The sequence below is a fragment of the Loxodonta africana genome, chromosome 6 (assembly GCF_030014295.1).
Source record: "Loxodonta africana isolate mLoxAfr1 chromosome 6, mLoxAfr1.hap2, whole genome shotgun sequence".
Classification (NCBI taxonomy): domain Eukaryota; kingdom Metazoa; phylum Chordata; class Mammalia; order Proboscidea; family Elephantidae; genus Loxodonta; species Loxodonta africana.
In genome coordinates this window covers 14,620,743-14,692,831 of record NC_087347.1, presented here as the reverse complement: position 1 = coordinate 14,692,831, position 72,089 = coordinate 14,620,743, and the positions used below count along the sequence as shown (strand labels likewise).

Sequence of the window (72,089 nt, the reverse complement as noted above, 5' to 3'; positions counted from 1 at the left end):
CTTGGCAGTATGGAGGATTGTGCCCGTTAGAGCCTGTGAGAGCTGACCTAGTTCTGGGTGGGTAGGGTCAAAATGAGAGCTGCAGTGTGGTTAGTGTCAGAACAGAATTGAGTTGATCCTTAGGAAGGAGCAGACTTATATTTGACAAAGTGTAACCAGTAAAACCCCTCCTAATAAGAATGTTGCTTTTAGGTGCTGTCAAGTTAATTTTGACTCACAGCAACCCCATGTGACAGAGCTGAACTAACCCATAGGGTTTTCTTGGCTGTAATCTGTAGGGAAGCAGATTGCCAGATCTTAGTCCCGAAAAGCCACTGGGTGGGTTCGAACTGTCAACCCTTGGGTTAGCAGCCAAGTGCTTAGCCATTGTACCATCAAACAAACAAACAAACAAACTCATTGCCTTTGAGTGGTCCTATAGGACAGGGTAGAACTGCCCCATAGGATTTCCAAGGCTGTAATCTTTATGAGGAAACCCTGGTGTCATAGTGGTTAAGAGCTATGGCTATTAACCAAAAGGTCAGTGGTTTGAATACACCACGTGTTCCTTGGAAACTCTATGAGGCAGTTCTACTCTATCATATGGGGTCGCTATGAGTAGGAATCGAATCAAATTGACTCGACAGCAGTGAATTTTTTTTTTAAATCTTTATGAAAGCAGACAGCCATATTGTTCTCCCCTCGTGCAGTTGGCAAGTCCGAATTGCCAACATTTTGGTTAGCAGCCAAGTGCTTAAGCGCTGCGCCACCAGGACTCCTATTGTGCCACCAGGGCTTCTTTAAGAAGATTGGTGGCTCTCTTTTTTTTTTCCCCCTCTAAATCAGACCACTTTGGAGGTGATGGGCCTAAGAGAATCTTTCTCTTTCTTTTGGTAAAGTGCTATTAAATGGCTTGTGGACCAGAATCCTTGCTCCACTGTCAGGGCAGCTGTTGCTTTCACATGTGATGAGAAAAAAAAAAAAACAGCGACATATGGGTGAGTAGGGCTTCCCTTTTCCCCTGCCTTAGAGTGGGACTTTTGTGTTTGCTCAAAGGAGGCGTCCTGCTTCTTGTGAGAGAAGCTAAGCCAGACTGTACAATAAAGGAATAGAGAGGGGAAGAAGCAACCTGGTGGGCTGCCGCTGAGGGAGTGTTTGGGGGCTTGATGTGTGAGAGCTTTCAGAGAAGCCACAAGATGTAAGTAGACTGGCACGAAGAAAGAGGCTTTGAGGAAGCATTGATGTGGATTGCAAATTGGCTCCCCTTCAAAGTTCTTGTAAAGTGAAGGATAAAATTCCTTTCCAAAGTTTTCTGGGGTTTTAGTTTTTGGTGACCTGTGCTTCTTTAATGAGACACCATTAAATAATTTACATCAAATTAAGTGTAACACACCAAGTATCACGGATTTCCAGAGTCATTAGGATCCGACGGCCAGAAGTGTGTTGGTGGAATACATGTGACCTCTCTCCTTCCAGAACCACCAAGACCTTCCAAGAGACTCAGGTCCCAGTCAGTTCATGGTTGACCCCCCGACCCCCGCCGCCTCGTTCCTGAAATGTCCTTAATCTGTGTTGTTGGTTAATGAGGGGCACAGATTGTGGATAGCAGGCAGGAAGCAGCAAAGCTGACATTCTGTTTTTAAATACAGGCATCTCATTTGTATTCTTACCTAAAAGGAGAACCATCCCATTCCTCAGGGAGATGGGCAGCCGGGTCATCTGTAGATAGGGTCAGAATTGTACTCAAAGAAACCTTTGCGTGTACTCACACATTTGTACATGTACTTGGCTGAGTCATAGGCAGAGCAGAGGTGTTTGAGGCGTGGATGATGTTAGGAGCATGTCTGTGGCCTATTTTACCATAAAAGAACCTCAGTACAACGTTTGATTTCAAGAACAATTGTATTCTAACGGATCTACCAGTGAGTGTTAAAGTTAGCTACAAAATGTACCCTCACCTAGCTGAAGAAATTCACACACGAACAAGATTATTTAATTCTCCATTCAAATGTTACTCAAGGCAATTATTTACAGATTTAGAGATTTTTTGTTGTTGTTGTTTATATTTTTCTAGGCAAACAAGTTCAGCTTCTTCCTAAGGGTTTTGTAATTCCAATGCCATCACGGACTCAGTCAACAAGTGTTCACTGAGAGCTGCTCTGAGCCAGTGAAACTTTCATCTTAAAAGAAATGAAATTACCAATAGAGGAAATGCTTCCCCCAAACGGTTTCTTTATTTAACTTGGTTGAATTCATAGAACACAAAAGGTGTTTTACAGTAAGACGATAGATAAAAGTAAAAAGGAGAATTTTAGCCCTCATTACATAATAGTACATTATTATTCTATTTGTAGAATTGATTTTCAGCAGTACAGAAGTGCTCAGTATAAGAACATAGTAGAAATGACATGTAATGTATGAGCACAAGGAAAAGAAGTGCGAGCCCTGAAGCTGTGAAAGAATTTCAGAAGAACAAAAACATTAGTAACTATGGTTCTATTTTCTGTGGCTTAATGTGAACTATTGTTCCAGCAGCTGGTCTCTCATCTTTATATCATTTGTTCATATCAATATCAGGGTCTTTTGAAACTATAGATTTGTGATATGACAGAGACCAAAGCCGATTGCTGTCGAGTGGATTCCACTCATAGCGAACCTACAGGGCAGAGTAGAACTGCTTCAGAGGGTTTCCGAGGCTGTAAATCTTCACAGGAGCAGATGGCCACATCTTTCTTCTGCGGAGTGGCTGGTTAGCAGTTGAGTGCTTTATCCACTGCAAGAGGAGGGTATCAAATCTGCAGCTCTTGAGTGCGCACAAGTGACTTCCAGGTCATGGAAAGAGAAATGGGGAGGAATGGAGGAAAGTTCACCAACAGAAGCCAGCCAAGTCCCCCTAGCAGCAGCATTGCTTCTCCCAGCCGCACTTCTGCTGGCAACAGCCCTTCCCGCAGCCACGGCCACACGAGCCACGGCTACAGGGGCGGCGGCAGCAGCAGACCACGGGGACACTGCAGCAGCCCCCACAGCAGCCGGAGCAGCAGCCCACCCGGTAGCACCTGCAGGTGGTGCAGCTGCCACAGCCCCCGCCACAGCCGCCACCGCGGCCGCCACCGCAGCCGCCACCGCAGCGGCCACCGCAGCCACCGCAACTTCCACAACCACAGCAACCCATGGTGTCAGGAGAGAGGACTCAGGTGAAGTGAGGAGAGAGGGGTCAGGAGGTGAGAGTGAGGTCTGATGTTTGCCTCTGATGTTTGCCGGGGCCCTTAAATACTCGTCTGGGGCGCTTGACCCTTCCTTGTTGTTTTGACCAGTCTCTGTGACCAGCTCTAACTCCGTGTTTGTTACTTTCTTACGGATGCACACAACTTGATTAAGTGCTTATTTTAATTTTAGGTAAACTCATCTGTTTTGAAAATGGAATCAGAACTGACTGGTATATTTAATACCAAAAACCATTGCCGTTGAGTTGATTCTGACTCATAGTGACCCTGTAGGACAGAGTAGAACTGCCCTGTAAGGTTTCCAAGGAGTGACTGGTGTATTCGAACTGTTGACCTCTTGTTTAGCAGCCCAGCTCTTAACCAGTGTAACACCAGGGCTCCAAATTCCCTATTAAAATGGGTTTTATAGTCAAATACACTCAGGAAATGCTGTATATTATGTCCCCTTTGGAAAATTTACATTAAGATATTAGAGATAAAATGTCCTGAAGAAACAAAAACCTTAAAAAATCGATATTCAGCAGTAAAGAATATTCATATGAGTCAAATAGAAAATGTAAAGAATTCATTCAAAATAGCAACAAAAATCATGATACAATAACAATGAATAAATCCAATGACATTCAAGACTTTTATGAAGAAATCATTGTATTGAAGGACAGAAAAAGAAAAAATAGAGAAATATGCTAAGTTCATGCATTGGATGTCTTAGTCAATTCTTCCAAAGGTAATTCACAAATTCAATGAAATTTTATTCAAAATCCTAAGAGATTTTCAGAATTTTTGTCTTTTTTTATTGCTTTTTTTTAACTTGATAAGCCAACCCCAAAATGCATATGAAAAAATGAAAGGCCGTGGGGCTGTGTCATGGATTGTATGTGTCCCCCTAAAATATGTGTCAGCTTGATTAGGCCATGATTCCCAGCATTGTGTGCTTATCCCCCATTTTGTGATTATAATTTTCCTATGTGTTATAAATCCTAATCTCTGCTCATGGTTAATGAATGAAGCAAGATTAGATTATGTTAAAGAGGATTAGGGTGGGATTGTAACACCCTTGCTAAGGTCAGGTCCCTGATCCAATGTAAAGGGAGTTTCCCTGGGGTGTGGCTTGTACCACCTTTTATCTTACAAGAGATGAAAGGGAAGTGAGTGACCAGAGAGTGGTGGGAACCTCATACCTCCAAGAAAGCAGCACTGGAAGCAGAGCACATCCTTTGGACCTGGAGTTCCTGTGCAGAGAAGCTCCTAGGCCAAGGGAAGATTGATGACAAGGACCTTCCTTCAGAGCCGACAAAGTCTACCCCAGGAGCTGACACCCTGAATTTGGACTTCTAGCCTACTAGACTGTGAGAGAATAAATTTCTCTTTGTTAAAATCATCCACTTGTGGGATTTCTGTTACAGCAGCACTAGATGACTAAGACAGGCTGCTATGAGTTAGAACTGACTTGACAGCAACTAACCGCAACAGCAATCTAGAAAAGACCTTCGCTTTAATGGGGAAGTGTGTGTCAGAAGGGTTGCAGCTTATGGGTTATTGGCAGGTAGGGAAAGGAGGGTTATCTGACAGTGTAAAAAGTTGTAATTGCAGATGTGGATGGGTGTAGCTCATAGTACATGGGTGAGTATAGGTAGGTGGTAGTTGTTTGAAGTGTGTGTGTGCACATGTGCACACCTTCATTTGTGTATTTTACACTACTCAGTTTAGCTGAGTGCAGGATTCTGCGTTCTCCTGGTGTTTCTCATGGACAAAATCACACATAAGCAAATGCAAAATTTGCATTATGTTCAAATTGTTTCTTAACATATCAATCATGTTCAAACAAATTTGCATTTTCAAAACAAGTGCTATGGCAGAGCTGACTGTAGAAATTGTGCTAGATGCTGGGGATTTAATTAATGAACCCCCTGGATGTTTTTCACTTAGACTTCTCTAATTGGGCTTTTCCTATTCTGTTATTATGGTTTGCTTCCATGTCTTTTTTGTTGCTGTTGTTGCTGTTGAGAGTATACACAGCAAAACATATACCAATTCAACAGTTTCTACATGTACCATTTAGTGACATTGATTACATTGTTCAAATTGTGTAACCATTCTCATCCTCCTTTTCTGAGTTGTTCCTCCCCCATTAACATAAATTCACTGCCCCCTAAGGTGTCTTTCAAGTTGCTGTTGTCAATTTGATTCCATATAGAAAGAGCACAACGCTCAAGGCAGACATTTTTTACTAGGTAAGTGTCTTAGTTATCTACTACTGCTTTAAAAGAAAAGCCACAAGTGGATGGCTTTAACAAAAAGAAATTTATTCTCTCACAGTCTAGATGACTAGAAGTCCAAATTCAGGGTGCCAACCCCAGGGGAAGGCTTCCTCTTTCTGTTGGCTCTGGGGGAAGGTCCTTGTCATCAATCTTCCCCTGGTCTAGAAGCTCATCTCCACAGGAACCCCAGATCCAAAGAGCACACTCTGCTCCCGGCTCTGTTTTCTTGGTGGTATGAAGTCTCCTGTCTCTCTGTTTCTCTTTTTTATATCTCAAAAAAGATTGACTTGAGTTGTAAATTAACCTTGTGGATTGAGTCTCTATAAGTGCCGCTAGTCCCATCTCATTAACATCGTGGAGGTAGGATTTACAACACAGGAAAGTCACATCAGATAACAAAATGGTGGACAATCACACAATACTGAGAATCATGGCCTAGCCAAGTTGACAGATATTTTGGGGGGACACAATTCAATCCATGACAGTAAGGGAAACTATTGTTTGGTATTAAGAAGACTACAGGGGATATTTTGGTTTAAGGTTTAAAGATTATCTCAGGGCAATAGTTTCAGGGGTTCATCTAAGCTTCATGGCTCCAGGAAGTCTGGAGTCCATGAGAATCTGAAATCCTGTTCTGCGTTTCCCCACTTTCCATCAGGATGCTTCTATGGAATCTTTGATCAAAATGTTCAGTAATCGTAGCTGGGGACCATGCAGTTCTTCTGGTCTCATGGCAAAGGAGACAATTGTTCGTGAAGGCTATTAGCCATCCATTCTATACCCTCCTCCTATTCCTGACTCTCCTTCCTCTGTTTTCCAGGTGAATTGAGACCAGTTGTGCTTGTATGGCTGCTTGCAAACTTTTAAGACCCCAGGAGGTCTTATTGTAATTGCTGTCAATAAGTTGTATTCCTGTGAAAAGTTGAACTAGCAAAACTTGTGTGATAGATATATTTGTAACAATGACAAAAAAAAAAAAGAAGAGTAGCTGCTGAGCTTATTTACTGTATTTTTTTGCAAATAGCGTGCCCACATAAATAATGCGCCCACACATATAATGCATATAGCATGGTAGCATGGTTAAAAAAAATAACGTGTGAAGGGGTTTCACAGTTGGCAAAAAAAAAAAAAAAGTATATGTGCGTATTACTTGCATAAAAATACGCTGCATACAACCAAAAACCTCATGTGTGCTTGATGGACTTTATATGCTTTCTTACAGCCGGTTCCATTTCTATTCTTCTTACACTCTGTCTTAAATGATCTAGTGCTGCTTTAATAGAAATATCACAAGTGATGGCTTTAACAAAGAGAAAATTATTTTGTCATAGTCAAGTTGGCTCAAGTCCAAATTCAGAGCATCAGCTCCAGGGAAGGCTTTCTCTATCTGTTGGCTCTGGAGGAAGGTCCTTGTCATCAGTCTTCCCCTGGTCGAGGAGCTTCTCTGCGCAGGAATCTCAGGTCCAAAGGATGCGCTCTGCTCCTGGTGTTACTTTCTTGGTGGTACGAGGTCCCCATGTCTCTCTGCTTGATTCTCCCTTTTATATCTTAAAAGAGATTGGCTTAAGACACTTGTCTAGTCTTGTAGATCTCATCAATATAGCTGCCACTAATCCACCTCATTACATCATAGTGATAGGATTTACAACACATAGTGAAATCACATCAGATGATGAAATGGTAGACAGCCATAAATACCAGGAATCATGACTTAGCCATGTTGACAGATATTTTTGGGGGGGCGCCATTCAATCCATGACACCCTTCTGAGGGTATATAGTGTCTGGGATGTAGTAGACAGTTCGTAAACATCTGCTGAATTGATACAAAGAAAGATGGGCTGTGGTGCCTGCCCTCAAGGTGCTCTGACTCATTCTCAAAATTCTGGAAGAAAATTACAACGCAAACAGTAGTTTTTTCTGTAAGGTGTGATTGTGAGCAATATTTATTTTCTTTATATTTCTGTGTATTTTTCAAATTTTCTACAGTGATCATACATAGCTTTCATGATGAGAAAAAGCAAAATTATATTAAATATACCAAACATTAGCAGTAATTATCTTTAAATAGTGGGTAATATTTTGTTAACATTTTTCTATACTTTAAAAGATGTCCAATATATTTATTACATATAGTTTTATGCATACTCTGCTCATTGCCCTTCTCCACATTCAAGCTTCTTGACTCAACCCCTATTTTCTAAAATCATTATTCTCATGCCTGTATTCTGGAAGCAGCTTTCTTTCTTTCACTTGGACAATGTTTACTGCAAGAAGGTCTAATGAAGGGAAGAAAGACAAAAGGCAGTAGCTAGAGGGGGCTGACTCAGTAGAGGTGGTTTTTGGTTTGAAGGTAGGAGAAATGCCATCTTAAAGGCCTCAGTGCTGATGAGGAGGGGTCAGGAAGCTGGGGCAGTTCATTGCTGGGTCTGCAATGTCTAGTGTAGGCTGGCACTCAGTAGGTGCTCAATGAATACCTGTGGAATGGGGAGGAGAGGGAAAGATGCACAAGAAAGGAGCTTGTGAAAGGCCAGAGAGGTGGTTTTGAGAAGCAGGTAGAGGGACTGGCCTTTGACGGAAGGAGGTGGGGCACCTCCTGGGTTTAACCTGAGGCAAAGAGAAGAGGAGATGTTGTAGATACAGGCAGGTTTGTAGACTTTGTAGTAGGAAGTGCCTTCTTAGAGTGAAAGGATTGGAGGAGGCATCCAATGTCTGAAATGAGGGGAGAAGGTTAGAAGTAGCCATTGCAGAAAGGAGAGTCAGCTGATGAGAGTCAAAGGGAGGAAGTGGAGGAGGGCAGGCGCATGGGCCCAGCTCTGTTGCTGAGCATCATTCGTAGTGCCATTAACAGGTCTTAGCTCCCTCTTCTCTCTGCTTTGCTCTTCTACCCCACTGCTATTTCCTCCTTATCTTGTTCTCCCTCCCTTTATTATAATGTAATGGAGATATAACCGAAACAGAAGGGAAGAAAAAAGAAAGATTGATTTCAATTGGGGTGATTGGAAATAGATGTCATTTGAGCTACATCTTTAAGGATGAGTAGAATTTTGATGGTGGATGAGTGCTTTTTAAGCTAAGTGCACAGCTTCAGGAAGACAGGAGTACACAAGTTGAAGCGATGATTGCATGGTTGTTGTGTTTCCTTTACGAAAGTGAAAAGGCCTGTGTCAAAGGAGCAGTCTGGTACTGGTGGTTCATTCACCACCTTCGTCCTGAGTGGCCTTTTGCTCTGTTGATCCCATTCATTTCTTGCTGTGCCATGTGTTCTTTGCTGAATCTCACCTGCTTCATTGCTTTTGTCTCTGCCTCATTTCTAATGCCTCCAGATTCCAACCTCTAATGCCACTCTTCCCCCTTTCCAATGTTGACCCTTACCCTTCTGTTATAGACTGAATTGTGTCTCCCCAAAATGTATGTCAGCTTGGCTAGGCCACGATTCCTAGCATTGTGATTGTCCACCATTTTGTCACCAGATATGATTTTCCTATGTGTTGTAAATCCTTCCTTGATGATGTTAATGAGGCAGGAATAGAAGCAGTTATGTTAATGAGGCAGGACTCAATGTACAAGATTAGGTTGTATCCTGAGTCAATCTCTTTTGAGATATAAAACAGAGAAGCGAGCAGAGAGACGGGGGGACCTCCTACCACCAAGAAAACAGAGGCAGGAGTGAGGCGTGTCCTTTGGATGTGGGGTCCCTGCACTGAAACATTCCTAGACCAGGGGAAGATTAATGACAAGGACCTTCCTCCAGAGCCGAAAGAGAGAAAAAGCCTTCTCCTGGAGCTGGCACCCTGAATTTGGACTTCTAGCCTCCCAGGCTGTGAGAGAATAAATTTCTGTTTGTTAAAGCCATCCACCTGTGATGTTTCTGTTACAGCAGCACCAGACAACTAAGACACGGGACTTTATTTTCAAGACAAAAACAATCCGCTGAAGATTGTTGAGGAGGAACAAAATATGCACAATTAGAAAACAGCACCATCAGGTGACTTTTTTGATACAGAAGCACTAAAATTGCATAAAATGACATTAAGCTATCATCATACTGGATATTACAGATTTATCCTTGAAGAAGCTAAAGTCAATAGTTGTGATATTTTTGAAAAATAGTTGTTTGTTTCTTTAGGGATCAAAACTTTACTAGTTCTCTACCCTAGCAGTTTTCAGCATGTGATCCAACAGCCACTGGGGTTTCAAGGCTATTAAGATACTCCATTTTCAAACCACATATCTGTCTGAGGCCAGATTTTGTTCACATACTTTAACCAAAACAACACAGAACAACAGATTGAACACGAAAAATAGACATGAGAATTTGGCTGTATCTGATTAAGCCTGACATTAAAGGCATTTTCAAAATTGTAAAATAATGCTACCACTAAATATTTTTGCTTTGGGAAATAGAGTTTTTTTCCAAAAAATTGTTATTTATGAGAGCATGTATTGGGCTTATGTTGTTATTTTTAAATGTCTCTGTTAATTTCTAATGCAGTAAATATAAGCCACATAAAGAAGTCCTGATGGCATAGTGTTTAAACTGCTTGGCTGCTAACCAAAAGGCGGGTAGTTTGAACACATCAGCCACTCCATGGGAGAAAGATGTGACAGTCTGCTTTCATAAAGATTTACAGCCTTGGAAATTCTATGGGGCAGTTCTACTCTGAACTATAGGATTGTCCTGAGCTGCAATTGACTCAATGGCAACAGGTATAAGCCATATAACAAGAGCTCCGTAGGGTCCTCAATACTTTTGAAAAGCATAAAAGTATCCCCAAACTAAAAAGTTTGGGAACTGCTGGTCTACCCTTTCTCTTTTCTGTGGTACACGTGCTAATGTGCTTTTCTAGACACTCCATCAAATTCTGAACTGGGGGACAGGACTGGCCAGGCTCTCACCTGAGCAGTAAATGAAAGTAGAGTTTTCTAGAGTGAAAGTAAGTTTAGTAGTCAAATAGGTTTGGGGGTGAGGCATACTCCATTTCCATCTTACAGAGTCATGGAACACATGACAAATTAATTAAAGCCTCTGAGAAGACCCAGAGTCAAGGAGATCATTTGGCTTTATTTTGCAGTTATTATTTTCCAGACATATCCACACTTTTTTTTGTGTTGTGTGTTTTAACATCCTGTGGAACTAATGTTCTACCGAAAGAATTTTGGGAAGCCTGAGATTAATCATACCCCTTCTGCAAGTGATTACATTGCAACAGTCCTGAGCTAACACTGCAGAAGGCAGTTGTTGGATGAGGAAGTCTCTTTTGGACAGTGGAGCTTTTTATGGCCTCTGAGACCAGACCTTGAGATTGCCTCATCACCTGCTCTATGATTAAGACTGGACTTATAAACACGTCTCATTCAGGAAGAGTTACAAGGCAGAAATTCAAAGGTGGTAAGATCCCGAGGATGAACCTGAAGATTGTGGGCTTCCCCAGTGTGGTGAAGTGAATTACTTAATATGGTCCTTTGAGCCATAGTCTAAGGGGCCATGGTGGCTCGGTGGTTAAGCTCTTGGCTTCTAATCGAAAGGTCATCAGCTCAAACCCATCAGCCACTCCAAGGGAGAAAGATTCAGTAATCTGCTTCCATAAAGATTTACAATCTTGGAAACCCTATGGGGCAGTTTTACTCTATCCGATAGGGTTACTAGGAGTCAGAATTAGACTCAATGGCAATGGGTTAGCTACAGTCTTTGTGACTTCCACACGTTGATTGGATGAGACGTTGCAAATAAGGGATTTGTGGCCCACCAAGTGGATTGGACAGCCTTCTAATAATGCAGATGAGGTTCATGGAACCCTTCTGGGGTGGGACCAAGCAAATAAGGCATATGGAAGCCTAACAAGGGATTTGGTCAGTTTTGCCATTCTGCTAGAATTCCGGAGGCAAGAGAGGGGAACTTACTACCATCAAGAAAGAAGATCCAGGAGCAGATTGCGTCCTTTGGACCTGGTGTCCACCATTCTGAGAACCTTCTAGATCCAGGAGAGAGAGAGAAAGCCGCAACACTGGAGATGGCATGAGACAGTGAGAAGTAGCAGCAAACATGGCAAAGAAATAGCAGTAGCAGAACAGGAGACCAGCATGAGGTAGCTGCAGTGGGCTTCTCGCCGATGGAGCAAGGTGGCTACAGTAGACATGCCGACCCATGAAGCAAGAGAGTTGAACACCTTTGAGCCGGAGGTTTGCTGGTGAAATGGTCTGCCTCTGGGCACTTACTGGCAGAGCAAAAGAGCTTTGCAATACTTGCCCGAGCAGGGCAGAGGCTCGGCCAAGGGGCCGAGGGGCTGAGGGCTGAGGGCTGAGAGCCAGATAGAGGCCTGCCTGGGGAAGTGGCTGAGAAGAAGCTGTCTTGATTGAAGAATTTTATCCTGAGTCATTCCTGATTATGAATTGTAACCTATTACTTCCCTATAATATATACCCAATATAAACCCAATAATCAGGAGTATGGTGTTTGAGTTCTGTGTGGCCGTTGCAACAAATTATCAAACCCAATAGAGAAGTAGAGAGTATCGTGGGAGGAACAGCTGGCATCAGAATTGGTAAAAAGTTTGGAGGGCGGAGGTATGTTTGACCTTTCCTTAAAGGAGTCAGCTTTGGGCTGATATTGATGATCTTGATTCTTTCTCTCCCCGAGTGAAGCTAGATGAGGTCTGACGCTGCACCACCATTTTTACACCTGGTGAGGGTGATTTTCATAATCCATTAAGTGAGTTCATTGTCTGAAGTTAGAGCATCTATCCCAACCAGAAGAAACAGTTATCTCCGCTAACCTAGACGTATGCAGGCTCTTTGATCTTTGACATCCAGACCTATGATGTTTATTTGGTCTCTTTTATTTAAGGTTCTATGTTTTCTTCTTCTACCGAAGTGACACCTGGGAATTTTCTCTGGAGATGTGTCAAGGGAAATATATGATTCATCGGGGAAAATGCTGTTGTTAGTTGCTGTTGAGTCAGCTCTGAGTCCTGGTGACCTTATGCATAACAGAATGAATCTTTCCCTGGTCCTGTGCCATCTTCATGATCATTGGACTGTTTGAGCCCATTGTTGAGGCCATTGTGTCAATCCATCTTGTTGAAGACTTCCCTCGTTTTCATTGGCTTTCACTTTAGCAAACGTGATGTCCTTTTTCAGTGAGCAAGGAAAATGTCAATGGGTAACTGTATATATCCCTATCATCTATTTCATGACTGGGTATATTTGAAAATAGGGGCAGAGCCTTTGAGAAGTATTTCCATTGGATGAAGAAGAGATATATTTAACTAACCTTAAAATAAGTGGCTTAATGAGACTAAAGGTAGGAAAGTAAACAGGAAGAGTCAGGTTTTCCTATAAAAACTGAAATAAACAATCATAAGGAAGTGGTCATGTGTCTTAGCTCTCCATACCCAGAGTTGGTATATAAGCGCCTTGCAGCCAAAGGAGGCATCAGACCTCCCTCTCACCTCCTGACTCCTCTCTTCTCACTTCACCTGAGTCCTCTCTCCTGACACCATGGGTTGCTGTGGTTGTGGAAGTTGCGGTGGCTGCGGTGGCGGCTGCGGTGGCGGCCGCGGTGGTGGCTGCGGCGGGGGCCGTGGTGGTGGCCGCGGTGGTGGCTGTGGCGGAGGCTGTGGCAGCTGCACCACCTGCAGGTACTACCGGGTGGGTTGCTGCTCCGGCTGCTGCCCCTGCTGCTGCGGCTGCTGTGGGGGCTGCTGCAGTGTCCCCGTGGTGTGCTGCTGCCGCCGCCGCCCCTGTAGCCGTGGCTCGTGTGACTGTGGCTGCGGGAAGGGCTGTTGCCAGCAGAAGTGTGGCTGCGAGAAGCAATGCTGCTGCTAGGAGGGCAGCCTGTGGTGCTGCTGGAGACTTGGCGCTCTCTCTCTTGATGCTAAGACTTTGCTTCATCCCATCCCATCTGCTCTGTTTCCCCACCTACCTGTCACCATGTGTCCCTTTGTGCTTTGTGTGTCTCGTGCTTTGTTCTTCCGAGATCTCACTTTGCCCATACCCTGCACAAATTTGCTCTAGCCCACACAGCACATATGAAACCAAAGAGAAGATGATAGATAACTGAACACAGCCAGAGTCCACCGGGAACCCTAATAGCTTATGGTTTTTTATAAATATTCAGGCCAGGAGTTTGGCCACTTTGGTGTTTACTGCCTTGCATAATGTTTTCTACTGCTTCTCTCTCTATTTGCTGCTTTAAATCTCCTAATAAAATGCCTTGATGCACAATAAAAATCTCTTCATTAGTCTTATCTACTGCTTCATTACTCTTATCTACTTATCTACTGCTACTCTGTCCACAGCACTTTGGTGCAGTGGCTCTCACCCCCTGCAGCCTCCTGAAGGCTCCAGGGACTGGCCTCTGCCTCTGGGCCCTTCTCTAGAAGGCTCTGGGCCCCATTTGCTGCTACCCTGAAATGGCATCTCACTCGAGGGCTCTGGGCTCTCAGACTCTTGTAGGGATTTCCCAGAGGCTGATGAGGGTGCTGGGCATTGGTGGTGTGGTGGTAGTGCCTTTGCTTTTGAAACTTATCTAAGAAATGAAAAATGGGCAAGAAAAGCCAAAAAGAAGGAGGAATTGTGTAGACCTCTACCCTGCAGCACCCAGTGGTTCCTGAAGAGACTGGAAAGCAGCCCCAAGGCAGGTGAGCTTGAGTCGGAGGGGAGCGCTCAAGGCTGGCCTGGTCTTGCTCCTGCTAAGGTCCATGGACTTGCCTCCCACATCTAGGCACCTGCTTTCTGCTTCTGCAGAGTTTGTGCAGTAAACGCACCAGGCAGGGCCCTGGGATAGGAGACCTGCTGGTCTTAACTGCTGACGTGGTGGGTTGGCTCCTTTCAGTAGGCTGGAATGGGGGCCCCATTTTGAGGTCAGGTCCAAGCTGTAGTTTCCACCCCAACTTCTCTAGCAATGCTGTAGAGGGTTCTTCTCCTTCCATTTCCACCTGCTCATGTGTCTATCCAGAAATGAGTTGCTCTGGGCCCCTCTCCACACAGCTACTTTTATCTCTCACAACAGCCCTGCGAGGTGGGTGGTATTAGAACCATTTCACAGATAAGGAGATCAAGGCTGGGGCAGTTAAGAAACTCACTCAAAGAAATGCAATGAAGTCCTGATTTAAGCCCAGGTTTCTCTGACTCTAAACCCATGATCCTCTTTCTACATTGCACTACTGATCCTTGACATTTAGACAGTGTTACTTTCATTTGTATTTCCTGTCTTCCCTGTTTCACCCTCTCAAGTTCATATTTACATGTGCTGTTGTCTGGCTGCTCTTTACTCCACCAGATCGTCCTAGGGTCCTGCTTCCTTGGTGGGAGCTGCGCCCCAGGCCCCTCAGAGACAGTTCTGGGCTAGACAGGGCATGCCTCCTGCTTATCAGAGGGATGGCTCCTCTATCTACTCACACTGGGAAGGTGGAAATGTCTACCAGTGCTTATTATTGGAAGGAAGGCGAGTCTGCTCTTGAGGTTGTTACATTCCTTCTGGGCTCAGTGATAAATTGAGCAGGAGACACTCACAGGCTTTGGCTATTTTTCAGGTCTCATTACTTATGCCTCTTGGATCCACCTGAGACCATTTGGCAATGGCATGGTTTCTGTTGAAATCCCATCTCCCCCAGTAAGCTTCCCTCCAACCCTACCCCAGGGAAGTAATACTTTCTGAGCTCCCATAATACTTTTTTCTTTAATATCAGATACCATATTCTTATTTCACTCTTATTACTTATGAACAGGAAATTTGACATCTCCTGTTCATAAAATTATGCCTGTGTCTGTAACTATGTCTGTCTGTCTGTCTAGCTATCTATCTACACATCCAACCACCCAAAACCAAAGTAAACCCATTGCTGTTGAGTTGATTCCGACTCATGGCAACTCCATGTACATCAGAGTACAGCTGTGCTCCATAGGGTTTTCAAGGCTGTGACCTTATGGAAGCAGATCACCAGCACTGTCCTCTGAGACACCACTGGGTAGATTCAAACCACCAACCTTTATGCTAGTAGTGGAGCACAAATCATTTGTGTCACTCAGGGACATTAAAAAAAAAAAAAAAAAAAAGTAGTGGAGCGCAAATCATTTGTGTCACTCAGGGATCTTACAAACATAAAAACCAAACCCAAACCATTGCCGTTGAGTTGATTCCAACTCATAGTGACACTACAGGACAGAGTAGAACTACCCCATAGAGTTTTTAAGAAGTGACTAGTGAATTCGAACTGCCAACCTTTTGGTTAGCAGCCAACCTCTTAACTACTGCACCACCAGGGCTCCTTACATGTACAAAACTATATATACACACATGCACACACACTTAATTTTTTCTGTTTGTTCCACAATGTATCTGTCTATTTAGGTTACAGAAAGAATGATAATGAGTGAATGAATGAATGAAACTCAACCCACTGTGCAAGACACTGGGGATGGAAGATGATACATGATGGCTCCTGGCCTTGTGGTGCTCATAGTCTGATGGCAGAGACAAGTAGATGATGAATACTGCACAATGTGATGAGGAGTAATGACGGAGAGCAGCCCAGGCCATGATGGAAAGTCAGGAAGGACACCCAGCCAGGTTGTGGGTGGGGAGACAGCTTCACAGAAGGCTTTGTGGAGGAGGTAACTTGAACCAAGTCATGAAGGATGAGGGCACGTGCTTGGCTGAGGGCGCCAGAGGACATTGGGAAGGGTATTTCAGGCAGAGGCAACCATGTGTGCAAAGCCCAAGGGGTAAGAGGCAGCTGGCCAGCTCAGGTAGGTGAGCAAAGTCCAGATCAGGAAAGACCTTGTTCACCTGCTCAGGTGTTTTGGGTGGTATATTCCACACCATCAAAAATCCTTTGAAGGATTTTCATGGGAAATAACATGCTTTGTATAAAATATCAGTTTGGCAACAAAGGGAGAATGGATTGGAGGGAGGTGAGTCCTGATTGGAGGGAGGTGAGTCCTGATCTAGAAAAGAAACAGACAAGAAGCTACTGTGTGGTCTGGGCACTGAAGAGGGGGCCTAAGCTACTGTAGCAACACAGAGATTGCAGACATACTATAGAATGTTGTTAGCTGCTGTTGAGTTGGCTCTGACTCATGGTGACCCCACACACAAGCAAACAAAACACTGTAGGGTCCTGTGCCATCCTGATGATCCAAAAAAGCACTGTTTGCTACTATTAACCTGATCCTGTTTTCCAAACCTCTGGCTGTGTTGCCCAGAGAACACCTGTTACATGACCAGATTATCACACTTTCTTGCCCTCACTTCCCCAGCTTTTGGCCCACTCAAGGCCCATATTCTTGCCGAAAGTATTTTCTCCATTTCTAATCTTACCCTTCCAAGTCCTGGTTCTGCTGTCAATTGGGACCTTCCTGAAACATGAATTACAGAAAAAGGACATGCAGTCTACTTCAGAAAAAAAAAAAAAAAAGGCCACTGAAAACCTTAATAGCAGCAGAACATTATTTGATATAGTACCAGAAGATGAGCCCCTCAGGTTGGAAGGCACTCAAAATATGACTAGAGAAGAGCTGCCTCCTTAAAGTAGAACCAATCTTAATGATGTGAATGGAGTCACACTTTCAGGACCTTCATTTGCTGAGGTGGCATGACTCAAGATGAGAAGAAACAGCTGCCAACCATTATCCACAGCTGCAAACATCCTTTAACAATTGGGATGTAGAATGTATGAAATATGAATCTAGAAAAATTGGAAGTCATCAAAAACGAAATGGAATGCATAAACAACAATATCCTAAACATTAGTAAGCTGAAAGGGACTGGTATTGGCCATTTCAAATCAATCATATGGTCTACTCTGCTGAGAATGACAAATTGAAGAGGAATGGCATCGTGTTCATCATCAAAAAGAACATTTCAAGATCTATCCTGAAGTACAATGCTGTCAGTGATAATATTCATAGGCCTACAAGGAAGACCAGTTAATATGACTATTATTCAAATTTACGAACCAATCACTAATACCAAAGATGAAGAAATTGAAGATTTTTACCCTCTCAGCAATCTAAAATTGATAACACATGCAATCAAGATGCGTTGATAATTATTCGTAATTGGAATGCAGAAGATGGAAACGAAGAAGGATTCGCCTTGGTGATAGACACGACACTGGAGACCTCATGACAGACTTTTCAAGACCAATGACTTATTTATTGCAAATACCTTTTTCCAACAACATAAACAGTGACTATGCACGTGGACCTCACTGGATGGAAAACACAGGAATCAAATCTACCATATCTGTGGAGAGAGATGATGGAAAACTCAATATCATCATTCAGAACAAGGCCAGGGACCGACTGTGGAACAGACCATCAGTTGCTCCTAAGCAAGTTCAAGTGGAACCTGAAGAAAATTAAAACAAGTCTGCAAGAACCAATATATGACCCTGAGTATATCCCCCCTGAATTTGGAGAGCATCTCAGGAATAGATTTGATGCACTGAATGCTAATGACTGAAGACCAGACAAGTTGTGGGATGACACCAAGGACATCATACATGAAGAAAGCAAAAGGTCACTAAAAAGACAGAAACCAAAATGGATGTCAGAAGAGACTCTGAAGCTTGTTCTTGAACATAGAATTGATAAAGCAAATGGAAGAAATGATAAAGTAAAGGAGCTGAACAGAAAATTTTAAAGGGTAGCTGGGGAAGATAAAATATTGAAATGTGCAAAGACATGAGGTTAGAAAAGCGAAAGGGAAGAACGCACTCAGCATTTCTCAAGCTGAAAGACCTGAAGAAAAAATTCAAGCCTTTAAGTTGTAATTTTGAAAGATTCAATGGACAAAATATTGAATGATGCAAGAAGCCTCAAAAGCAGATGGAAGGAATACAGAGTCATTGAACCAAAAAGAATTGATCAATGTTCAACCATTTCAGGAGATAACATGTGATCAAGAACCAATAGTATTGAAGGAAGAAGTCCAAGCTACACTAAAGACACTGGTAAAAAACAAGGCTCCAGGGGTTGACGGAATACCAGTTGAGATGTTTCAACAAGGGGATGTAGCACTGGACGCACTCGCTCATCTATGCCAAGAAATTTGGAAGACAGCTACCTGACCAATTGACGGAATGAGATCAATATTTGTGTCCATTCCAAAAAAGGTGATCCAACTGAATGTGGAAATTATCAAACAATATCATTAATATCACATGCAAGTAAAAATTTTGCTGAAGATCATTCAAAAGCCTTTGCAGGAGCACAACGACAAAGAGCTGCCTGAAATTCAAGCCCAATTCAGAAGAAGATGTGGAATGAGGGATATCATTGCTAATGTCAGATGAATCTTTATTGAAAGCAGAGAATACCAGAAAGATGTTTACCTGTGTTTTATTGACTATGCAAAGGCATTCAGCTGTGTGGATCATAACAAATTATGGATAACATTGCAGAGAATAGGAATTCCAGACCACTTAATTATGCTCATGCATAACTTGTACATAGACCAACAGGCAGTTGTTCAAATGGAGCAAGGGGATACTGCATAGTTTAAAGTCAGGAAAGGTGTGTGTCAGGGTTCTCTTTCTCCCATACTTATTCAATCTGTATGCTGAGCAAATGGTCTAAGAAATTGGACTATATGAAGAAGAATGTGGCATTAGGATTGGTGGAAGATTCATTAATAACCTAAGTTATGCAGATGACACAACCTTGCTTGCTGAAAGTAAAGAGGACTTGAAGCACTGATGAAGATCAAAGACCACAGCCTTCGGTAGGGATTGCACCTCAACATAAAGAAAACAAAAATCCTCACAACTGGACCAATAAGCAACATCATTTTAAATGGAGAAAAGATTGAAGTTGTTAAGGGTTTCATTTTACTTGGATCCACAATCAACAGCCATGGAAGCAGCAATCAGGAAATCAAACGAGCATTACATTGGGCAAATCTCCGCAAAAGACATCTTTATACTGTTTAAAAACAAAGATATCAGTTTGAGTACTAAGGTGCACCTCACCGAAGCCCTGGTGTTTTTAATTGCCTCATTTGCATGTGAAAGTTTAACAATGAATAAGGAAGATGCAAGAATAATTGATGCCTTTGACTTGTGTTGGGAGAGAATAGCGAATATATCATAGGCTTCCAGAAGAATGAACAAATCTGTCCTGGAAGAAGTACAGCCAGAATGCTCATTAGAAGCAAGGGTAGCAAGACTTCGCCTCATTTACTTTGGACATGTTATCAGGAGGGACCAGTCTCTGGAGAAGGACATTATGCTTGGTAAAGTGAGGGTCATCAAAACAGAGGAAGACCCTTGACGAGATGGATTGACACAGTGGCTGCAACAATGGGCTCAGACACAGCAACAATTGTGAGGAATGGCACAGGACTGGGCAGTGTTTTGTTCTGTTGCACATAGGGTTGCTGTGAGTAATAACCAACTGGACGGCACCCAACAGCAACAACAACAACGACATAGGCTGTGACCTTTTGGAAGCAGATTGCTAGGCCTGTCTTCTGAGGTGTCTCGGGGTGGGGATTTGAACCACCAACCTTTTGGCTAGTACTCAAGCACTTAACCATTCATGCCACTCAGGGATTTCTAAAGCACGCTGCATCATCCTCTCCCTCCTCCAAATTTATATGATAAAAAAGTATTAATGCATACTAAAACAGAAGTGTAAGCCCCCTTTTAAAATAAGAAGACAAATCTCAGGGATTAGAAAGTTTGGGAAAAAATGTCTGTCAGCCCAAGGCAGGGAGAAAATTCTTGTTCACTGCGTGTTTTCCAGCATAGCTATTCAAGCAACTGAGCTTTCTGTCTTTACTCTGGAATAGGAAAAAGAAACAACCAAACATTCACAGGAAATTATTACATACCAAAATTTAGGAAAAAGAAGAAAAACTATCAGTCAGCCTGAAATGAACTGGCTGCTTACACAGGGTTGTCCTACAAATGCACTGAGCATGCCAGGTAGGTGTAGGGCGGATGGAAAGGGCTGTACACCCAGCCCTGGTGCTATCCCACTTTTTTATCTTTCTGTTTTGAAAAATAGTACACACTCACATTCTCAAAGAAGTCATGTGAAGACTTTGCTTAAACCGAACAAAAACGAAAACAAACCTGTTGCAACCAAGTTGATTCTGACTCATAGTGACCCTACAGGACAGAGTAGAACTGCCCCATATGGTTTCCAAGGAGCACCTGGTGGATTTGAACAGCCAGCCTTTTGGTTAGCAGCCATAGCTCTTAACCGCTATGCCACCAGGGTTTCTGACTTTGCCTAAGGTTTCTAAAAATTAACCTGAAGAAAACCCGGTATTAAAGACCTAGCTGTTAGTTGCCTTCTTGCTGATTTTTCAGAAGTAGATTGTCAGGCCTGTCTTCTGAAGCATCTCTGAGTGGACTTGAACTTCCAACATTTAGTTAGCCACCAAGCGCGTTAACTGTTCGCACCACCAAGGGATTCCACTCGGTAATAATCACCCCTGATAACACAGTATCCCCTGTCCTTTAAATCAAAGTCCTAAGCCAGGTTTCAGGATGAAGAAACACCCGAGGAACTCTTTCTCAGGAAGATGAGATCGTACGACCCAAGATCATTCTCTTCCCTTAGAGTTTTGGGATGTTCTCCTAAGTCCAAAGGGATGTTTGGTACGTAAGTAAATGGTTCTAAATGATTGTCGGAATGAAAAACCTTTGCCCTGGGCTAATATTACTGAGATATAAGCTGAAGGAAATTCTGGTTGTACATAGACCTCTACAGTTACCACAGAGAAAGAGGAGACAATAGTTGTTTCCAGTTCTATTTCAAATATGGCTTTAAAAAGACAAGCTAAGCTTGCCCAGTGGTTCTGCAGATCTGTCTCTTGCTTCAACAGTGTTTGGACGGAACAGACCTGGGGACTCCCCACCTCCAGCCTTGGCCTACCCTCCAACTTTCTCTCCAGGTGCAACCTCTGGGACCATCTTCTTAGCTATCCTGTTTCTGGGACCAGCTAACACTGTTCTTTGTGGTTAGCTCCCAATTGTTGACCAACCATGAGCTCCCAGATTCATCAGAATTGCATCGCTGAATCAGAGGCCAGCGTCAACTACCTGGTCAACCTGCATCTGAGGGCCTCCTACACCTACCTCTCTCTGAGCTTCTATTTCAACTGTGACCGTGTGGCCTTGGAAGGTATTAGAGATTGAATTTTGTCCTCCCAAAATACGTGTCAACTTGGTTAGGCCATGATTCCCAGTATTGTGTTGTTGTCCTCCATTTTGTGATCTGATGTAATTATCCTATGTGTTGTAAATTCTAACCTCTAAGAAGTTAATGAGGCAGGATTAGAGGCAGTTATGTTAATGAAGCAGGACTCAATCTACAGGATTAGATTGTACCTTGAGTCATTCTCTTTTGACGTATAAAAGAGAGAAGGGAGCAGAGAGAAGAAGGACCTCATTACCACCACACAAGAAGAGCCAGGAGTAGAGTGTGTCCTTTGCACTTGGGGTCCCTGCACTGAGAAACTACTAGCCCAGGGGAAGACTGATGACGAGGACCTTCCTTCAGAGCCGACAGAGAGAGAAAGCCTTCCCTTGGAGCTGGCACCCTGAATTTGGGCTTCTAGCCTCTTAAATTGTGAAAGAATAAATCTCTATTAAAGCCATCCACTTGTGGTATTTCTATTACAGCAGCACTAGACAGAAGGCGTGGGACACTTCTTCTGTGAGCTGCTGCGCTGCGTCTCTTGAAGCTGCAAAATGAGTGTGGCAGCTGCAATCTCTTCCAAAATGTGCAGAAGCTGTCCCAAGATGAGTGGGGTAGAGCCCTGGACACCATGAAAGCCACACTGTCCTGGAGAAGAACCTACACCAGGACGCTTATCAATCAGCATGTGTGGATTTTACCCCCCATCTCTGTGACTTTCTGGAGAACCACTTCCTAGATGAGGACGTGAAACTTCTCAAGAAGATGGGCAACCACCTGACCAACCTCCACAGGCAGGAGGGCACCCAGGCCCAGCTGGGTGAACATCTCTTTGAGAGGCTCACCCTCAAGCATGAGGACTAGGAGCCTCTGGAGACCAGCGACCTGTGAGGCCCCTCTGCTTTCCCCTACCATCATCACGCTTCTGTCTGAACTTCTTCCAGACACGAGGCAGCATTGGAGCCAACCTGGAGCCCCTCTTCTAACCAGTAGATCAAACAGAAACAATAAAGCACCTTTTTGCAAAAAAAGGGACAAGCTAAAATCAGCAAGTTTGTCAACTGAGAAGGACCCATTAAGGAAGGGCACGAAAGGCCACATGAGAGTCTACTGTGTGTGTCAGCATAAACAACAACAGGGAAGAGGTCATGTGTCTCCTCGTTCTCCCCGCAGAGCTGGTGTATAGGGACCTTGCAGCCCAAGGAGGCATCAGACCTCCCTCTCACCTCTTGACTCCTCTCTTCTCATTTCACCTGAGTCCCCTCTACTGACACCATGGGTTGCTGTGGTTGTGGAAGTTGCAGTGGCTGTGGTGGCTGTGGTGGCTGTGGTGGCTGTGGTGGCTGTGGTGGTGGCTGTGGTAGTGGCCGTGGTGGCGGCCGCGGTGGCGGCCGCGGTGGTGGCTGCGACGGGGGCTGTGGCAGCTGCACCACCTGCAGGTACTACCGGATGGGCTGCTGCTCCGGCTGCTGCCCCTGCTGCTACGGCTGCTGTGGGGGCTGCTGCAGCGTCCCCGTGGTCTGCTGCTGCCGCCGCCCCTGTAGCCGTGGCTCGTGTGGCTGTGGCTGCGGGAAGGGCTGTTGCCTGCAGAAGTGTGGCTGGGAGAAGCAATGCTGCTGCTAGGAGGGCAGCCGGCTCCTGGGCAGGTGCCGCAGGTAACGGTCCTGCTGGTAAGACTTTCCTCTACCCCATTCACCTACACTACCTGTCATCTGGGTGTGCCCTGGAGACTTATCCTCTTGGGCAGTGACTTTGCTTCTGAATTTGAGGTTCCTGTCTTTCCTGCTTTGAGTGTTTCCAGTCTCCCCATTTTAAAAGTTTCCAGTCAAGTAGAAAACAACCAAAACAAAGACACGAGTGTAACTTAGCTCCTAAGGCATGATCTCCACTAGTGAACCAAATCAAATGGTATCATCATTCTCAACATGTTTATTTAATACATATGATATTTCCTTTCCGTTTATGCGCTTTCCTCTTCCCCTTTTCTTCCCATGTTCTTATTTGTCAACAGCTATTTTCAAATTTTTCTAATAAACTGAATTTGTTATAACCATTTTCTCTTTGCTTTTACTTTGGTTTGGCTAGCCCATATCCTGGAAGACCCTAATTTCTTTTAAAAGGCCTTTGGTGGTTATACTGGTTACCAGGGCAGGTGGAGGAGGGAAGGAAGAGTCATTGCTTAGGGGACATGGAGCTTCTGTTAACAATGGTGGAAGAACCAGGAAATGGGTAACGGTGGTGGTCGAACAACATGATGAACGTAGCTAATGTGACTGAACTTTACACGTGAAGGATGTTGAAATGTCAAATGTTTTGTTACATACATACTTACCACAATAGAAATTTATTTTTAGTTAAATAAAGAAGCCTTTGGTGGACAGGCAGTGAGGGACTGCTGAGCAAGTCAAGGACCACGGGGCCAGCTTTCCTGCTATCCATGCTCACAGGTTATCAAAGCAAACAGAATACTTGAAAACGTAGCTTCTCTCCACAGTTTGCATTCCCTTTTGAGGTGGGAGTTTGGTTTAGAAGTAAACAAGTTTCTGTAATGCATTAAAAAATATATACTGTTTTAATTGGTCTCCATTTGCCTGGAGTAAAAGAGGAAGAAGGGGAGTCAGGAATAGGAGGAAGAAACGGAATGTGTCACTGATTGCCTCCGTGAACAACTGCCTACTTTGCAATGAGACCAGAAGAACTGGATGGTACCTGGCTACCAATACCGAACATTTTGACTAAAGATTCTATAGAAAAATCTTGATCAAGAGGGGAAAAATGCAGAATAGAATTTAAAATTCTCATGGACTCTAGACTATCTTGAGACATGGAGGCCAGATGGACTCTCAAAACTATCGCCCTGAGATAATCTTTAAACCTTAAACCAAAAATGCCTCTTAAGTCTTCTTTAAACCAAATAGCCATCCTATAGGACAGAGTAGAACTGCCCCATAGAGTTTCCAAGGAGCACCTGGTGGATTTGAACTGCTGACTCTTTGGTTAGCAGCCATAGCACTTGGCCACCGAGCCACCAGGGTTTCCCCCAAGGAAGCTATGGTAGATGGCACATAAAAATAAAATAAATTGACGACATAGCTGAACTCAAAAACAAGATAAATGTCTTTGTAAACCAGGCACAGGAAGAATGCAGAATGGTGAGCTGGGCTGGAGCCGTGGCCTTGCTGGGCCCTGGGCCAGGAAGTGGGCGGTGGGCATTAGAAAGGAGTGTGGGAATATGCTAAAGGAATGTAATATTCCATGTGAGGCAGGGACTAGGGCCCAGCTCACTTTTTTTTTTAAACATTTTATTTATTTTTAGTGACAATATATACAACCAAACATACATCTATTCACCATTTCTACATGAACCATTCAATGACATTGGTTACATAATTCACATGCCATAGTTCTCTTTATCTCTACTCATATCGTTTCATCACCATTAATTTAGGCTCTCTGCCCCTTAAAGTTCTCACCTGTGCTCCTATAGATAACTCTTTATAAGAGTGTTATGACTAAGGCAAGGAGTCCTGGTGACACAATGGTTAAGCACTTCGTTGTTAACCAAAAGATTGGTGGTTTGAACCCACCGGCTGCTCCATGGGAGAACAGACCTGGCGATCTGCTTCTGTAAAGATTGTTGTTGTTAGGTGCTGTCAAATTATTTCCAACTCATAGCAACCTTATGCGTAATGCAGTGAAAAACTTGCCGGGTCCTGTGCTATCCTCACAATCCTTGCTATGTTTGAGCCCAGTGTTGCAGCCACTGTGTCAATCCATCTTTTTGAGGGCTTTCCTTTTCTTTTCACTCTCCTTCTACTTTACCAAGCATGATGTCCTTCTCCATAAAAATTACATCCGAGAAAACCCTATGGGGCAGTTCTGCTCTGCCCAATAGGGTTGCTATGAATTGGAATTGTCTCAATGGTACACAACCACAACATGCTCAAGGCAAATATTCTTTATTAATTGGGCTAAACTGTTGCTTAGTTTAGTGTTAGCTTCATGAGATAGTTTTGATTCAAAGATTAAAGATTATTTCTGGTCATTAGATTAGGGGGTTCCCCCAGTCCCAACGGATCTGGTAAGTCTGGTTTGCATATGAGTTTGAAGTTCTGCTCCACACTTTTTCTCCTTTTGATCTGGATCTATCTACTGGGTCCTTGATCAAAATGTTCAGTAATGGTAGCTGGGCACCATCCATTTCTTCTGGTCTCATGGTAAGAGCCAGGCTCACTTTTGAAGTTAGGTGCCAGGGTGGGACCCCATGGTCTTAAAAAAGCTTACCGCTCTTTGCTGCCTGGGCAATGGCTTATAATCTGCTGTGGATCACGCAAGGCTGGAGGACACGGACATAGCTCCGTGACTCAAATTGACATAAGTCACCTGCAGGTTTTAGACTAACAGATGATATCATCAATAGCACTATGGGAAGGGCTCAGAGCAAGGGCAGGAAAAGACAACTGCAAAACCTGTAGACAGGAGGAGCAAAGTGGGGTTTGGGATAAAAAGAGAGTGAGAGAAATGACAAAAAAAGAAACAAAACATCTCCCACCTAAAGTATGCCTGCAAACCAAGTTTCAAAAATAATTTGCAGTACAAAGGCTTTAAGATGGCCTCCAATGATCCCTGCCTCCTGGCATTTATGTTCTTGCTTAGTCCCCTCCTCTTAATTGTGGGCTGGATCTAGAGTGAATAGAATACAACAAAAGTGACAGGATGCCACTTCCATAATCAATTTACAAAGACTGTGACTTCCATCTTGTTAGCAGACTCTCCATTGCTTTCTTGGCTTGTATATTTCAATGAAGCAAGTTGGGGATTTGGAGAGGGCCACATGGCAAGGAACTGAGGGTGGCCTCAGCTGAATTTGGTCAACTAAATCTATTGGTTGCACCCATTTCCCATGGCCAATAGCTGAGGTTTTGATGAGGTTTTAAGGTTCGTTGTGGTCCAGTGTTTCACAGTATCTTAATCTAGGACAAAATATTAAAGCACCATGTCTATTTTCAATCAAGTAGCCTATCTATCCTCTGAGACCATGGCAGGTGAGACCAGGCTAAAGCTGTGTTACTGTGATCATGTCAGGAGTTGGGTCCTCTGATTCATTTGGATTCCATCCAGTAGAAGAACTACATTTCTTCTTTCTGCATTTGTCTGAATAGATTATGTAACCGCTTCTCATTAGGAAAATTCCAGCAATGACTGAGAAATAACTTCCATAAACTAAAAAATGAAAAAAAAATTAATGAATCAGACACAAAAATGGATTACATTTGACACTGGTATATCATGAGCTTTACTACTGAGTGAGAGACCTTGGATACTCATTGATTCTATGTACAAGTTTTCTCATTTTATAAAATTAAAATAATAACAAAGCTACCTCATTTTTTTTTTGGTGATAAATAAAGGAGTTCTTACATATAAAGCATTCCTAGATAGTAAGAATTCAATACATTTTAACTGATTCTGTAGTTCTGAAACTCACCAATAGAAAATTTGGCTATTTCTTTCATATTCACAATAATATGAAATTGGAAGTTGATTTTTTTGCTAGAATGTAACATACTAGAAAAAAAACTGTACAGTATTTCCATCCAGAAATTGAAATGTATGTTATTTGGCATACAGAAATTTAGAATTCTTCTATATTTCTAAAGAACTAATTGAGCCTGTCATCATTTGTAATGACTCTATACATTTAGATCAAGAGGTCTTAATTATATTTTATCTTCTTAAAATTTTAACTACATTAGCTTTTAAAAAATTTGTTATTTACATGATGTGATCTTTTCCTCTTTTTGTCCTTCAAATTTTAGACATTTATATTTTAGATGTGTTTGCTATAATTGGGCATATAGTTGTTCCTATATATCGAATATATTTGTGATTTTTTTTAAATAAAGATTTGCAATTATTATTTATTTTTACTGGGAAGTTTAGCTTAGAATTGTTTGATTTTTATCTTTAAGAACTTTTTTTTATTATGGAAAATTATAAACATACATGAAAGTGAACAGAATAGTATATAGCAAGTGTTCATATATCCATCACCCAGTTTCATCAATTCTCAACTCATAAGACTTATTAACGTTCCAACCACTCACAGTTTCCCCTCTTTTTTCTTTATTTTTTTTTGGTTTTAATAAACAGAAATTTATTTCTCACAGTTTAGGAGGCTGGAAGTCTGAATTCAGGGCTCTGGCTCTAGGGAAAGGCTTTCTGTCTCTGTTGGCCCTGGGGGAAGGTCCTTGTCTCTTTTCAGTTTCTATTCCTTGGTTCCTTGGCGCCTGCTTTCCTTGTTCCTTAGTTTTTCCCCTCCTCTCTTGAATTCTTTTGGATTAACTTTTTTTCTATTTTTTACATTTTATGTCTCTCTTCTGTATAGAAACTATGTAATATAGGTCTAGTGTTTTAGTTGTTATACTTGAAATGTTAATATCTTATGTAAAGAAGGCAGGGATGTATCAAGGGTGGTGGCCGCACAACGGAAGTGGTCTTCTCTGGGCACAGGCAGTAAGGGCGAGCATTGCCTGTAGAAAATTTTAAAAACAATAATGAAATGGACCACACTTTGTAATTGGCCTGTATCTTTGCCATGTACCTGCAATTCTAAGTAATGATGATGATAAACTTATGCCTCCCCACCAATTTTTTTTTTTTTTTTTACCAGGTGGACTGCCTCTGATGCCAAATTCTTCTTCCTGTAATCTAGTTTCTCAGATTATTTTCTCAGCATACAGATTGAATACATATGGTGAAAGGATACAATCCTGATGCACACCTTTCTAGCTGTTTGAACAACTGCCTCTTTAAAAAAAATGTATTTATTTATTTTTTGTCATGCTTTAGGTGGAAGTTTACAGCTCAAGTTAATTTCTCATACAAAAATGTATACACCTATTCTTATGTGACACTAGTTGTTGTCCCTATAACATGACAGCACATTCCCCCTTCCCACCCTGCGGTTCCCCTGTCCATCCAGCCAGCTCCTGTTCTTTTCTATCTTCTCATCCCGCCTGCGGACAGGAGCTGCCCATTTAGTCTCATGTACCTGCTTGAACTAAGAAGCACACTCTTCATGAGTATCATTTTATGCTTTATAGTCCAGTCTAATCTTTGCCTGAAGAGTTGGCTTCAGGAATGGTTTCAGTTCTTGTTATCAGAGAATCCAGAGGCATGTCTTCTGGGGTTTCTCCAGTTTCAGTCAGACCATTAAGCCTCGCCTTTTTATGTGAATTTGAGTTCTGCACCACATTTTTCTTCTGCTCCGTCAGGGACTCTCTGTTGTATTCCCTGTCAGGGCAGTCATTGGTGGTAGCCAGGCACCATCTAGTTTTCCTGGTCTCAGGTTGATGGAGTCTCCAATTTTTGTGGGCCTTTTGTCTCTTGGGCTAGTATTTTCCTTGTGTCTTTGGTGTTCCTCATTCTGTTTTGCTCCAGGTGTGTTGGGACCAATTGATGCATCTTAGATGGCTGCTCACAAGCTTTTAAGACCCCAGATGTCACTCACCAAAGTGGGGTGCAGGATGAATGATTGCCTCTTGGTTTATGTGCAGGGTCCTTATGAGCACTCTGAAATTCCTATTCTTCAAAATATTATCCATAATTCATAATGATCCACACAGTCAAATACCTTTGCATAGTCAATAAAACACAGGTAAACATCCTTCTGGCATTCTCTGCTTTCAGCCATGATCCATCTAACGTCAGCAATGATATCCCTGGTTCCATGTCCTCTTCTGAACCCTGCTTGAATTTCTGGCAGTTCCCTGTCAATGTACTGCTACAACCACTTTTGAATGATCTTGAGCACAATTTTACTTGTGTGTGATATTGATGATATTGTTAGATAATTTCCGCATTGGATTGGATCACCTTTCTTTGGAATAGGCTTAAACATGGTTCTCTTCCAGTAGATTGGCCAGCTAGCTGTCCTCCATATTTCTTGGCGTAGACGAGTGAGCACCTCCAGCGCTGCATCTGTTTGTCGAAACATCTCAATTGGTATTCCGTCAATTCCTGGAGCCTTGTTTTTTGCCAATGTCTTCAGTGCAGCTTGGACTTCTTCCTTCAGTACCATCGGTTCTTGATCATATGCTACCTCCTGAAATGATTGAATGTTAACCAATTCTTTTTGGTACAGTGACTCTGTATATTCCTTCCATCTGCTTTTGATCCTTCCTGCATTGTTCAATATTTTCCCATAGAATCCATCACTACTTCAACTCCAGGCTTGAATTTTTTATTCAGTTCTTTCAGCTTGAGAAATGCCAAGCGTGTTCTTCTCTTTTGATTTTCTAACTCCAGGTTTTTGCAGACATGTCATTATAATACTTTATTTTGTCTTCTCAAGCTGCCCTTTGAAATCTTCTGTTTAGCCCTTTTACTTTATCATTTCTTCCTTTCTCTTTAGCTACTGTACATTCTAGAGCAAGTTTCAGAGTCTCTCCTGACATCCATTTTTGTCTTTTCTTTGTTTCATGTCTTTTTAATGACTTTTTGCTTTCTTCATGTATGATGTCCTTGATGTCATTCCATAACTTGCCTTGTCTTTGGTCATTAGTGTTCAAATTGTCAAATCTATTCTTGAGATGGCCTCTAAATTTCGGTGGGATATACTCAAGGTTGTACTTTTGCTCTTGTGGACTTGTTCTAATTTTCTTCAGCTTCAACTTGAACTTGCATATGAGCAATTGATGGTCTGTTCCACAGCTGCACCAGCCTTGTTCTGACTGATGATACTGAGCTTCTTCTTTGTCTTTTTCCGTAGATGTAGACGATTTGATTCCTGTGTATTCCATCTGGTGAGGTCTATGTTATAGTCACCATTCGTGTTGGTGAAAAAAAGTATCTGCAATGAAGAAGTTGTTGGTCTTGCAAAATTCTATCATGCTATCTTCGGCATCATTTATATCACCAAGGCCATATTTTCCAACTCCCGGTCCTTCTTCTTTGCTGCCAACTTTCGCATTCCAATCACCAGTAATTATCAATGCATCCTGATAGCATGTTTGATCAATTTCAGACTGCAGAAGCTGGTAAAAATCTTCTATTTCTTCATCTTTGGCCTTAGTAGTTGGTGCGTAAATTTGAATAATAGTCGTATTAACTGGTCTTCCTTGTAGGCGTATGGATATTATCCTATCACTGACAGTGTTGTACTTCAGGATAGATCTTGAAATGTTCTTTTTGACAATGAATGCAACACCATTCCTCTTCAGTTTGTCATTCTTGGCATAGTAAACTGTAGGACTGTCTGGTTCAAAATGGCCAATATCAGTCTATTTCAGCTCACTAATGCCTAGGATATTGATGTTTATGAGTTCCATTTCCAGTATTTTAGTGTTGTCTTTTTTTTTTTTTTTAATGCCTAGGATATTGATGTTTATGAGTTCCATTTCCAGTATTTTAGTGTTGTCTTTTTTTTAAGTCCTCAAGATATAAACTATAAATGTTATTGTTTCACATGGTCGATGTTTGTTTACCTTTACTCACATGTTCAGCTTTTCTTTCACGTTCCTGCTTAAATCACATACCTTCCTTTTGGGATACTTTTCCTTCTTCCTCAAGTACATCTTTTGGAATGTTCTTTCCTAAGTGTCTGTTGGTGACAGGGGCAGATTACCCAATAAGCAACGTAAACACAGTGAAACTCATGTGATATTGTTCACTACAGTTAGTAAATAAGCACAAGTAAGCCCATGCTTACCTTGTGTCTTGGTCATCTAGTGCTGCTATAACAGAAATACCACAAGTGGATGGCTTTAACAAAGAGAAGTTTATTCTCTCACAGTTGAGTAGGCTACAAGTCAAAATTCATGGTGTCAGCTCCAGGGGACGGCTTTCTCTCTCTGCCGGCTCTAGAGAAAGGTCCTTGTGATGCATCAGTCTTCACTTGGTCTGGGAGCATCTCAGTGCAGGAATCTCAGGACCAAAGGATACTCTGTGCTTCTGGCACTGCTTTCTTGGTGGTATGAGGTCCCCTATCTCTGACTTTACTATCTCAGAAGAAATTAGTTTAAGACACTAATCTTGTAGACTTTATCGGTGTAACTACCACTAATTCATCTTGTTACATTATAGTGATAGGATTTACAACACATAGGGAAATCACATCAGGTGACAAAATGGTAGACAATCATACAATCATAAGGGAATCATGACCTGCCAAGTTGACAGATACTTTTGGGGAACACAATTCAATCCATGACGCCTTGCTTACTGGGTCATGAAAACAGGGTTTGATTCTGTGGGATTGGGAGAGAGAAAGATGCCAGCCATACCTAGAAGCAGAATCTTTGATGTGGTGAAAAAATGTGAAATTGCTTGCTACAGATGATCTGGTAAGCAAGGTAAACACCATGTTTCCCTTGCCTATTGGGTAATCCACCCCGGTTGGTGATATACTCACTCCATTTTTGTTTGTCAGAAAATATATTCCTTTTGCCCTCATTTTTAAAAGTAATTTCTTATTGTACATATAATTCCATGCTGGCAATTAATTTCTCCATACCCTGGGAGACATTATTCCACTGTTTTTTCTGGCTTCCTTTGTGTGTTATTGAGAAGTCAGTTGTCAATCTAATTGTCATTTCTCTGTAGGTGATGTCCTTTTTCTCTGTTGTTAAAATTTCTTTTTCTTTGTTTTTCTGAAGTTTTACTACATTGTATTTAGATATGAATTTCCTTTCATTTATCTTCTTTGAGACTTGTTGGGCTTTCAATATCTGAGAATTCATCTCTTTAATCACTTCTGGAAAATTCTCAGTGAATACTTCTTTGTTTGTTCCTCTCTACTACCTGTGTTATCTCTTCCCAAATAGATATTCGTTGAACCTTATCACTTTAAACTCCTTGCGTGATAATAATCTTTCCATTTCTTTATCTCTCTGTGCTAGGTGATTTCTTCCAGTTAAATAATTTTTCCTTTATGTGTCTAAATTGCTCTTAATGTGTTTAGTAAATTTCTAATTCTGATTAGTTCTTTTTCCCCAAATATCCATGATCATTTATGATATATTTTATTCCTTTCTTATGTTGCTATGCTCCTCTGTGCATAAAAATATTAAACATCTTATTTTATGTTCTGATTCTAATAATTCCTCTATCTCAAATCCTTGTTGGCTTGATTCTGCTATTTATTATTTCAGTTGGCTTGTTCATAGTACCTCCTAACATAATGACTTTGGGTTTATTTTTTATTATAAGCTCGTATTTAGTGGAAATTACCCTGTGGAAATGTTATTCCTGTATTAAGGGGCATTCTTCTAGAGAAGATATGCCTTTGACACATAATTCTATATTTTGTTCTATTTCATTATTTACTGAGAGTGTAGCCCTTTGGGGGTTACCATTAAAAGCAAAGCTTCAGGTCCCTGGGGGAATCGGCAGAGACTTCCAGCACCTGACCGATTCAATGCTTCCTTATCTATCTGGTTCCCTGTTTCTGTTTTGGCCTCTGAGGGTTTTTATTAGTTTCTTACTAATTCAGCCAATCATTTAGAAATTAAAAAACAAAATTATATCCAGGAGGTTTAGGTGTTTTGTAAGGATTTCTCTGATATTTACTATCTTCTTGCTTTAACCCAAGTAAGCTTTTCTTATTTTAGTATTTTTGAAAGTCTGTTGCTATTAATGTAAGTAAGCCTTTCATAATATAATAGTTTAAAAAATACTTGGTAGGTTTTGCTTCAATTTCAAACAATGCTGAAATGAAAACCCTCTTTCTCAGGCCTCCCTTCTCCTTATTAAAACTCATTCCTTCAATTCCATGCCCCTGAGAGTAATTACACTGAAACCATCTCCTTTAGATTATAAAAGAAACCAAGAAAATACCCGAATAATCAGGACCTGAAGTCATTGAATGCTCCTCTCCTGACTTAAGAGAATATAAATAGGTATTACTTAAATTGCTTTATAATAAAAATCAGGTCTTGAACTTCAGCTACAATTTGCATGAAGATGCCAAAATAATTTATGAAATATGAGAACCTAAGCCTGAGAGGCCATGCATATCCCATGTTTGACTTGAATATGAAATGAAAACACTCATCTGAGTGATCTGGACTGGCAAATATTACACGCTTTAAACACATTCGAAAAATATCTATTTTGATGTATGCGTGACTGTTCAAACTTTGAAAGAATCCACATTTCCTGGACTTAAAAAAATAGCATCCATGTTCTACTTCTTGTAATGTAATCTTTCTGTTTAGAGTACTTCTTCCCTTACTAAGCCCTTTGGGATTACCACTCAAAATCCATTTTCATGATCCTAACTTTCATTTGATTTAAGGTAGACTAAAATACCAGTTATCCTAGTGAGATAATCTAATGGACTATGTGATCAGGGTCCATCCGGCCAGTCCCAGAGTGGCTGAGTGCAATGGGCTCCTGCCAAGCTAGCCAGTGAAAAACACTTTGCATTTCCCAGTGAGGACATGGAAGACAAGCAGCACAGCTGCTGTGACTTTCATGTCATCAAGGGGCCACTTTGCACCTCTGGTCTTTCCTTTTTCTTTTTCATGTGTATATCCTAAAGAGTTGCTTTTCATATCTTAAGCCTCAAGACCATTCAGGGAGGAGGGAGAAGGCAATGAGGTTAGTGAGTGGGATAAGGATTTACCTTCAACTCCCTCAAGAAACCTAAACCTGTTGCCGTCGAGTAGATTCCTATAGTGGCCCCATAGGACAGAGTAGAACTGCCTCATAGGGTTTCCAAGGAGCAGTTGTGGGATTCAAACTGTCGACCTTCTGGTTAGCAGCCAAGTTCTTAACTACTACACCAGCAAAGGTCCTTCAACTTCTTTATCCAAAAAGAAATTGATGCTCATTCAATCTGTTCTCTATTCCGAAGTGTGTCTCTGCAAACCTTGGAACCAGGGGATGAAAGCGATGGAGAGATAAGGTAACAGGTCAAATAGTTGGATGTTCTGGCCTGCGACTTGTGGAGTGCTATTGTTTCATTTTCCTAACTGAAGGGATTATTTTCAATAATTAGCTTTTTGAGAGGTTATGTGGCTATTTAATCTGTCTATGTCTCTTTTATTAGATCTCTTGAGTATGTATCTAGGAGTGGAATTGCTGGATCATAAGGTATTTCTATTTCTTGTCTTTTGAAAAAGTGTCATACTGTTTTCTGTAGTGGTTGTACCATTTTACAGTCCCACCAGCAATGGAAAAGGATTCCAATCTCTGCACATCCTCGCCAACATTTTTTTTTTTTAATCAGTGTCATTTTAACTGGGGTGAGTATGGTATCTCATTGTAGTTTTGATTTGCATCTCTCTAATGGCTAATGCTCATGAGCATCTTTTCATGTGTTTGTTGGCTGCTTGAATATACTCTTTGGTGAAGTGACTGTTCATGTTCTTTGCCCATTTTTTAAAAATTGGGCTGTTTGTCTTTTTGTTCTAGGGTTGTGATAGTTTTCTATATATTTTAGAGATTAGACCCATATCAGATATGTCATTTTGAATACCGAAGATTTTTTTTGAAGATTTTTCCCAGTCTGTAGGTTGTCTTTTTTACTTTTGATAAAGTCTTTTGATGAGCATAAGTATTTAATTTTTATTAGGTTCCCATTATCTAATTTGTCTTCTGCTACTTGTGCATTTGTAGTTAAGTTTGTTAGCCTACTTTTAAAAAAGATTAGGTCCCATAGTTTTCTCCCTATGTTTTCTTCTAGGAATATTATAATTTTAGGTTTAACATTTAGGTCTTTGATCCATGTTGAGTTAGTTTTTGTGTATGGTGTGAGGTAGGGGTTCCATTTCATTTTTCTGCAAGTGGATATCCAGTTTTGCCAGCACCATTTATTAAAGAGACTCTTTCTTCCCCATTGAATGGTGTCTTAGTCATCTACTGCTGCTGTAACAGAAATACCACAAGTGGAATGGCTTTAACAAAGAGAAGTTTATTCTCTCATGGTTCAGTAAGCTAGAAGCCCAAATTCAGGGTGCCAGCCCCAGGGGAAGGCTTTCTTTCTCTTTCGACTCTGAAGTTAGGTCCTTATGATGCATCAGTCTTCCCTTGGTCTGGGAGCATTTCAGTGCAGGAACCTCAGGTCCAAAGGACACGCTCTGCTCCCCCTTGCTGCTTTCTTGGTGGTATGAAGTTCCCATGTCACTCTGCTTGCTTCTGTCTTTTATATCTCAAAACAGATTGGCTTAAGACACTAATCTTGTAGACCTCATCAGTATAATTGCCACTAATCTTTTTCATCACATCATAGTGATAAGATTTACAACACATAGGGAAATCACATCGGAGGATAAAAGGGTAGACAATCATATAACCATACAAAGGAATCATGACCTAGCCAAGTTGACAGATATTTTGGGGGGACACAATTCAATCCATTACATTCCACCCTTTGGCCCTCCAAAATTCATGTCTTTGCTACATGTAAAACATATTCAACCCATCATATCATAGCAAAAATCTTAAATCAAGTCCAAGTCCAAAATCCAAAAATTCCTCTTCATCTGTGAAATCCAGAATACAAGTTATCTGCTCCCAAAGTGCAATGGCAGAACAAGCACAGGCTAGACATTTCCATTACAAACTGGAGAAAATGGAGAGAAAGAAGACATAATAGGCACCAAGCAAGTTAGCAGAACACATTACATTAGCCGTTAAGGCTTTGAAAATAATCCTCTGTTCTCTGAGACAATTTACACAATTACCCTGCCCTTCAGGCTCTTGATATTGGGCACACTCTCTGGATTCTGAGTAGAGACCCCTAGGCTCTGGGCTTCAGCTCTGCCTTCCAGTCCCACTGAGACAGCAACCCTGCTCCCTGGGCTTTAGGGGCACCATTCTCCTAGCCCATCTGAGTGGCAACTCCACCTTAGAAACACCAGAGGCCACGGCTCCACCCTTTGCAGCCCCAGAGGTCTTGGCCATACCTTTTGAGACTGAGGCAGCTCAGTTCCCAGTGTTCCTGGTCTCTTCAGCTTCTTCTTCCTGGTTTCTTGGCCTCTCGGCCCTCGGGCCTCACACCCGCATCTGCCCTGTTGGGGCAAGTGTTCCAAAGCTCTGTAGCTCCATCGATAAGTGCCTGGAGGCACCCCACCCTGCCAGTAAACTTTGGCCAGAAGGCACTCAGCTCTCATACTCCGTGGGTCGGCTCTAGTACTGTCTGATGCTGGTCTCCTGGTTCTGCTGCTGTAGGTCGTCTGCTGCTGCCAGTCCTTTGCTGCTGCTGGTCCTCTATCCATGGACTTTGATCCTTTGTTGAAAAACAGTTGTCCATAAATGGATGGATTTATTTCTGGGTTCTCAATTCTATCTCACTGGTCTCTTGGTCTATCATTGAACCAGTACCAGGCTGTTTTGGTTACAGTGGCTATATAGTATGTTTTGATATCAGAGAATTGGACTGTATATTTTTTTGCATGCCCTGCTCTGGCAGTCCTTTCTTAGGTGCTGAACTTTAAAATAACTTGCTATGAAAGAATTTAATTGAAAGTTCCCTTAGCACTGAGGATATCAGCAGAGAATAGAAGAGAAAATACGATAGAAACGCAAAAAATATTTTAGAGGAAAGTCTTGGTTCTAGATTTTTCTTGGCTGAAGAGGTAAAAAGGTTTGGAAACCTTGAATTCTCAAGGGAAAACAAAAGCTAAAGCTTGAATTGTTCTGCCAAATTTGATTTTTTTTTTCCAGTTTTTGATGTTTGTACGGACTCCCCAGAAAGGTATAAGCATATTGATTTGGCAACAGAGAAGACGTTTAAATCAGATTATACAAAATAGTAGCCAAAAGGAGGATAGGAAGATTGATGGGTAATTTTCATCTTGAGTTCTTCTGTTTTGGATAATCGTATTACAGAAATGCATTCGTGTCAAATTAAGACACAACGGATTTATGGAAAGCTGACGGAAATGTCTGGAGATGATTGATGTGAAAGTCCTTAGAAAAGATAAATGCATCCAAATAGTGTTGACTAATGGAAATGGATTTCATTTATTCAGTTAGGGAAAGAAAGAGATGCATTTTGTATCGAGCATACCACAGGCCAGAAGGGGTGTATTTTACAGCCCAGCATTTAATCTGTGTCAGACTTTGGGAGAAAAGTATATTCCTCTTCATTTTACTAACAAAAAACTGAGATATCAAAAAAGGTTAAATCTCTGGGGGTTTGTATCAAAATAATCCAAAACAGGAAGGGAGAAGCGTGTAGTGATATCAGATTAAACAATAAATCGATAACCATTAAAGTGAGTGATGGGTACATGGGTCTTCATGACACTATTCTACTTTTTATATATTTGACATTTTCCAACATAAAAATATTTTTAAAAGTCACTAATGAACATCAAGATTCAAACCCAGATTTTGCTGATCCCAAGCTTCTACTCCATTATATCATGCTTCAATAATTTCTGAGAAACTGGAGAGTTAATTCCAAGCTGGATAATAAATCAAGAAATTCCAATTTTACTTTAGAAAGTAACAATTGCTTTTTTATTACCTCAACAAAGTATTAAAACTATCCGAATCTTAGTTTTAATATTTATATCCTTCCTTCTAATGTAAAGGTGTGACAACAAAATAGATTTTTTTTTTTTAATGTCCTGGCGTTATTTCATTTAACTGTGTTTTCTGAAATGATTCTCTTTTTCTTTTTAAAGAAGAGAACTCAATATTCTAAACATTTTGTATTAAATATTTATAGAGTGATATAAAATTAACCATTTTGTCTATGACAATGAGTCATTGTTAGTTGCTGGGGAGTCTACTCCAACTCACGGAGACCCCATATGTTCAGAGTAGAACTGCTCCATAGAATTTTCAAGGTTATGAACTCTCAGAAGCAGATTGCCAGGCCTGTCCACCGAGTTGCCTCTGGGTGGGTTTGAATTGCCAACGTTTGGTCTAGTAGCCAAGCTCTTAACCGTTTCTGCCACCCAGCTAACTAAGCTTTAGTAAGACTGAGCTTTAGCTGGGGTGGGGCAAGGAAGAACCTTTAGCAACAGGTAATGAGAACCACTTAAATGGTGATGATTTTACGGCTCTGTCTTAGGTATTTCTTTCATTCTTCCACTTGTTTAAGGAAAGGATATCTGTGGAATGAAAATGTTCCTTAAGAAATAGAATGTACCTTACATACTTCATATTTATTTTTCTCGATAAAAGGTATTCCATTGAAAAAAATCATGCTAAATGAAAGCAGCCAGATCCAAAAGGCTATCCATATGACCTATCTACGATTCCATTCATATGACATTTTAAAGAGACAAAGCTACAGGGATGGAAAACCCACCAGTTGTTGCCAGGGGCCAGGGATGTGGGCCTTGTCTGGGATGATGGGACTAATCGTTCTATATCTTTATTGTGGTGGTGGTTACATACTGTATGTGTGCCAAATTCATAGTGGTGCCGTGGTTAAGAACTTGGCTGCTAACCAAAAGGTCAGCATGGGACAGTTCTACTCTGCCCTATAGGGTCGCTATGAGTTAGAACTGACTCGATGGCAATAGGTTTGGTTTTGGTACATAAAATGTATGATTTTACTATATGCAAGTACACCCACTCCTCACTTATTGACATGGTTAAGTTCCAAAGACCAGGTTGTTATGTGAAATCGGTGTTATGCAAAAATGGAGGATGACCATGTGAGATCACAAAATGGAGGATGACTACATCATTACATAACTGCCAAATCACATCATTACATAAACTGCCAAATTACATCATTACATTACTGTTAAACCACTGAGAATCACAGCCCAGCCAAGTTGACATAAAACCTTAACCATCACAGCCAGCTTTACTCTTGACTCATAACTTGGCATTCGTTACAGCCAAATGTACATCAGTAATGTGCAAAATAGACAGTAGATTTTTTTCTATTGTTGTAAATGCGAAATGTCAGATAACGAGATATTTGACAAGTGAGAAGTAGGTGTAATAATGTAAGAAGCCCTGGCCGCACAGTGGTTAAGTGCTTGGTGGCTAACTGAAAGGTTGGCAGTTGGAGCCCACCAGTGGCTCTGCAGGAGAAAAGACCTGGCAATCTGCTTCCGTAAAGATTTCAGCCCAGAAATCCTGTGGGGCAGTTCCACTCTGTCATCTAGGGTTGCTATGAGTTGGAATAAACTTGATGGCCCATGACAACAAATAATAAGGTAAATCTTAATAAACCTGATACTTATATATCGAAATGTATGTTTCAAAATGTGCCCCTGTGTCAGTGGGAGAACAGAAGTCAATGCCACTTACCTGAATGCTGATCAGGAACCCTAATCCACCATCGTCAACCACCATCACAGTCGTTAGAGTCTGGACCATTAAGGCAATGAATGTGCTGATTCCAAACACCGGGGCATAGTGTTTCATGCTGAGATTAACGGGAATCTGAAATCCGACATTGTACAAATGGAGTTTTAAAAAGAACACACACATGGGGTTTTAAATACTGAGCAGTGAGTTGCATTGTTCTAAAGGCTTTGCTCTGCTGAGGAAGCCCAGTTTCTTGCTCAGAGCTTTTCTCGCAGAGATAATTAGTCCAGGGAAAGAAAGGGAAATATGAGAGCTAAATGTTGTATTTTAACGTACTATGGGATGTGATATGTTTTGGTAAGAATTTAAAACTAGTTAACCGTTTCTAAATTAAACCAAACATTCCAAATACTATGCAACTAGAGAACACTGAGTATTATTTGATATAGCTATGACATCGTAATCACTTTTTAGATTAAACACATCAATAAGAGAAAAAAGGTCAATTCAATGGATTTCTGTCTATCTGGAGTTTCATTCACTGGGTCATTGATTGTCAAAATTAGCAGTTTCAGAGTCTAATGGGTGAATTTTTCTCTGGAAAACCACAAATTATTTCCTTTCACAGTTGGTTCAATCTGGCAATTAATTCATTTTAAATAATTACACTTTAAAAAAATTTATTTAGTCAGGCAAGATTGACATATATGCATTAGAGTTCTTTCATGTAATTTGGCTAAAACATTTATAACTTAGATCTGTTTAAAATATGAAACCAAATGAAAACTTTTAACTATTTTTTACTTTACCTTCAAAATTTTTCACCTTAAAGAACAAATACAAGTATTTAAAAATTATGTGACTCATGATAAATGCATTAGTTATATGCTAAAATTATAAAAATTATAACTAAACATAACAAAACCCATAAATAGCCACCCATTGCTGTCAAGTCAGTTCCAACTCATAGTGACCCCATAGGACAGAGTAGAACTGCCCCATAAGGTTTCCAAGTGGAGTCCTGTGGCACGGTGGCTAAGAGCTCAGCTGCTAACTGAAAAGGTTGGCAGTTCAAATCCACCAGCCACTTCTTGACCCTAAGGGGCAGTTCTGTTCTATACTGTTGCTATGAGTCGGAATCAACTCGACAGCAACGGGTTTGGTTTTGCTTTGGAATCTTTATGGAAACAGACTGTCACATCTTTCTTCCACGGAGTGGCTGGTGGGTTTGAAACACCAGCCTTTTGGTTAATAACTGAGCACATAACCACTGCCAACCTTTCAGTCAGCAGCTACATAGCGCTTCACTGTTTGCCTCACCCAGGGCCTCCCTCCTAGCATGTAGCACAGTGCTTATCACCTACTTGGAATTCAGTAAAAGTTCAATCAACTTTGTAAGAAGCCATCAGGGCTCCTTATAAATAGCCAGCATAAACCAAACTCATTGTCATTTAGTTGACACCTACTCATAGCAACCCTACAAGACAGAGTAGAACTGCCCCGCAGGGTTTCCAAGGACTGGCTGGTGGATTCGAACTGCCGACCTTTTCATTTGCAGTCAAGCTCTTAACCACCAGCCACCAGGTCTCCATAAGTAGCAGCAGTTCCCACAAAGCGAACATCTTATCAGGTGATCCAAATGGTACTTCTAATCCCAGGTATTTCTTGTTCAGCTAACAATTTTTTCCCTTGAACAAATCTTACACTCTGTTGATGCCTTTGCAGATTTCCTTTTAATATATAAATTATTACATGTGGTAATCTCGATTTAATGGGTACAGACGCCTAAGAAGCTTGTCAGTGATTACTTGGTATTGGACAAGACCTGTGTATGTGGCAGATTTGGATGAAGACACAACAGTCCCAAGGGCAGGCGAAGCGCGGCTTTGAATCCTAACATTTTCAGACCAAAACTGAAAATTACTTTCTGAGGTCTCTGAAATTACACACAATCACACTATCTAAAGCATTTCAAAGCTCCTCCTGGGTCATTTCTCAGTAGCATCCATCTGGCCACCATAAAAACATAGAGCTACTGTGCAGAGAACGTTGTCCACAGCCAGTAAGTTCCTGGAAAAAGCATTGTTGTATTTATGTTCTTCCACTGGACGTTTAGCACTCAATATAGGTAAACTTTTGGGATAGTCCATAATTTAACAAAATAGAACCATTTTTAAAAGTTTTTGATCATTTAAGTACCACTTTTTTTTTTTTGTAGACTGTTCAGTTCTAGGATATTTAGTTTATGAATTTCTAATTTATTCTTTTTATAGATATTTATAAATTTAAATTCTTTGGTGAAATTCTTCATTTTTTCATCTATTTACATGTCCATATGAATAATTATCTTTAAAGCCATTATATTTTATTTTATTAATTGTTTTAAATTATTTTAAAAGATTGTTACAGCACCTGAATCCATGATGAATTGGCATCTATTTTCCGTTTTATTTATTTATATCATTTTCTCATCTTTCACAGATTACCTGATTATTTTTGATTGAATAAAGACATTGTGTATGAAAAAAATCTTAGAGGTGCTAGATAATGTTATCTTCTTGAGGGGATTTCATTTTCTTCTGGCAAGCAGATAGAGAAGGATTTCCCTAATCCAGTCACCCAAACCAAACCAAACCTGGTGCCGTTGAGTCAATTCCAGCTCATAGTGACCCTATAGGACAGAGTAGAACTGCCCCCTAGGGTTTCCAAGGAGCGCCTGGTGGAATTGAACTGCCAACTTTTTGGCTAGCAGCCAACCTCTTATCCATTGTACGAACAGGGCTCCTAATCCAGTCAAAACCAAACCAAGCCAACCCATTGCCTTTGAGTTGATTCAGACTCATGGAGACCCTATAGGACAGAGTAGAACTGCACCATGGGGTTCCAAGGAGAGCCTGGTGGATTTGAACTGCTTACCAGTCGATTTCTTAACCACTACGCCACCAGGGTTTCAGGCTGACCTATTTCTAGCTTTGTCTTATTAACCCTTCCAGTGGTTTTAACTGAAAGCCTGGGGTATTGACTAGGGTCCCTCCTCCTTAAGAGACTATAAAGTCCAATTTTGCCTTCTTAGCACCATGAGGTTATAGACTGTCTGCTTAACTTTGTGGTTGTGTCCTGCTAAAGGAGCCCTGGTGGTGCAATGGTTAAAACCCTTGCCTGCTAACTGAAAGGTTGGATGTTCAAACCCACTAGTGGCTCCAAGGAAGAAAAGACCCAGCAATCTGCTCCCATAAAGATTACAGCCTAGGAAACCCTATGCGGGCAGTTCTATGAGTTGGAATTAACTACTAGATGGCACACAACAACAACATGCTCTGCTCAGCTGGAAGTAAGTTATTAAAACCATCTTTATATTCCTAGCATACATATATGTATATATATGTATGTATGTGTGTATATATATATGTATATATACAAAACAACCAAACCCAAACCAGTTGCTAAGTCAATTCCAACTTAATGGTAACCCCATGTGTGTCAGAGTAAATCTGTTCTCCATAGGGTTTTCTATGGCTGATTTTTCGGAAGCAGATTGTCAGGCCTTTCTTCCCAGATGTTTCTGAGTGGGTTTGAGCTACCAACCTTTCAGTTAGTAGTTATATAACGCTTAACCGTTTGCCCCACTCAGACTCCATCCTAGCATATAGCACAATGCTTATCATCTACTTGGAATTCAATAAAAGTTCAATCCACTTTTAGACAACTAGACTAGAGTACTTGAAGGCCAAAGAGCATATTGAAGATTATGCAGCCAATACCGCTAGGTCAGGAAACCCTGGTGGTGTAGTGGTTAAGTGCTACGGCTGCTAATCAAAAGGTCAGCAGTTCGAATCCACCGGGTGCTCTTTGGAAACTTGGGGCAGTTCTACTCTGTCCTATAGGGTTGCTATGAGTTGAAATCCACTCGACGGCAATGGGTTTGGTTTTCTTTGGTACTGCCAGGTCAAAGAAAATAAACTCAGATTTTTGCCTTATCTTCAATGAACTTGTTAATTAAAATAAAAATTGCCACATAGGAAATAAGAAGCAACACCTAATCACTTCAGTGTTCGCCTAGCAACCCACCACCTCTTCACCTCATCTTCCCTTTTAAATTACTCTATGGAAATATTTCACAGTTTTAAACCACTGTGTGATATAGTGTTTATTATCTTTATATGTAGTTTTACAGAGCAGCTTCACTTCTATAGGTGTACTGAATATGGTTGATAAATGATTTCCAAAGGAAGTAGATGCCCTATAATTATTCAAGCTGGTAAGGAAAATTGGGGATGAAAACTAAACTTAGTGATAATTAGATAGACTTACATCTTACTATTTATATAGCTAAATAAAAAATATCAAAACCTAAAGAGATATCATGGCTTAATAATTGTAAGAACTTTGATTCCACCCCCTCCATTAGTAATCTTAGTCAAATCCCAAGACAAAAAGATATAGTTTCATTTAGTTTTCAAAAAGGAAATCCTCACAACTGGACTGATAAAAAACACCATGATAAATGGTGAAGAAATTGAAGTTGTCAAGGCTTTCATTCTACTTGGATCAACAATCAATACTCATGGAAGCGGCAGTTAACAAATCAAATGGCATATTGTATTGGCAGATGTGCTGCAAAAGACCTCTTTAAAGTGTTAAAAATAAAGATGTCACTTTGATGACTAAAGTGTGCCTGACTATTGTCTTTTCAATCGCCTCATATGCATGCTAAAGCTGGACAATGAAAAATGACCATCAAAGAAGAATTGACACATTTGAATTGCATTGTTGTCAAAGAAGAATACTGAATATACCCTGGACCTCCAGAAGAATGAACAAATCCGTCTTGGAGGAAGCACAGCCAGGATGCTCATTAGAAGCGGGGATGATGAGACTTTCTCTTGCTTACTGTGGACATGTTATCAGGAAAGACTAATTGCTAGGAAAGGACATCAAGTTTGGTAAAGTAGAAAAAAAAAAAACCAGCAAAAACAAGAGAAACCCTCCATGAGCTGGACTGACGTAACAGCTGTAACAGTGGGCTCAAACATACCAATGATTTTGAGAATCGTGCAGAACTGGGTAATGTTTCCCTCTGTTGTACATAAGGTCACCACAAGTCAGAGCTGACTCGATGGCAACTAACAACAATGATGTAGTTCCATTGATTAAAATAGGAATATACTTCCATTAGGAGCCCTAGTTGTACAATGATTAAGTGCTTGGCTGCTAACTGAAAGGCCGGCAAAGGAACCCACCAGTTGCTCTGTAGGAGAAAAGACCTAGCAATCTGCTCCCATAAAGATTTCAGTCTAGGAAACCCTATGGGTCAGTTCTACTCTGTCCTATAGGGTCCTGTATTCGGTATTGACACAACAAGACACAACAACAACATAGTTCTATTGTGTTTTATATAAAACATTAAATATGATATTGCAAGATGCTATTCAGTAAAACTGAAAGAGTTAAAAAAAAAAGTATTTTCTTGCTTCAGGCTTAGAAAGTTGAAAGAAATGATAATACTTATGCTGCATGGTTATAAGAAGCATGTAACCTGAATATCAGAAGACACCCAAATATTACTTGTGAAATTCATGAGAAATAGAGAGCCCGCATCTGCTGCCAAGAAGACCCCCAGTGCCAGCTCCCCTAGGAGGTTCCAGCTGGCTTTCACGTAGACCCCTGTGAAGGTTGCCATGGCCCCTACAAAGAAAGCAATTGGCGCCTATTACATTTTCTTATTCCGTGTATAATAAAGTTGCATTATATAAACACTGAACTATTTCTAGGCAATGGTAAAAAATGCTGACTTATTGTGAACTTTGATTGAATGAAAAGTCACTTGATACAGCTTTGTAAACCGTACACATCTCTTTCTGTTAAAGTTTCTAATAACCCCTTGGAGTTTGGGTTTCCATAGTTCATGGGTTAGAAAGGGCCAATGGAGGCCATTTTTTTCTTTCCTCTTCCCTTGGAGGATGATGAAACTCAGACTCAGAAGGTTGGAGTGGGTGCCCAAATTCATCAGCCTGGAGTTTCCCTACCTATACTGCCAACTCTTTCTACCATACCCTTTCTACGTGCCATATTGCTGATGCTTGCATTGGTGGTTCAGTGGTAGAATTCTCCCATTCCATGTTGGAGATGGGGGCTCAATTACCAGGCCAAAGAGCCTCACGTGCAGCCACCATCTGTCTGTCAGTGGAGGCTTGTGTGTTACTAGGGTGCTGAACAGGTTTCAGCAGAGCTCCTAGACTAAGACAGACTAGGAAGAAAAGCCTGGCAATCTGCTTGCAAAATCAGCCAGTGAAAACCCTATGGATCACAATGCTCCGATCTGCAACCTATCGTAGGATTGGCGCAGGACCAGGCAGGATTTTGTTCTGTTGTGCATGGAGCCAACTCAATAGCAGCCAATAACAACTACTAGCTAGGATGGCTTATCTCTCCTTTCCCCTTTCTCAGAACGTGGGGATACTTCATGGTTTAAAATCAGGAAAGGTGTGTGTCAGGGTTGCAGCCTTTCGCTGTACTTATTCAATATGTATGCTGAGTAAATAATCCGAGAAGCTGGATTATATGAAGAAGAACGTGGCATTAGGATTGAAGGAACACTCATTAACAACCTGCGATATGCAGATGACACAACCTTGCTTGCTGAAAATAAAAAGGACTTGAAACACTTACTGACGAAGATCAAAGACCACAGCCGTCAGTATGGATTACACCTCATCATAAAGAAAAGAAAAATCCTTACAGCTGGACCAATAAGCAACATCATGATAAACAGAAAAGATTGAAGTTGTCGAGGATTTCATTTTACTTGGATCCACAATCAATGGAAACAGCAGTCTGGAAATCAAATGACATTGCATTGGGCAAATCTGCTACAAAAGGACTCTTCGAAGTGTTAAAAATCAAAGATGTCACTTTGAGGACTAAGGTGCGCCTGACCCAAGCCATGGTATTTTCAATCACCTTGTAGGCATGTGAAAGCTGGACAATGAATAAGGAAGCCCAAAGAAGAATTACACATATGAGTTATGGTGTAGGAAAAGAATATTAAATATACCATGAACTGCCAGAAGAACGAGCAAATCTGTCTAGAAGAAGTACAACCAAAATGTTCCTTAGAAGCGAGGATATCAAGACTTCACCTCTCGTACTTGGGACATGTTATTAGAAGGGACCAGTCCCTGATGAAGGCCATCATGCTTGGTAAAGTAGAGGGTCAGTGAAAAAGAGGAAGACCCTCAATGAGATGAGTTGACACAGTGGGTGCAACAAAGGGCTCAAACATAGTATCAATTGTAAGGAGGTGCAGGATCAGGCATTGTTTGGTTCTCTTGTTCACAGTTTCACTATGAGGGATAACTGACTTAACAGCATCTAACAATAACAATTGTGAAAATTAGATAAGCAAATTCTTAGTTTTAATACAATGTAATAAGAATTGTAAAGAGCTCTGATCTTAACCCAAATCTAACCCGATTCCTAACACAGTGGTTCTCAACCAGGGATATTTTTGTCTCCCAGGGGACACGTGAAATGTTGGAGATATTTTTGGTTGTCACGACTTGGAGAAGGGTATTCTACTGGCATCTAGTGAGTGGAAGAGCCAAGGATGCTGGTAAATATCTTACAACGCACGCAAAGAATTATCCAACCCAAAACATCAAGAGTGTTGTGGTTGAGAAACCTAGACCCAAACCCTGACCTAACTCTACCCAGGTGCTTGGGAACATATGTGGCCATAAGACATATTCCTAGGAGGCAACTGTGTTATAACATGCATTATATAGATGTTCTCATATTGTGTTCCTACAGTGTGCTGTGAGCTGAGTAGTCGATTGTTGTCAGATTTCTCTCTATACTCCCAGCTGTCCTTCTTAATCACATAGCTTAATTCGTTTGAGACCTTGGGCCAACAAACCAATCCCGTTTCTCACGGTTTTGTCTAAAAATTTGACACTAATTAGAGTTCTTCTTATCACAAAGAGACAAAAGGAGATTTGTGTTTAAAGGACCTTTGAATAATGACTTTCATGAAACATTTACCTTTTTTTTACACCTGCTCTAAAGACACATTATCTGGAGAGGTGGTTTTTTTTTTTTTCTTTTTTTATCTCCCTTCCTCCCTAGAAACAAGCATTTAGAGAGGAAATAAATTAACCTTACCAATCCTAGCGCAAGTTTCTAGAAATCAAACTGGACTTCTCAGAAAGGAAAATGAGAAGAAAATTTGCTCAACAATGGGACCTGAAATGTTCAATAAATATGTGGGTGTGGAACATCCCAACTTCAAAATAAATATCTTCAAAGTCTTATTTGATGTGAAAGTATTGTTGTGTCAGGAAAATACGTGTGCATTGTTGGGGGAACTTCAAAGCTGGCTGGAGGCTCCGCCCTTCTATCTTGAGAGCACAAATATTCGCATCAGCCTACCTCTCCCTTCCGGCTCACACCTCAGTCCCTTTGGGGAAGTGTTTCAAATTCTGCAAAGTGTGTTCTGGAAAAAAGAAAGAGTGCATGGACAGCTCTCTAAAAACCCAATCGTTCTGTAGCTTCTCAGCTGGGAGGGAAGTTTTGCCAAAGCAGAAAGCCTAGGAGGGGGTTAAAGGGTAAATCCAGTAGTGGAAGCTGGAAACCCTCAATTCCTTCCCCAAGAAGCTTCTGGGGGCTTCTCTAGGTCCCTCAGTCTCCCTGCCTTTTTCATATTGCATAAAATGCAGCAACAGAAATCTTCGTGTAAGTAAGAACTGAATAGACAGACACTCACTGGACAGCTCAAGGGAAAGCAAAAAAACTCAGGTACACACATATCCACCCCCCCACCTGAGACCATACTGACTCCAACGCACTTTGTCTTTCCCCCTTTCCATAGTTCTCTGCCCTCTGCTGCCATTGCCACCATAATCAACGATTACTTGTTAAGGGACACTGTGTCCTTCTTCTTATTAATGATGATTGAATGAAAGTATAATATGCATGAAGGGCCAAAAAAGTAAATTATACAGGACATTTCAATAAATAGGTTGTGGAGAGGAGACAGGATGAGAAGTTGTTTAAGAATCCAGTCTGGAGTTAACTATTATTCTGGCAGATGTCTGGCTACGGTAGGCAATGGGCAAACTGTGTGTGGAAAATAATCTTATCTAGAAGGTAACAAATTTGGCAAATCCCTGTTTGTAGAATTAAGGAAAGATACAAATATATTACTCAAGTTGTCTTGAAATGATAAGGTAGATTCTAGAGCAGTAGCTTTCAAACTTCTTTGACCATGGCCCGAGGGGGAAAAAAAAACTCAACAAGTCCATATGTATGTGTGTGTGAACAGAATTTTCATGAAACAAAACTTATCCTTACTAGCTAATATGCTCTTTCCTCGCCTCTCCTCTTTCTATTCTTAGAGGAATTATTCTATTCTTTGATATAAAAATGTTGTAAGACCTCTGCTTGATATACATGTACCCTCACCTGAAGATAAATAAACCACTTGTATTGAAAAAAAAAATGCCAGCTAGCAACCTACCAAACTGATTTCAAGATTTATGTTCTGTAAAGGATCAGTAATTATTCTGGGTTTGTGGGCCACATATTCTTATTTTTTTGTTGTTTGTTTATTTGACTTTTTTTTTTTTTTTTTTAGAATCCTTGTTAGGTATTCTTTTCTTTTATTTTTTTTTACAACACCTTAAAAATGTAAAAGCTATTCTTAACTGTGGAGTTGCATGGGCCAGTTTGCCCACTTGATATTAATGGTTTACAACCCACAGTTTAAATATTAGACTGACTGGAAGATTATAGGGAGGGAAGGGTTTTGATTCAAGTCTATTCTAAGGTTTAAAGCATGGGTTACAAACTTATTTGCTTATGTGGACCTGGGACAAACCCAGTGAAGGATGTAGGGCAGAGGGGACTGGCTTAAACTGGAACGTGCAAACCCCATCTGAATGCTGGCCTGTGTTGCTAGAGGGCTGGATTCTTCAAGAAAAGCCAAAAGTCTGGCTCTTTAGATCTTCAAGAAAAGCCAAAAGTCTGGATCTTTAGATTAAAAAAAAAAAATTAGCATTGGCAGCAAATAAAAAAATCTAGATCATTCTGTGTGCCAAAACAAAACTTGTTCTCCAACTATGTTTGGCCAGTGGATTGCCATTTTTTCGGGATGGGAGAAAATTTCTCTTCAACTGCTCATTGCCTACTTTAAATTTTGTGACACAAACTTTTTTTTTTCCCCCAAAGTATTTAGTATTCAGTGCTGAAATCACTACAACAGGGTTTCCAATACAATTAGAAAGGTGTATGAACTTATTCTGTGTTCAAGACAATGAAATAATAAAAACACCTGATTTTTGCGTAAGGCAACATACAAATACCTCTGGATACATTATCCCTTTTGGCCTTAAATGTAATCTTGTGAAGTGAGCAAGTAGATATTGTTCTTGCCATTTATGAGAAGAGAAAGTAGATCACCAGAGTTGTAATTGATTGGACCACTTAGCAAATGGTAGAACATGGGTAACAAATTGGGCCCAGTGGTTTATCCATTTCTTCACCTGGCCTTCATTATAGACAGTAAAAATGAAACATTTTTACTTTGCGTTTTTACAGCTTATCAACCATTTGCCCTTGAGTTGACACTGACTCCTGGTGACCTCATGTGTGTCAGAGTGGAACTGTGCTGTACAGGATTTTCAAAGGCCAGTTTTTCAGAAGCAGATTGTCAAGTTTTCTTCTGAAGCACCTCTAGGCTGACTTGGACCTGCAACCTGTCGGTTAGCAGAGAGCACATCAACCATTTGCCTCATCCTAGCTTAGGTCTTGAAATACCAGTTCTTACAGTCTCACTTTTCTCAGGGCTCTATAGAGCTGAAATACTTTGATTAAAGTTACTTCCAAATAGGTCTAATTTTCTACCATGGAGTATCTTAGCTACACGGGGAGGGTAACTCAGAGAGTAACACATAGTCTGCACATCGATAAGATAAAGCCCTATGTACCTATGCAGGAAGATTAAAAAGGCTTCTGCTTGGTTGTATATTGTAGAACTTTGTGTTGGTGCCTCGTAATCCCACAAGGTTTGAATATTGTTCAAAACCTGACTAAAACCCGGTACAGAAAAAGCCCACCACAGGGACCAGTAAAAAAGATGTTTTGAGGAGTAACACTCCTTCAAATCTTGAAACCACTGCACAAAAACTCTCAAAACCACATGTGTTGGGTTTGGGCTACTCAGATGGTGGGCATCCAGATTTGCAGAACTGGTGAATAATTCTAGGTGGACTGGTTCATGATCCTGATGGCGTTCCTCTAATTCAGCATCCTTTCTCGGCGGCTTTTGAGGAGCTACTTTGCTGGATTTTGCAAGAAAAAAACATGGTCTTCTTAGGCATTGGTAGAAAAAGTGAGAAAAGGAAGGCCATGGAGACAGAGGCCAAGGATATGATGTTGAGGTAAAAGCAGGAGAGGTTCGCCAGAGATACCAAGAGTTGGACCAGCACTGAGGCTGCTGTGTAGGCCACCAGTGTCACGCTCCTACAGTAGCCGTGCATTTTCTGATAATGCTCTGGGCTGACCACGCTGTGTATGTAGGGGTAGTGGGCCACCTCAGTGGCAGAGACCAACCTGTAGAAGAATTCCAGCACCTGCGTGGCTTTTAATCCTTGACGAAATAAGGGCAGCAGCCAGGTAACGATGAAGCTAATCCCTGGAAAATCATGACTGGTTTGTAGCAAACGTGATCAGTGAACATAAGCACAGGTAAGAGCAGGGCCAAATAAGAGTAAATTCAAATAGGAAAGATGCCTTTTGTGATCAGTAAGATTAAACAGGGAGAAAGTGCAGACAAAAACATCAGGAAGTGAAAAAAACAAATAACCAACAAATACATCAGCAACCGAAATGCGTCAGGTGATTCTGACACATCCATGATGGAGATGACATGTACAAATCCCAGGACGCAGTACTTGGGCCAGTGCCGTAGTGCTCCAACTTAGTACTTGGCATGAATTTCTGACAATACAGTGGAAAGCAATGGAAAGCTGAAATCCAAGGAAACAAATTAGAAAGATGACAGATAGCCATAACATGTGGATTCTTACATCCTGGTATGAAAAAAAGAGCAGCTATTGCTCTTAGTTGAATTATCTGCTTTTTAAATTTTTAAAATGTAATTTGATCTGCATAAGCTATTGAAGTTGGGAAAAGAGGCAGTAATGCTGAAGTTAATCTTTCACTCTAAACGGTGTTCCCCCAGGGCAATCCAGAGCTGCTCAGTGATGTTGACTGTGAGAACTTAAAATAGCTTACTCGCCTTCAAAGTCAGAACCACACTAGGTTTAAAAAGATGTTTCAGTCTTGGAATAACCTGACAATCTTCACTTGTGTTTGATCCAGGTTCAAACCGGTTCAGTCATGGCAGAGGAAACACAATCAGAAGAGATCTAAATTTTTTAAATTTGAGTGAAACGTAACAACTGGAAGAGGAAAAAATCATGAGTCAAAGCCCTAGAATGGGAGTCCTGGAAGAGGCAGAGTGAGCCCTTTCAGGAGCCTGATGGGAGATTGGATTATTGGCAGGACCGTAGAGAATGACACACATTCAAAGTGGCTGGGTCGGCGGCCATCTCTGAGCAGGACTCTGCTGTTTCTGGCTCTGCTCACATGAGATTTGGTTGCTAGGTAAGACATACACTACCCTTGTTTTCTAAGAGGGAGACTAAGTTTCTAGTAGGGCTTCGACCTGTAATTTTTCCCATTCCAGTTATCGTTCTGGTTCCCCTAAATTAAAAAAAGTTAGAATCTGCTCTGATTTCACTTCCTTGGCCATGACTGAATCAGGCAGAACCGATTTGAAGCCCTGGTTTGATTCACATCAGTATTTGAGTCTGTAGATAACAAAGACACCATCTAGGAGATCAGGAAAATATAGAACAGATGACCAGTTTGAATCTGAGTGTCTAAAGGAAATACATTTGAGTTTGTCTTCCACTTTCCTACATTCTGGGTCTTAATTTATTGAGCTGATATGGAGGAATGATTTGCACTTGGTTTTTACTAACCTAAAGTAGAGGATCAGCGAAAAAGAGGAAGACCCTCGACGAGATGGACTGACATAATGGCTGCGACAATGGGCTCAAGCACAACAAGGATCGTGAGGGTGGTGCAGGAACAGGCAGTGTTTCATTCTATTGCGTATAGGGTCGTTAGCAGTCGGAACCGATTGGACGGCAACTAACGACAACAACACTAACCCAAAGGTTGGCAATTTGAATCCACCCAGTGACACAGTGGAAGGAAGTCCTAGTGATATGTTTCCATAAAGGTTACAGCCAAGAAAACCCTACAGAGCAGTCCTGCTCCGTTACAAGGAGTCGCCAGGAGTCAGAATCGACTCGACAGCAATGGGTTTGGTTTTTGGTTTATGGAGGAACCATGAGAAATTGCTTCGAAACTCTCTTGCTTAAGTCAATTTTGGTTATTATTTCCTATGGAACACTGGTTTCATTAGCAAGTTATCTGAACCCATAAGCAGTATGTGATTATTTTAGTTTCCATAAGGGGAATGTATAGTGAATAAAACAAAACCAGTTGCTGTGGAGCCGATTCCTACTCATGACAATCCTATATGTGTCAGAGTGGAACTGTGCGCCATAGGGTTTTCAATAATTGATTTTTCAGAAATAGATTGCCAGGCCTTTCTTCCAAGGCACGTCTAGGTGGCCTTGAACCTTCGACCTTTTGAATAGTAGCTGAGCATGTTATCGGTTTGCATCATGCAGTGACTCCGTACAGTGAATAGAAGATGACATAAAAGTGGTTGGAGGAAACCCTCTCTAATCCCTGTTCTCTTGCATTTGCAGGCTACTGAAATAATCCACTGGTTTACTGAGCCTGTGCTCTCACTCCTTGAGTTCCTAGGCTAGAGTCTTCTGGAGGTTTGGTAGAACTTTATTCTCTCTCCTCTTGGCTTTTCGATGTTGCCACTAAACCGGGAAAAGGCGTACTCCAAATCAGTTTTTCTGTGACACTCTCAGGAGTCTAAATCCAGCCCAATGATACTTCCCAGGTAAACCAGCCGCCACCTAAGGGCATTCAGGATTGCCTGTCCTTGTGTTCGTGGTGAGAAAAACTGTGGATTGGCTTAGGGGGAGGTTTCCTCGGTTTGGGTTGGGGAAGTTTCCTCGGCGTGGGTTGGGGAAGTTTGGATAGTGGGTCTACTTGCTGAGTAAACAATCTGTAAAACTGAAGTCGTGAAATCTTTTTTCCTGAAGAGAATGAGCCAATAGAGTTCCTTATCTTGTTATTGCTCAGTGGTTTAAAGCAGCGGTTCTCAAACGTTACCAGGCATCAGACTCACCTGGAGGGCTGGTTAATTAGACATTCAGATTCAGGAGTTCGGAGTTGGGCTACAGAATTTACGTTTCTAACAAGTTCTAGGTGAGGATGAGCTGGTCTAAGGACCACTCTTTGAGAACCACGGACTTACAGGTTTCTTAGGATTAAAAACCAAACCCAAACTCATTGCTATCGAGTCAATTCCGACTCATAGCGACCCTATAGGACAGAGTAGAACTGCCCCATAGGGTTTCCAAGGATTGGATGGTGGATTCCAGTTGCCAACCCTTTGGTTAGCAGCCAAATGCTTAACCACTGTGCCTACTATAAACTACATAAAAGTTAAAAACAGCTTTAAGTTTTAAAAGTAAAGAACTTCGGAGCATTTTTTCACATGCTTTTTCACTTTTTTTTTTAAACCTTATATTTTAAGATTTGAACTCATAACTAGGGACGACTTTATTTTAGAGTAGTGATAATAAGCAACAGAGTCTGGCAGTAACTCTTTTGGTACAACTGAATGCTTAAAGTACGGTTGTTTTGTGCCCGTTCCATTTTTGTTGTATATAATGAGTTTATGGTTTTACATGGTTGTACATAGGGTCACTATTTTTTTTTTTTTTTTTTACATAGGGTCACTATGAGTCAGAACCAATTCGACAGCACCTAACAACAAAAAGAACAGAACAAATACATGGAAGTCCTTAAGGCCCAATTGTTCTCATTTAAGATTGTAAAAATTCTGATTTTTTTTTGCTCTTAGCCAAGACCCTAGACTTAAATCCAAGATGAGAATGTTTGTTAACTTACCACACTGAGGCTCATATTTTTATCTGGTTCTGCTAAATAAGGTACGACGAATGGCTCTGACGGTTTCATCACTGAGAAAAACCCAAATAAGCGGAGAATTACTGTGGGAAGGACCCAGAAATGCCTTGGTGGTGTTTGGCAACAAGCCATGGTTGGTTAAACTGTCGCAGGAAAAAAAAAAAAAAGGAGCAGGTAAGAAGACTTGTAATCGATGCAACTGATTTTTTTCCCCATAAAACACGTATTCTCTTTCCTATGCTCCTTTTGTCCTTCAGTCTTAATAATTAAAAAAAAATCACGATGACAGTGAAAATATATCACAGGTTAAAATACAGGAACTTGAGTGTGTTCCTTTGGATTTCTCATTCTACAGAGAAAACTAACGATTACTCGAAAACAATGCTGTAAAGTACTAATTTTCATCTTTCCTCAGCCGGAATGGTGGGGTCACTGATGAAAAACTACTGTTAAACATTCTTTAGGTAATCCAGTCAAGCTCTCCATTAGTCTTTTATAGTTAAAAAACTATATAAAAAAAGAAACAAAGAAAGAAAACCAGGGAATTTCTCCTGTGGCAGGAATATTGGGCAGAAGACAAAGAGGTACAATTGGTAGAATTTAGACAGGAAAGAGAGTGGCCAATAAAGTTGGTAAGTAAACATCTGCTTTGTGCCCCCATTGTGAGCCTGTTAACATGCAGCTACTGATGAATTGCAAACTCAAACTCAAAACACAAAAAGTATTTTAATATGGTAAATAAAATGATCTTTGGGAGTAGAGATTTATAAAGCAGACATGATCCCTTGCTTTTTCTAGGTGTCAAACTCAAAGTGAACATTGGTCAAGCATAAGAAGCCTCAGCTAATTTGAACTGCCATCCACCTAAGTGATTTGATCTTTTAAACATTTTCATAAGACTTATGTGACATTGAAACAAGATCACATGAGTAGGAAATGAAAACATGACACTTAGAAGTATTTTTCTTAGCCTTAGTTGATAGTTATTCCCAGGTCATGTATTTTTCCATTTATATTGTTAATAATGAAAAGTGAGAACTTATTCTCAGAATGACACGCCTCAAGGTTGGATGACTGAAGGGAAGACAAGGGCACCCTTTAGCAAGGCAATCAAAAATCCACGCGAAATCTCATTCACTCCATCTTTATGCTCATTTCCTAAAACCTGAAGGCACTCTGAACTTCCCCAGGCGGCTCTCCTCTCCCTTCTTACATCATGCTTCGTCTCCGTTACAGCCCTAACAAGGCATTATGGCAAGGACTCTGGGATCAGACCTCTTCGTGTTCCAGATCCTCATCTGTAAAATGGGGATGATAATACGTACGTTGTCCCTGGTGGTGCAAACGGTTAACATGCTTAGCTGCTAATCAAAAGTTTGGAGGTTAGAGTCCACTTAGAGGCTCCTTGGAAGAAAGGCCTGGCGATCTCCTTCTGAAAAATCAGCCATTAATAACTCTATGGAGCACAGTTCTATTCTGACACACATGAGGTCACCATGAGTCTGAATTGACTCAACGGCAACTAGGAAAGAAAAAATCTACCTCCTGTTGCGAGGATTAAATTCATTAATACAGCTTAGAACACTGTCTGGCACGCACTAAGAAGTCAGTAAGTATTAGCCATGTAATTGGTAGTTAGTACTGATGGTTTTGAAATATATTGACTCGTTAACTGTCAAATCTTCCCACTGGCTTGAAAACTCCTTGAAAGCAGAAATTCTTCTTTGTCAACCCTGAGTCTAGTACAGTACCTGAAATACATCAAAAGTATCCAAAAAAAAAAAAAAAATGCTTGCTGAAAGTACAGTCATTGGACCAAAGAGAGTTTTCTAGATGACCAAAGGAATTAAAATATTCAGAACAGGATGTTTTCCAACTGTTTAAGCTATTTCAAATTGTTCTCTGTAGTGGGAACTATAAGCACTGGATTCTCAGGAATATGGAGGTTACTATGAAAGCTTTTATGAAAGCAGTTCTATAAAGAGGAGCCCCTGGCGGAAGGAACATGGCCTTTGTAGTTGAGCAAATTAAAGTTTTTAATTGAGCTTTTCAAGTTGTGTGCCCTGGACAAGTGTCTTAATGTCTTGGTGCCTTAATTTCCCTCACCTGCCCAGAGAGGATTGTAAAGCCCATCATACAAAGGTAGCTGTGAGGAGGGTTCTGGCATGTGCCTAGCATGTAGAAGGTGCTTAACACGGGTTAGCTTCCTGTGTTGACTGGAAAGTACAGACAATCCCTCGTCCAGCTTCCCTGGCGATGGATGGGGAAGTGCCATGTATACCCAGGGCAGCAGCGTTTGCCCTTACTGTACTGGAGTCTATTGGGGCAGGAAATGCTTAAGCCAGAGGCAAATTCTACTGGGACAACTAGGTTGTGAGTTTCCCAGCTGAGCTCCATCTAGTGTTTGTGAGGAAGAAGCAGAACTAGGAGACTCAGGACATTGCCTAACACAATAAATACTAGTCTCTTTCTCCCTTGCCTGTCTTTGAGACTCTGGTCTTGGTGTCAGAAGTGTGTAAGACGCATAGTCCCTGTCACCCAGGAAATCAGAAGGACCAATCGATTGAGCCAATAAAGTAAAACTCATAATGTTGGATCATGCTGACCTGATGGACAAAATGTGTAATTAACTTTAAGGTTGTATATATATATGTAGTACTTTAGATGAATGTTTACAGAGCAAACTAGTTTCTCATTAAACAGTTAGTACACATATTGTTTTATGACACTGGTTAACAACCCCATGACACGTCAACACTCTCCCTTCTCAACCTTGGGTTCCCTGTTACCAGCTGTCCTGTTTCCTTCTGCCTTCTTGTCCTTGCGCCTGGGCTGGTGGGCCCCTTTAGTCTCCTTTCGTTTTATGGGCCTGTCCAATCTTTGGCTGAAGGGTGAACCTCAGGAGTGACTTCATTACTGAGCTGAAAGGGTGTCTGGGGGCCATACTCTCAGGGTTTCTCCAGTCTCTGTCAGGCCAACAAGCCTGGTTTCTTTTTGTGAGTTAGAATTTTGTTCTACATGTTTCTCCAGCTCTGCCTGTGACCCTGTATTGTGATCCCTGTCAGAGCAGTCAGTGGTGGTAGCTGGGCACCATCTAGTTGTACTGGACTCAATCTAGTGGAGGCCGTGGTATACATTTTTAAGTGAAATATTTATACCAGTCAGTTCTGCTGGTGGTTAAGGGAAAGAACCACAGGAAATTTCTATTCATCAGAGAGAATCCTTGGAGAGAGTACAATACTAAATAATTGCATAAACAAACAAAAAAACAACTCATTGCTGTCGAGTTGATTCTGACTCATAGCAACCCTACAGAAAAGAGTAGAACTGCCCTATAGGGTTTCCAAGGCTCTAAATCTTTAAGGAAGCAGATTGCCACATCTTTCTCCCTAGTTGTGGCTGGTGGGTTCGAACCACTGACCTTTTGGTTAGCAGCTGAGCGTTTAACCACTGGACCACCAAAAATTCCTAATTTTTCACTGCCAGACCCATTGTAGTTTTTAAAAGTGTTTATAAAAAAAAAAAGAGAGTAGTAATTCCTGGGATGCTATTAACAAAATGCAGAGGGAAGAGGAGAACTTAGAAGTTGAAAACCAACCCCAAACCTACTGCTGTCAAGTCGATTCGGACTCAGCCAGGAAACCTCAAATCTTCCTTTTTAACCTGTGCCTTCATTGTTTGGATGGACAAAGCATCACTCACTATTTCTGAGATCAGGCACTTGGGTTTAGAAGAGACCATGGCATCAAGTATTTACCTTGGAAATAACTGCAGATCGTACTGTTAAAGTTGGTAGCAGAATGTTTAACCCGAAATGTGTGGACTGGTTGGCTTGACTAGATTAGCAAATTCATCACCACTGTAATTAAAAGACTCACATAATATGTGACCCCGTGGAGAAACCACTGCAACCAAACCTCATGAATGTGGACTTTCTGCTCCTTCAGTTAGGGCAGGTGGTAAGGTGTATCCCTGCACTGGTTTTTCATTTCTTGTAAAAGGAAGGTGTATTTTTATTTTATCTGTTGGTGTTCTATCTTCACAGCCCGTTTGAATGGGATGACTTTCTTTATGATCTATGGAAATTGAGTGACTAGCTGGGAAGAACTTTGAAAACATAAGGGGTAAAACATGCCTTGATTATGTGTGGTCTTTGTTGAGATTGAAGGGAATGGGTTTGGTGTTTCTAATTCCAAGACATTTTTTTCTCATTTTAAAAGGAATGGTATAGTTATAATTAAAAAAAAAAAAAAAAGACAAAACCTGAATTTACAACCTGAGGTTATACAAGTGGCTTAATTCTAAATATTTCTAACAGGAGGTAATTTTTAGTTAATGTTTATCCTGTTGCTTCAAAGGTCACTGGTAAATCAGTTAAAATGCTACCAAATGCTCTGGTTTGCTCCTAATTATGTTAAGATGAAAATTTCTAGCCATCTTGAGGAAGGCGGGGGCACTGAAGGCAGTGGGTATTTTTCTGGGGACACTGGCTTATCCTAGCACTGTATCCAGTGAGTCCTGGTGCCTGCAGTCTTTGGTGTCTGCGGGGCAAGGTGCCCCAAGAAGGACAGCATTTAATAAATGTCCCAGCGATTACTGTGGGCCATCAGATTTTTTTTTCTTCCTGTTTTACTTACTCAAAGCTGGCTGACCTTACTCAAAGTCCATAACCTCTCTGAGCCCTAAGCACTGTTTGTGAGGTGGAAATCAGAATTAGGGAAGTGCTCAGGACAGCACCTAACACCATAAATACTGGTATGCTGGTATCTTTCTCCTTTCTTTGAGACTCTGGTCTCAGTACCAGAAATAGGAAAGGCACATAGTCCTTGTTACCCAGGAGATCAGAAGGACCAATGAATTGAGTCAGGAAAGTAAAACTCATAATGTTGCATCCAACTGATTTGAATTGTTGAGTATCTGGACAAAATGTGTAATTAATTTTTAAAGGAATAAGGAGAGATAAATGGACTAATAAGCAACATCATGATAAACAGAGGAAAGACTGAAGTTGTTAAGGATTTCATTTTACTTGGATCCACAACCAACACCCATGGAAGCAGCAGTCGAGAAATTAAGCATTGCATTGGGCAAATCTGCTGCAAAAGACCCCTTTAAAGTGTTGAAAAGCAAAGATTTCACCTTGAAGACTAAGGCGCACCTGCCCCAAGCCATGGTGTTTTCAATCGCCTCGTATGCATGTGAAAGCTGGACAATGAATAAGGAAGACCGAAGAAGAACTGACGCCTTTGAATTATGGTGTTGGTGAAGAATATTGAATATACCAAGGACTGATAAAAACAAACAAACCTGTTTTAGAAGAAGTGCAACCAGAATGTTTCTTAGAAGCAAGGATGTGAGACTATGTCTCACATACTTTGGACTTGTTATCAGAAGGGACCAGTCCCTGGAGAAGGACATCATGCTTGGTAAAGCAGAGGTTCAGTGAAAAAGAGGAACGCCCTCAACAAGATGGATTGACACAGTGGCTGCAACCATGGGCTCAAGAATAACAATGATTGTGAGGATGGTGCAGGACTGGGCAGTGTTTCGTCTTGTTGTACATAGGGTCGCTATGAGTTGGAACTGACTTGACGGCACCTGAAAACAACAACGAGAAGGAAGATTGAAAAAGTAAATTCACAGTTTCAATAAGGTTGCAAGTGGAACTACTTCCTTCAAGAATTGCATTTTCTGAAAGCACTTTATAAATGTTAACTTACGTAAAAAAAAACCATAAATTGTACTTATCTGCCCTTTAAATCACATCTTTATGGTTGTCTACTAGGGAGCAGTTGGTTAGCTTAGTTAGGCTGTCTAAGTGAAAATATGAACTGGTTGTCTCTGAGTGGTACAGTTAAGTGATTGGCTGCTAACAAAAAAGTTGGCAGTTTGAGCCCACCCAGAGGTGCCACAAAAGAAAGGCCTGCCAATCTGCTTCTGAAAGGTCACAGCCATGAAAACCCTATGGAGTGCAATTCTACTCTGACACACTTGGGGGAGCCTCATGTGTTGGAATCAACTTGACGGCCACTGGTTTATTTACACACACATTCCCCATTCAGATGTTTCACTAGTTCCTTTAGATCCTTTCTAAATGATCTGAAATAGTGAACATTTACTGTATGGATTTTTCAAAGTGTTGAAATGATCTCCATATTCCAGTTCTCCATGACTCAGTATTAAAAGTATTTTTTTATTGAGATGATTTAAATCAGTATTCCATGCCAACACTTCCCATCTGAACCCTGCCTTGCCGGCCCTTTCTAACCACAAATGTCAGTGAACACACATGAATGATGTGGCCTCAGCATTTCTAACAGTGGTTGGGTAGATTTTCTCTCAGGTCACTTTTGATGGTCACATCGCTGATCTTGCTATTAGGATGGCATGAGCTAGGGCTAGGGACTCATTTCAACAGTGCTTCCTTGTCACTCGGAAATTATGTGGATCAATGAATTGGTGATAAAGTAGGATCCAGCTAGTTTGAATTTTTGACTACTTGGTCAAAAAATGTGATCCACAGGGCTTTCATTGGCTGATTTTTTAAAGTAGATTGCCAAGCCTTTCTTCCTAGTTCAACCTAGTCTGGAAGCTCCACTGAAACCTGTTCAGTATCACCTGAAAGGGATGGAAGAGGACCACAGCCTCTTTGAAGAGGAGAGGGGATAAACAGGAGAAGGTTCCAGGATGAGGTAAAAATATAGAAATGGGAGAAGGTGATCTCGAGAGAGAAGAGAGATGGCAGTCAGTCGCCACAACTAATATGGAGCGCAATAGGGCTGCTAAGCTTTCTCAGCCTCTTGAGTTCAAATATCAGCTTAAGGCTGTCGCCTAACTGGATAAGACTTACCCACATTATGAAGGGTAATTTGCTTTAGTTAAGGTCATCTGATTTAAGTGTTAATTCATTTACATTTAGACTAGTGTTTGATCAAACAACTGGGAACCATAGCTTAGCCAAGTTGATACATAAAAGTAACCATTACGCAGCTCTTGACCCAACCAAAGCAAAAAAACCAAACCCATTGCCTTTAAGTCAATTCTAAGACTCATAGCCACCCTATAGTACAGAATAGAACTGCCTCATGGGATTTCCAAGGAACTGCTGGTGGAGTCACACTGCTGACCTTTTGGTTAGCGGCCGAGCTCTTAACTACACTACCACCCGTGCTCCCTTGACCCAACAGCCTTCTTCAATTATAGTTTGAGCTCCCTCCTCTCTGTTGTTATGTCGTTAGGTGTATCCTATGTAGAACAGAATGAAACACTGCCTGGTCCTGCGCCATCTTCACAATCATTGCTATGTTTGAGCCCATTGTTGCAGCCACTGTGTCAATCCATCTCACTGAGCGTCTTTCTTTCTTTTCTTTTTTTTTTTTTTTGCTGACTCTCTATTTTACCAAGCATGATGTCCTTCTTCAGGCACTGGTACCTCCGGATAACATATCCAAAGTATGTGAGATGAAGTCTCACCATCCTTGCTTCTAACAAGCATTCTGCCTGTATCCATCCAACACAGACTTGTTCACTCTTACGGCAGTCCATGGTATATTCAATATTCTTTGCCAACACCACAATTCAAAGGCATCAACTCTTTTTTGGTCTCCCTTATTCATTGCCCAGTTTTCACATGCATATGAAGAAGTTGAAAACATGGCTTGGGTCAGGCGCACCTTAGTCCTTAAAGTGACATCTTTGCTTTTTAACACTTTAAAGAGGTCTTTTGCAGCAGATTTGCCCAGTGCAGTGCATCGTCTGATTTCTTGACTGCTGCTTCCATGGGTGTTGATTGTGGATTTAAGCAAAATGAAATTCTTGACAACTTGAATCTTTTCTCCGTTTATAGTGATGTTCCTTATTGGTCCATGTCTTAGTCATCTAGTGCTGTTATAACAGAAATACCACAAGTGGATGGCTTTAACAAAGAGAAATTTATTTTCTCACAGTCTAGTAGGCTAGAAGTCCAAATTCAGGGCATCAGCACCAGGGGAAAGGGCAAGCTTTCTCTCTCTGTCAGCTCTGGAGGAAGGGTCTTCTCATCAATCTTTTCCTGGGTTAGAGCTTCTCTGAGCAGGAACCCTGGATCCAAAGACTTGTTCTGCACACAGCACTGCTTGCGTGGTGGTATGAGGTCCCCAACTCTCTGCTTGCTTCCCTTTCCTTTGATCTCTTGTAAGATAAAAGGTGGTGCAGGCAACACCCCAGGGAAACTCCCTTTACATTGGATCAGGGATGTGACCTGAGCAAGGGTGTTACATCCCACCCTAATCCTCTTTAACCACACAGGAAAATCACAACATGGAGGACAACCACACAATACTGGGAATCATGGCCTAACCAAGTTAACACATATTTTGGGGGGACACAATTCAATCCATGAGAGTCCAGTTGTGAGGATTTTTTTTTTTTCTTTATGTTAAGGTATAATCCATGCTAAAGGCTGTGGTCTTTGATCTTCATCAATAGGTGCTTCAAGTCCTCTTCACTTTCAGCAAGCAAGGTCATGTCACCTGCATTTAGAAGGTTGTTAATGAGTCTTCCTCCAATCCTGATGTCCCATTCTTCTTCATGAGAGAGTCCAGCTTCTTGGATTATTTGCTCAGTACATAGATTGAATAAGTATGGTGAAAGAATACAACTCTGACACACACCTTTCTTGACTTTAAACCACGCAGTATCCCCTTGATCTGTCCAAACAACTACCTCTTGATCTATGTTCAAGTTCCTCATAAGCACAATTATGTGTTCTAGAATTCCCATTCTTTTCAATGTTATCCGTAATTTGTTATGATACACACAGTGGAATGCCTTTGCATAGGTGATAAAACATAAGCAAATGTACTTCTGGTATTCTCTGCTTTCAGCCATGATCCATCTGGCATTGGCAATGATAGCCCTTGTTCCACATCCTCTTCTGAATCTGGCTTGAATTGCTGGCAGCTCCCTGTTGATGTGCTGTTATAACCACTTTTGAGTGATCGTCAGCGAAATTTTACTTGTTTGCGATGTTAACGATATTGTTCAGTGTTTTTCGAATTCTGTTGGATTTTCTTTCTTTGGAATGGGTCCACATATGGATCTCTTCCAGTCAGTTGATTAGGTAGCCGTCTTCCAAATTTCTTGGCATAGACTAGTGAACACTTTCAGTGCTGTACCATTTGTTGAAATATCTCAGTTGGTATTCTGTCGATTCGTAGAGTCTTGTTTTTCTTCAATGCCTTCAGTGCAGCACGGACCTCTTCCTTCAGTACCATGCTACCTCCTGAAATGGTTGAATGTCAACCAATTCTTTTTTGTACAGTGACTCTGTGTATTCCTTCTATCTGCTTTTGATGCTTCCTGCATTGTTGAACATTTCCCCCATAGAATCTTCTAATATTGCAACTCAAGGCTTGAATGTTTTCTTCAGTTCTTCGGCTTGAAAAATGCCAAGCATGTTTTCCCTTTTGGTTTTCTATCTCCAGCTCTTTGCACATGTCATTATAATAATTTACTTTGTCTTCTTGAGCTGCCCTTTGAAATCTTGTGTTCAGCTCTTTGACTTCATCATTTCTTCCTTTCTCTTTAGCTACTCTACATTCAAGAGCAACTTTCAGAGTCTCTTCTGACACCCATTTTGGTTTTTCTTTCTTGTCTTTTTAATGATCTCTTGTTTTATTCATGTATGATGTCCATAGTGTCATCCCACAAGTCATCTGATCTTTAGTCATTACTGTTTAATGTGTTAAATCTATCCTTGAGATGGCCTCTAAGTTCAGGTAGGATATACTCTATGTCATACTTTGGCTCTCATGGTCTTGTTCTAGTTTTCTTCTACTTCAACTTGAACTTGCATATGAGCAACTGATGGTCTGTTCCACAGTGGACCCCTGGCCTTATTTTGACTGGATGATACACGTTCTCTATCATCTCTTTCCACAGACGTAATGAATTTGATTCCTGTGTGACTCAGGTGAGGTCCATGTGTAGAGTCACCATTTATGTTGTTGAAAAAAGGTATTTGCAATGAAGAAGTCATTGGTCTTGCAAAATTCTGTCATGCAATCTCTGGCATAGTTTCTATCACCATAGCCATATTTTCTAACTACCGATCCTTCGTTTCCAGCTTTTGCACTCTAATCGCCAGTAATTGTCAATGTACCCTGATTGCATGTTTGATCAATTTCACACTGCAGAAGTTGGTAAAAATCTTCAATTTCGTCATCTATGGCATTTAGTGGTTGGTGTGCAAATTTGAATAATAGCAGTATTAACTGGTCTTCCTTGTAGGCGTATGGATATTATCCTACCACTGACAGCATGATAGATCTTGGAATGTTCTTTTTGATGTTGAATGCAATGCCGTTCCTCTCAATTTGTCATTCTTGGCATAGTAGACCATGTGATTATCTGATTAAAAATGGCCAATACCAGTCCATTTCAACTCACTAATGCCGAGGATATCAGTCTTTTATGTGTTCCATTTCATTTTTGAGGATTTCCAATTTGCCTAGATTCACACTTTACACTTTCACATTCCGATTATTAATGGGTGTTTGCAGCTGTTTCTTCTCATTTTGAGTCATGCCACATTAGCAAATAAAGGCCCTAAAAGCTTGATTCCATCCATGTCATTAAGGTCGACTCTACTTTGAGGAGACAGCTCTTCCCCGGTTGTATTTTGAATGCTTTCCAACCTGATGGGCTCATCTTCTGGTAGTGTATCAGTCAATATACCGCTACTATTCATAAGGCTTTCACTAGCCAATTTTTTCAGAAGTAGACTGCCAGGTCCTTCTTCCTAGCTTGTCTTAGTCTGGAAGCTCTGCTGAAATCTGTCCACCAATGGTGACACTGCTGGTATTTGAAATATTGGTGGCAAATTTTCCAGTATCACAGCAATACACAAACCAACAAAATATGACAAACTGACAGACACGTGGTAGCTCTCCTCTGCATCACAGACGAATCTGCTGAATAGATATCTGTATTGATGATTTCCATCTCCTCCCTTTCCTCTCATTCTTCAATTCACTTGAATGTATTCTCTCCCCGAAACAGAAACATCTTTTGCTAAGGACAAAAGGACCTCCATGTTCCAAATCCAATAAAAAATCTCAATGTCTTACTACTTGACTTTTCAGCATCATTTGATACTATTGATCACTCCCTTTGCTTCAAACATTCCCTTTCCTTGACAGGTACAGCAGCCAAAATCCCTCTTGGTTTTCCTTCTTTCTCCCTGGCCACTCTGCATAGAGTCTGTAAATGACTCATTCATGGAAGTACCTGAGTTATTACAACCAGTCCCCTTCTAATGGCTCTTTAACTTGAGTGTTGTTAGCTGCGGTAGGTGGAGTCAAACCCTGACTCTGATAACCCCATGCAGAGTGGGACAAATGCTGCCTGGTGTGGTTGCAGTTTGGATCAGAGATGCATTGGCCAGGAATCGAACTTGCCAGAATTCTTACCACTTATTCACCACTGTCCCTTTAATTTGCATAAAACCAACAACAACAAAAAAACCCAAACTCACTGCCATGGAGTCAATTCTGACTCAAAGCGACCCTATAGGACAGACTAGAACTGCCCGATAGAGTTTCCAAGGAGCGCCTGGAGGATTTGAACTGCCAACCTCTTGTTTAGCAGCTGTAGTGCTTAACCACTACTCCACCAGGGTTTCCTTAATTTGAATAGCCCCCTATAAGTATAACTTCTAGTGAACTCAGTTGGTCTGGTTGTACCTGTATGTCTACATTTCCTAAGATTCTACATGTTCAGCTTGTACTCAAGTATGCAATTTTTCATCAAAACCAAGTAAATTCTTCCTAAGATAGTATCAGCAAACACAGAAAGTTAACACTGCTGGAAGCTATCATTTTTTTTACTTAATACCTACTTGCGCAGACATGTATACTATAGTGGAATCTGTGAGAGCCGGAACTCAACAGGACTGCCTTGTTTTTCTGGGTCTGGTAAGTTTTCTGCCTTTGACAGGGTGCAGTCTTCCCACTTTTCTATTGCTCTTGACTACTGGATAGGACTTTAGCTTTCCTTCTCTGATGGATTGCTACCTTACACAGAATTCACAGGTTTTACTGTGCATGCTTTCCATGCCCGTTTCTAGTCCTTTTAAAAGTTTGCAAAGTAGGTATTATCTCCATGTAGTGGATGAAAAACGAAAACTCAGAGAGAGACAAAGTAACTTGTCCAAGGTCATACAGTTAGGAATCTAGTTCTGTGAGTATGCAAAGCCCTACTCTTTCCTGGAAACCCTGGTGGCATAGTGGTTAAGGCTGCTAACCAAAAGGCTGACCCCAAAAAACCACACCTGTTGCCGTCAAGTCAATTCCAACTCATAGTGACCCTATAGAAAGACTGGCAGTTTGAATCAACCAGGCCTTCCTTGGAAATCCTATGGGGCTGTGCTACTCTGTCCTATAACCAAAACAAAACCCACTGTCATCGAGTCGATTCCGACTCATAGCGACTCTATAGGACAGAGTAGCACTGCCCTGTAGAGTTTCCAAGAAGTGCCTGGCGGATTCGAACTGCCAACCTCTTGGTTAACAGCTGTAGCATTTAACCACTACGCCCCCAGGGCTTCCCTCTGTTCTATAGGGTTGCTATAAGTCAGAATCGACTCGAGGGCACCAAGTTTGCTTTTGGGTTTTGGTACTCTCTCCTATCCCTGTTGGGTTGTAGCATGTTATTCTCAGCCCCTTCTTTTTGTTCCTTTCAAGTTGTTCCACGGCCTTTTTACTTTGTCCTCTTTCCTTGTCTGCTACCCCCAAAGATTGAACAGCTGTGGTTTATGACTTCAGGTTGACATCTAAAATGATGAGTATCATTAAAAAGTCAATTATCACCCCAACCTGATAATAAATGGAGCATGCATTCTTGAACTCAATCCAAGCTGTTCTTCTTAGCAACAGTTTAAAAGCCCCCAATGGCCGATTGGTTCTTCAAAGTGACCCTGTATTATTACTGATAGTGACACCTACTGGAGGCAGTTGGAATTGTCAGGCTTTAGGTAATAAGGTGCTTAACTCCCATCTGTGAAGGTTCCCAAATTGAAAGTTCAAGTGTAAGGGCAGGAGCATCTGTGCAGAGAGCCAGCTCTACCTGTCAGGTGTGGGGGTGCAACAAGGGCTAAGCCTCCTTCTTTCCGTTTCTCCAGAAGCTCACGTCCCAGCCTGCTGCTGGGGGCCACTGATGGAGCTTTAGTGGTTACCTTGCCTTTAATTTGGCATTTAATGATATTTTAGCACTTAATAATAATTTAATAAAAGAAGCTCTGGTAGTGCAACAGTTAACCACTCAGATGCTAACTGAAAAGTTGGCGGTTCGATCCTGCCCAGCAGCTCTGAGGGAGGAAGACTTAGTGGTCAGCTTCTGTAACGATTACAGCCTAGAAAACCCTTTGGGGCAGTTCTACTCGGTCACATGGGTCGCTATGAGTCAAAAGCGACTCAACAGGACCCAACGACAACAACAGCAATAATCTAATAATATCAAAATTTAATAATTTCAAGACAGTGTTGCAGCCCCTCTCCCTCCAATCTGGGATAAATGATAACAATCGGTGACATTTTAATTTTCATTTCATTCACGTAAAGGATCTGTAGCAGAGCCAATGAGAAGTAAAAATACAAATTCCATACAAATTATTATCTTACTATCACCGTGTCTTTCTGTTCTGACAATGTTCCATAATTTATTTTACCCCATTAACATCCCTTTTTTGCCTATAAATATTGTGATACAATAGGGCTGTCTGGTAGAGCCTCATAAATACAGTTTATTACTTTATACCTTTATTTCTAGGGCTCGCCAAATAAAACAATAATCCTGTCAATATCTGTTAACAACAAGCAGCAACATGAGCACGGACTTGTTACCCTAAAAGTTCATTTATGAAGGTCTCTGCATAGAGATCTAGCACATACAGCAAGTTCAAGTCCATATCCAGGTGCCAGAAGACCGCCCACATTCGTAGTATTTCATTAGCTTCATATTTTAATCTCATGTTATTGGTCTTTTCCAAAGTCACAGTTTTCTACCTGGCACTTGTAATTGGGTTGAATTTTTAAGAGTACACGCTCTTTCTTTCTCTATGACATTTTACCATAATTCTTATCTCCAAGGTTGGTTGCATTTTTTCCCTATCATTTTGTTTTATAAAATTTTCCTCTATGGGATCTCAGAAGTGACTTGGTCGCGAAGGACCAAAGTTCAGGTATCTTCCCTCCTTTATTGCAATTATTAATGTGCTGCCTTGTTTTCCTGTTATAGCACTTACAACCTGTTCTTTAAGCACTTTCTTCAAGACATTCACCTTTGGTTCCAAAGCAAACCTCTTCTCTCCTTACGTGGGTATAGCTCATAGAGCAGGCATTTGACAGTCAACACTGTTGATTACATAATGGCCCGAAGCCCACAAGGAATGACAACATTGCCTAAGATTCACATTTTCCTTGTAGTAGAGGGGAAACTCATATGTTTAGACAAAATGTGCAATGTGCCACCGCTGTAAGACTGTAAGACTTCGCTTCGGGGGTTTTAGCCCCTTCTCACCTCTCCAGAGTCATACATTATCCTTCTGAGTCACTTACTTGTGGGAGAGAACCTCAAATCCCATCCCCTTGAGTAATGATGTCTGTGGAGTGAATATGGCCAAATTCCTTAATATTTCTTCACCTCTCATCCTATTTTTAAATTCCAAAGACTTGAAAAAACTAAGCAAGGGAGAAACAATTTATAAGTAATTTGATTCTCATAGAGCAGAATGCCCGTGCTACACTGACGATGATGCTTTAAGTCTTCTTCATAACCCACGATTGCCTTCATTGTCCCCCAAATAAACTGATCAAAAGATTCTTACAGATTACAGGGGTGGGGGAGAGAATCAACCAAAATTAGATAACTGAAAACTGAAATTTAGGCATTTAGCTGAAAAAGACCTCTTTAAAGTGTTGAAAAGCAAAGATGTCACCTTGAGGACCCATGCCATGTTGTTTTCAATTGCCTCATATGCATGTGAAAGCTGGACAATGAATAAGGAAGACTGAAGAAGAATTGATTCATTTGAATAATGGTGTTGGCAAAGAATATTGAATATACCAGAAGAAAAAACAGGTCTGTCTTGGCCGACAGCCTCGGGGCACCATTACCAACCCCCAACTTGTGAGTAGAGTAGCAGAAGCCACCTCCCCTTCTAAATGGTTTCTCCAGACATTTTTTAGGCAACTGGCCAATTTTCTGCCAATTTCCTGCCCAAGAGGCTGGGGTTTGCAGACCACAGAATCAGTTAAGATCGAATCTGGCCTGTCTGACATGGGCAAAACCATCAGCCCCATTCTCTGGGTGACCCTGGAACTTTTCTCCCACTGGATGGAACCAAACATTAGCGCCCGGAGATTGGGGGAAGACTTTCAGAAACGAAGGGTCAGAGCCTAAGATCCAGTTTGAGAGAACGCCTTTTGAACTGAGCAAGCGCAGATGACAGAACCACCCCGGCAACACCTTTTAGGGTCAGACCAATCAACGACCTTGCTCCTTGCCACCAGGACCCTTCCTCAGTTCTTGCCCCTAATAAAAACTGTTTCAGCCATTGTTCAGGGAACCATCTTGGCAGCATAAGTCCCAGCTTGTTCCTTTGCTTGGCCAACCAAATAAAGCTTCCTTCATTTGACGCATTTGGTGTCTCTATTTTTTTTTTTTTTTATAGCTGCCCTGTGGGAGACCTGAGACCCCAGCAACTCAGCCAGAGTGTTCCTTGGAAGCAAGAATGGTGAGACTTTATCACAGACTTTGGACGTGTTATCAGGAGGGACCAGTGCCTGGAGAAGGACATCATACTTGGTAAGGTAGAGGATCAGTGAAAAAAAGGAATGCCCTGTATGTGATGGATTGACACAGTGGCTGCAACAATGAGCCCAAACATAGCAACGACTGTGAGGATGGCACAGGACCAAGCAGTGTTGGTTTTGTTATACCCAGGGTCGCTATCAGTTGGAACCGATGCAACGGCACCTAACAACTGTTGTAGGGAAAAACACATTACAAAGTTTAGTAAAGCAAAAAGAATGTTTTATTCAGCATATGTTAAAAAAAGGCAAAAGTGGGAAGCAGACAAGCTTGTTGCTAGAGCCATGTCTTCCCAAATCCGTTACAAAATAAGCAAGAACGGGAAAACAGATAAGCATGCTGCCACAGCCATGTCTGTCTGAGTCCAAGGAAAGTTACAGAGTCATCAATATATATTAACATTACAAATGGACAAAACCATTGAAAGCTTCACCTTTTCACAGATTGGCTAGAAACTGTGATCCTACATTTTGAATTGTCTTTCTTAACAATCATTGGTACAGGTTTCAGGAAGGACAGCCGGGAGGGTCTTCATTGGTGCAACAAATTTGTATTCAGTAAATGCTAATAGAAAAAGAAAAGAATGGAAAGTCTTTTGTGTTCTGTTTGATGGGCTTTATGTGAAAAGTTCCCTAAAAGATATTTTCCAAGATTATCCTATCTATTGTCTTTATTCCTCAGGGCCCAGTTGATGTGTCCTTGTGAGTCCAGCTCCAGCTGGGTCACATTCTCTATGCTCAAGGACAGGGAATAATGATTCCAGTATTTTTTCCTAAATCAGAGCAACAACAACAAACTGAATTTCATATACATTCAAATAAAAAAATTCTAATTCACTTCTTAATAAAGCAGGAAAAAGCACACTTTTTGACAAAGCAATCATATGTTTTAATCTGGGCCAAGATTGAAAGGAGCAGAAGCTGATGCTGTAGGAAGCAAATAGTTGTTTAATTTCTATTTCTCTGCTCCAAATCAAAAAAATAGAGGGTGGTTTCTCTAAGTCTCCTGATTGAATGGAAGCTAACTGCAGGACCCAGAACACCGCTTGCTGTTGTCGTCGAATTTATTTCAGTTCGTAGTGACCCCATGTGTTATAGAGAAGGACTACCCTGTAGGGTTTTCTTGGCTGTAATGTTTATGGAAGCAGTTCACCAGGACTTTCTTCTGCAGTGCTCCTGGGTGGGTTTGTTAGCCAAACACAAACCATTTGTACCACCAAGGAACCTGTGGTTCATATCAAGCAC

The 72,089-nt window shown here is 41.1% G+C and overlaps 1 protein-coding gene and 2 pseudogenes across 1 annotated transcript; 2 read left to right on the top strand and 1 right to left on the bottom strand.

Annotated features, from left to right (window-relative positions):
• The first annotated feature begins 21,452 nt into the window (after positions 1-21,452).
• Positions 21,453-22,586, top strand: LOC100663538 (ferritin light chain-like; annotated as a pseudogene).
• Positions 22,587-22,893: 307 nt separating this feature from the next.
• Positions 22,894-23,241, top strand: LOC135231562 (small cysteine and glycine repeat-containing protein 2-like). The gene has a single exon (XM_064287388.1). It carries the CDS (start codon positions 22,894-22,896, stop codon positions 23,239-23,241), a length of 348 nt encoding a protein of 115 aa, XP_064143458.1.
• A 4,844-nt stretch (positions 23,242-28,085) lies between these two features.
• On the bottom strand, positions 28,086-62,472 carry LOC100663255 (thiamine transporter 2-like; annotated as a pseudogene).
• Positions 62,473-72,089: the final 9,617 nt, after the last annotated feature.

Bases quoted from the DNA above. Each gene is read 5' to 3' on its own strand.
- LOC135231562 (XM_064287388.1), top strand. From the start codon at position 22,894: ATGGGTTGCTGTGGTTGTGGAAGTTGCAGTGGCTGTGGTGGCTGTGGT.